Source organism: Lampris incognitus, chromosome 8 (genome assembly GCF_029633865.1).
Source record: "Lampris incognitus isolate fLamInc1 chromosome 8, fLamInc1.hap2, whole genome shotgun sequence".
Classification (NCBI taxonomy): Eukaryota; Metazoa; Chordata; class Actinopteri; order Lampriformes; family Lampridae; genus Lampris; species Lampris incognitus.
In genome coordinates this window covers 9,342,166-9,413,310 of record NC_079218.1, presented here as the reverse complement: position 1 = coordinate 9,413,310, position 71,145 = coordinate 9,342,166, and the positions used below count along the sequence as shown (strand labels likewise).

The following is a 71,145-nucleotide window of genomic DNA, read 5'->3' as shown; positions in this document are numbered from 1 at the left end:
GCGGAGAAGAGCGGCGCGGAGAAGAGCGGCGCTAGCGCGAAGAGGGGCGCACGAGGCGCGTGTCCCCCCCCTCCCCCCCGCGCGGGCGGCGCGTTACCTGAGGTTCTCCGCGGTGAAGGCTCTGTTCAGGTCCGTGTCCACGTATCTCGCGCACTTCTCCACGGCTCGCGGGTTGGCGATGAAGGGCTTGGTGTCCACGCCTCGGCGCTGGATCTCGGCGCGGTCCTTCATCCACAGGTTCACCAGAGTCACGCCGGACATCTCGTTGCCGTGCGTGCCGCCGAAAATAGCCACTCGCCTCGCCTCGGCGTGGCTGAGCGCACGGTGGGAGGACATGTCGGCGAGGACACACGCGGGTTTGGGGGGAAAGCGAAATACGCGAACGAATCACAAATACGTGGCGGCGGCCCAACGACAGGTGGGAGTCTGGTCGACCGGCGGAGGGGCGAGTTTTGCGGCCGGAGCTTCTGCAGCCGCTGTCGACGTTTCTTTAAACGCCCGCTTACATAATAATGCGAGCAGTCAGCGTGTGTAACTCCGTCCACCTTCCCCCTTGCATGGGTTTGGCCGGCTTACTCCGCGTTCCTCCTCCCACCGTCGTTCAAAACGAGCCTACCTCTCCTCTCTCGTCTTGCTTCTCCGCGCCCGGCTGTCTTGCTGCTCCCCGTTTCCGAGTCGCCCGACCGACCGAGCGGTTCGCGCTGACGGGCGGCGGGCCGGTTCATTTCCCCGTTGTCGGTCGGGAAGAGATTTGGGTGCCGCCGGGCTGATGCCGACCCTATCTTGATGGGATTCCTGGGCGGTGTGGGGAAACACCACCACCACCATCACCACCACCAACACCATCACCGCCGCCGACACGCGAAAAATAAATGCCATGTTTTAAAACGCAACCTCATTTGCACTGAAACGCTATATCAGGGGTCCCCAATAGGCGGCCCGCGGGCCACGGCCGGCCCGTGGCGGGGTTGATTTATGTTCCGCGAGAATTTTTGGAGAAATGCCAGAAGGAAGATTTTTTTTAAAATTTCCCTACCGAAATAATAATAATGTAAACTACTAATTAGCCCCTAGCTAGTGGGTCTGACCCTTTAGCCGAGCGGTTAGTGATGTCGCCTTGTGGTGCAGTACACCCCGTGTCGAATCCCGCACCGGGCAAGTAAATAACCGGTTACACTAGCCTTACTTTTACTAAGAAATTAATTATTGTTATTGTAACCGGTTGATTTCTTAGTAAAAGTAAGGCTAGTGTAACCAGCTATTTACTTGCCCGGTGCAGGATTCGATACAAGGTGTATTGCACCACAAAGTGACGTCGCTAACCGCTCGGCTAACGGAGCTAGGGGCTAACGTATCTTATTAGTAGTTTACATTACCTTTCAAACAACACGCCTTCAGATATCCCAGAACTCGTTTTGTGAGGACATTTTAGGGGTTGTTTTCTTATTAATTTGGGCGACAAAACTGTGTCGCAATACGACACTATCGACAGCTGCGCTCCGTGCCGGTGCAACGCAGGTGAACGACGGTCCACGGCGACACCGACCGACTCGCTGCCCGGCCCGGATGTCGCTTTGCCTGGCGACAGGGGGCGTACCTGCGGCACGCGACCCGGACGGGTCGCGTCCAGAGAGTGACCTTAGACCTGCGAAACTCTCGCGATAATTTCAGCCCGGCCTCACCCAAACCTACCAAACTTTAACCAAACGCTGACAGTAACCTAACCTTAACCCAACACTTACCTTAACCTAACCTTTAACCAACGCTTACCTTAACCCAGCGCTGACAGTAACCTAACCTTAACCCAACGTTTATCTTAACCTAAACTTAACCCAACGCTTACCTTAACCCAACGCTTACCTTAACCTTAACCCAACGTTTACCTTAACCTAACCTTAACCCAATGCTTACCTTAACCTAACCTTAACCCAACGCTGACTACCTAACCTTAACCCAACGCTTACCTTAACCCAGCGCTGACAGTAACCTAACCTTAACCCAACGTTTATCTTAACCTAACCTTAACCCAACGCTTACCTTAACCTTAACCCAACGTTTACCTTAACCTAACCTTAACCCAATGCTTACCTTAACCGAACCTTAACCCAACGCTGACTACCTAACCTTAACCCAACGCTTACCTTAACCCAATGCTGACAGTAACCTAACCTTAACCCAACACTTACCTTAACCCAACGCTTACCTTAACCTAACCTTTACCCAATGCTTACCTTAACCTTAACCCAACGCTTACCTTAGCCTTAACCCAACGTTTACCTTAACCTAACCTTAACCCAATGCTTACCTTAACCTTACCTTAACCCAACGCTGAGAGTACCTAACCTTAACCCAACGCTTACCTTAACCTTAACCCAACGCTGACAGTAACCTAACCTTAACCCAACGCTGACAGTAACCTAACCTTAACCCAACGCTTACCTTAACCCAACACTTACCTTAACCCAACGCTTACCCTTAACCCAACGCTGACAGTAACCTAACCTTAACCCAACGCTTCCTTAACCTAACCTTTAACCAACGCTTACCTTAACCTTAACCCAACGCTGACAGTAACCTAACCTTAACCCAACGCTTACCTTAACCTTAACCCAACGTTTACCTTAACCTAACCTTAACCCAATGCTTACCTTAACCTAACCTTAACCCAATGCTAACAGTAACCTAACCTTTACCCAACGCTTACCTTAACCTAACCTTTACCCAACGCTTACCTTAACCCAACGCTGACAGTAACCTGACCTTAACCCAACGCTTACCTTAACCCAATGCTGACAGCAACCTAACCTTAACCCAATGCTTACCTTAACCCAATGCTGACAGTAACCTAACCTTAACCCAACGCTTACCTTAACCTAACCTTTACCCAACGCTGACAGTACCTAACCTTAACCCAACGCTTACCGTAACCGTAACCCAACGCTGACAGTAACCTAACCTTAACCCAACGCTTACCTTAACCTTAACCCAACGTTTACCTTAACCTAACCTTAACCCAATGCTTACCTTAACCTAACCTTAACCCAACGCTTACCTTAACCCAACACTAACCTTAACCCAACGCTTACCTTAACCCAACGCTGACAGTAACCTAACCTTAACCCAACGCTTACCTTAATCTAAACTTAACCCAACACTTACCTTAACCTTAACCCAACGCTGACAGTAACCTAACCTTAACCCAACGCTTACCTTAACCTTGACCCAACGTTTACCTTAACCTAACCTTAACCCAACGTTTACCTTAACCTAACCTTAACCCAATGCTTACCTTAACCCAACGCTTACCTTAACCCAATGCTAACAGTAACCTAACCTTTACCCAACGCTTACCTTAACCTAACCTTTACCCAACGCTTACCTTAACCCAACGCTGACAGTAACCTGACCTTAACCCAATGCTTACCTTAACCCAATGCTGACAGCAACCTAACCTTAACCCAATGCTTACCTTAACCCAATCCTGACAGTAACCTAACCTTAACCCAACGCTTACCTTAACCTAACCTTTACCCAACGCTGACAGTACCTAACCTTAACCCAACGCTTACCGTAACCGTAACCCAACGCTGACAGTAACCTAACCTTAACCCAACGCTTACCTTAACCTTAACCCAACGTTTACCTTAACCTAACCTTAACCCAACGCTTACCTTAACCCAATGCTAACAGTAACCTAACCTTTACCCAATGCTTACCTTAACTCAACGCTTACCTTAACCTAGCCTTAACCCAACGCTTACCTTAACCTAACCTTAACCGAACGCTGACAGTAACCTGACCTTAACCCAATGCTAACAGTAACCTAACCTTAACCCAACGCTTACCTTAACCTAACCTTAACCAACGCTTACCTTAACCTAACCTTAACCCAATGCTGACAGTAACCTAACCTTTACCCAACGCTTACCTTAACCTAACCTTAACCAACGCTTACCTTAACCCAACGCTTACCTTAACCTAACCTTAACCCAAGGCTGACAGTAACCTGACCTTAACCCAATGCTAACAGTAACCTAACCTTAACCCAGCGCTTACCTTAACCTAACCTTAACCAACGCTTACCTTAACCTAACCTTTACCCAATGCTGACAGTAACCTAACCTTAACCGATAGCTAACCTTATCCTAACCGATAACTAACCCACGACCTAATCTTGGCGTCACCCTAACCCCTTACCCTAATTCATTCTACCCCATATATATATAAAACTTTGTTTAAAGAAACACTCAACGGTAGGGAAAGTGCTCAACAAATAAGAAGCAAAATAATCCAGTGAGTCAAGTAAATTCTTGACTCACTGGATTATATATATATATATATATAAAATCCAGTGAGTCAAGTAAATACTTTATGAGACAGTACAAGATGATTGCTTATGGCATGAAAGAGGCTTGTACTGTCTCATGAAGTATTTACATGACTCACTGGATTATTTCGTTCCTTATTTGTTGAGCACTTTCCCTACCGTTGAGTGTTTCTTTTAACAAAGTTTTATATATATATATGTCTGTGTGTGTATATATATATATATATATATATATATGTGTGTGTGTGTGTGTATACACACACACACACACAATTGTCAAGCAAAGTGCGCATGTGCGAGTTTTGCAAATCTAGGGTTACCGTCTAGACAAGACCCTCAAAAAATACCAGTCACCATACAAACTGCAATCAATCAATTGACCAAGTTGCATTTTATATAGCGCTTTTCTAGCTGCAACAGCCACTCAAAGCGCTTTACATTTCTGGTCAAATCTGAATTTCAGACACCTGTTATAATAGAACACCAAGCCGTTACGTAAAAGTTACTGTCCCTAGTAACTAATGACTTTTTATATGCGGTAATCAGTAAGGTAATTAATTGCTTTTGAGAGAAGTAACTAGTAACTGTAACTAATTACAAATTTTCAGTAACTTGCACAACACTGATGAAACTTGTAACAACAATATGGGACCAAATGCTTCTGGTTCTCTGAGAGGTTACATTTCACACAGGATTGGCCATCTAGTCAAAACACAGCAAACGTGCGATTTCTTTTTCCTTTTCTTTTTTTAGGAAATCAGGAAAACTTTGTCATTTCATTCACCATTCATTCATTTCAGAGACAATCTCTTCCCTTGATGAATAATTAAAAAATAAAATTTCACAAATTCTTAAAACCCTTTGAAAGAATCTTCAATTTCTTTGAAATTTCCTGGTAAAGTCTTAAAATAAAAAAAGGGGGAGTTCTGGCTATTGGCACACAGAATGGAAAAATCTCTGCCACGTAACCTTTACCAAGAAAGTTCCACACCTCTGTCTCCATTACTGCCAAGGAGAGTGCTTTACATATATCCATGTCACACATCCACCTCGGTCTTCAAAGATATCATTCACAAGTTAATCAAACACAGTATGCCATATTGGTCACTGCTATTGTGTGATGTGAGAACATATCATGCCCATGCTTCCCTTTCTGGGATGGACTACGACTCAGGACGGCAGACTCCCTGTCAAACACGGCTGCTGTTTGGCACTGTGGCAAAAAGGGACATTGGTGTGCTGCACTTTTTTTCCTGAATGCGAACAAGAGAACGGGCCAAAAACTGTGAATGGGCCAACTACAAAGATCCAGCAAACCATAGTGTTGACCTTTAACCTGTTACCATCTCGGGACAAGAAATCATCCCTCACCATTCATCCTGTACAACTAAACACATCCCCATTCAAGATTGATTATGTTGTTGTCAGTTACCAAACAATACGCATTATTTGCCTGGGCATCATCAATAAAGACAAGTTCATTGAACAAAACCTTTATATCAAATACTTTATAGTCTTACAGATTTAGAATAAATTCATATTCTTATAAAAGCACCGTGAGCTGAAAAAACACAGCCGCTCCTCGTTCGGTAACCCTTCTGAGCCTCTTAAGGAGCATTTACCAAGAACACGCCTCACCCAACGATCATAATAAAAATAAGAAAAGCGTAGAAATAACTAAAGAATACTCTTTGTAATACCATCAAGTAATGGAAAGTCATTGAGAAGTACCTCGTGTTGCCTTGAAAATGGCCATTAGGTAGCAGGACAGGCTAGTACAATGTCGATTCATACAAATGTCAGTTTCATTGACAAGGCACTTTAAAAGCAGAGGCCTCCTCATAACCGAGTCACCAGCTGAACCCAATCCCTCTCATCTAACCATTAATTCCATGGCACACAGTGGCAACTTCGAAAAACACTAGTCTCGGTCTTTCTACAGACTTTTTATTGAACCTTTTGTGCAACACAGGCATCGACTTTCTTTTCTGAGTGGACCATTACTTTGATTTGTCATGTTTTGTTCATTTAAGTTTGCCCCACCACCAAAAAGGACGTGACCCACGACAGGACAGGAGGGTGTGCTTCGTTACGAAGCGAAATGAATTATTACGTCACATTGTCGGATCCATACGATAACGTACATACTGACAGACCTACCGAAACATCCGCGGTCTGTGTCAAGGTAGTTCTGTTGTGAATTTAAGGTCTGCTTTTGTGTTTTCTAGATTTCTTCTTCTTCTTTAATTGTTCTGACGAACCCAGCAACTCAGAGTCTGTACCGTTGGGTAACATGGGGGCACCTAGCATCACTGACACCATCATCATCTCGTTCTGCCCTTCGCCAGCTTCGTTTAACACGGCAGATGGCATGTTCATGTCCTTCACTTTCTTTTTCTTCTTCTTCTTCTTCTTCTTCTTCTTCTCCTTGGTGTAGGGCTCCGTTACAACAGACTCAGATGGCTCTCCTCCGACATGACCACCGCATCTGTCTTTTATCTGCTCTTTCCCTACATCCGACACGTCCATCTCGCACACGGTTTGACCCGACGTACCGCCACCGTTAGGTAACTCGACACTGTGGCTGCTTGTACGCTCAGAGCGACGTGACGTGGACGACTTTTTGCCTTTTGCCCTGTACGAAACTGTGCTACTGTCCACCAGGGAAGAGCTCTCTGATTCGGCATGGTCTTTCTCTGCAGGGGGTTTACCTCCTTCAATGGCTTTACGTTTCTTTTTCAACGCCGGGGTTTCATCCGTTTGAGGACGTTCATTGTCGCCGCCGGCACATTCTTCTCCAGGCCCCGAGCTCAAATACTTTGTGTTTAGTGTCTCCGAACCAACCTCTGAGACTTTCCCCCCCTCTAAAGATGAGGACTTCCTCTTTTTCTTTCTTTTCTTGGAACTTAACAAATCATCAGAGCTCGCTGCAAACTCATCAGTATTTTCAACACTCTCCACCGGTTCAGGCCCTAATTCCAAAGCATCGACATGCTCGTTCGTTTTGCATTTGCCTCCACTACTGGCCAAAATGTCCAGAGGCATAGATAGAGGACTTGTTGCACATTGGGTTTCAGGAACTTTTTCCACTGTGCTGTCAGCATGGAAGGAAATGGCCACCCTCTTTTCCTTTTCCCGCACAGATGCTGAATAGTTGCTTAGTGTCACCATGTCCTCTGAAATGTCGCCGGCAGATACTTGTGTCAGTTTCTTTCGCTTCTTTTTCCTCTTTACCATTTCCACATGGTCGCCTACAGAGCACTCAGCGATTTTCTGACTTTCATCTATATGTTGAACCTTGTCGGTACCTTCAAAAGTGTTAGAGGTATCTGTCCCCTCATCTGGAATACAGAAAACAGAGGTCTTTCTCCTCCTCTTCTTCTTCTCTTTCTTCTTCGGTGACTGAACTGTATCATTGATGGTAGCTTCATTCTCTGTCCCCTCATCTGGAATACAGCAAACAGAGGTCTTTCTCCTCCTGTTCTTCTCCTCTTTCTTCTTCAGTGACTGAACTGTATCATTGATGGTAGCTTCATTCTCTGTCCCCTCATCTGGAATACAGCAAACAGAGGTCTTTCTCCTCCTCTTCTTCTCCTCTTTCTTCTTTGGTGACTGAACTGTATCATTGGTGGTCGCTTCATCCTTTGTCCCCTCATCTGGAATACAGGAAACGGAGGTCTTTCTCCTCCTCTTCTTCTCCTCTTTCTTCTTTGGTGACTGAACTGTATCATTGGTGGTCGCTTCATCCTTTGTCCCCTCATCTGGAATACAGGAAACGGAGGTCTTTCTCCTCCTCTTCTTCTCCTCTTTCTTGGTAAATGACTGAACTGTATCACTGGTGGTAGCGTCATCCTCTGTCCCCTCATCTGGAATACAGGAAACGGAGGTCTTTCTCCTCTTTTCCTTCTTCTCTTTCTTCGTAAATGACTGAACTGTATCACTGGTGGTAGCGTCATCCTCTGTCCCCTCACCTGGAATACAGGAAACGGAGGTCTTTCTCCTCCTCTTCTTCTCCTCTTTCTTCGTAAATGACTGAACTGTATCACTGGTGGTAGCGTCATCCTCTGTCCCCTCATCTGGAATACAGGAAACGGAGGTCTTTCTCCTCTTTTCCTTCTTCTCTTTCTTCGTAAATGACTGAACTGTATCGCTGGTGGTAGCGTCATCCTCTGTCCCCTCACCTGGAATACAGGAAACGGAGGTCTTTCTCCTCCTCTTCTTCTCCTCTTTCTTCGTAAATGACTGAACTGTATCACTGGTGGTAGCGTCATCCTCTGTCCCCTCATCTGGAATACAGGAAACGGAGGTCTTTCTCCTCTTTTCCTTCTTCTCTTTCTTCGTAAATGACTGAACTGTATCGCTGGTGGTAGCGTCATCCTCTGTCCCCTCATCTGGAATACAGGAAACGGAGGTCTTTCTCCTCCTCTTCTTCTCCTCTTTCTTTTTGCATGACTGAACTGTATCGCTTATGGTAGCTTCATCCTCTTCTTCTCGTCTGTCTTCACTGCCATTGTTAAAGGACGACCGTTGCTTCTTTATACGCTTTTTTCTTGGCTCCATAAAATCTTCAAGTTGCGGAACAGAACTCTGGACCTCGTGTTCAGAGGTTCTATTGACAGCAGAATCTGGTGTTCCCCAGCAAGCCTCGGCTTTTTCCGAAAACGAGCCGAGCATGTTCTGCAGTGTGGATGCATCTTTTCTCGATTCCTCTAATTCTACTGGTGTTGACTCGGGATTTAAACTCACCAATCCCTCTCCAACTACATCTTCTTTCTTGTATTTTTCCCATCCCATCTTTTTGCTCTGCATTTCAAACTCATCATCCAGAAGTCCTGCGGCTGCATCACAGGCTAAATCAACACCCCTGCCATTTTCCGCAACTTGTTCCCTCTCCGTCTGCCCCTCACCGACATTATTTTCCAAAGGACTTGCACAGCTCTCTGAGTACACGGAAAACTGTGCCACCCTCACGTTTGGTTCCTCTAAGTTGCTAACCTCTTCCAGACTAACACTTCCTGGTTTGGACACACAGTCTTTTCCGCAAAGTTTTTCTCTCTGTTTCATTTCTTCCTTAAATAGGGCCTCGGCACCCTCAGACATTGATGGGGTTTTGTCTTTGACTTCTGCGATATTGCTATTCAGAAAAGTGCTAGCGTGCTGACTGTCTGGTCCTTCCTGGTTTAAAGGCACCTGTGGTCCATCTTCTACACCTATACTAGCAACTATGTTCTTGGTATCGTCACTTATGGGGTCTGGAAAACTCAAAAGGGGATCACTGGTTTCTGTGATTCGATGCTCGTCTTCTGACACTCTCGTTTGACGATTGGCCGCATGGCAAATGCCAGGTTGATCTTCTGTCACAGTGTCGCAGGCTTGTCTGCCCTGTTGGGTATATGCCCCATGGCTTTTCTGCAGCCTATCTGGTTCATCTGGAGTATACCAGGGTGTCTTTGGCTTTGATAATGTTGCAAAAAGCTTCCTTTCCTGTGCAATGACATATTAATAAATAAGTTAGTGCTAATGTTAATGAAACCCATGTCAGGATTCAAATTTGAGCCTTTGTGTGCAAAATAAGGCTCAATTTGCCAAAAGATTCCTGTGAATACAAGCCTCCTTACCACCACTTTGATGTCCTCATCATCTGAGCTTTCATCCGCCCTGTAAAAACGCCTTCCATTATTATGGAAATCATCACATGAAAAGCAGATACAAGCAAACAAAGAAGCAAAACATTATTCATCAATATGAACTCACTCTGACAATGGAGATAGGGTTCCCTCCTCAACCAATAAAGATGTTGCCAAGGAATCACCTCCTGTATTATATGTCTTCACGGCTTCAACACACTTGAAGAAGCCTCCAAATGCATGATTCTGTTAAAAATAAAGACTAGATAATGTAAGGAAATATTTGAAGGTAAATGTTAGAAATAAACTGCAGTGCCTGCTAGATGTAGAACAACTACCAAAAAGTCTGTATTTGCTTGGTAAGTCAAACGTTGGCCTCTGCTCGTTTTGCCGCCTCCCGATGAGCGTTTGTCAGGGTTTCTCTTGGTCCCCTTAAGGGAAGGGAAAGAATACCTCCTCAGTTTGCGTTTCACTCTTCTCTTCTTTTTATTTATCTTTGAATTCTTCAAGGATTTCTCATCTTGACCTTCTTTTTCGTCGCTCGGAGATGGGGCGTTCGAATTGCTCCTAGCGTAACGCCTCTTGACCGATCTGACTGCCCCCGGCACAGGCTTTTGAGTTATGAACAGGCCATCAGCTGAATCACTGCCGAGGCAAAATTATACATGTATCAAAGTAATATGGAAGCATCTTCAGGCTTCTGACCCATGGTCAGTGCTATTTGAAAAGGTCCATACAAGTCAGTGGTAGTTAGATAAGTAAGGTCAAATAAGATAAGATGAACTAAGACAAGAGTGCCATTTATGAATCCTCATGGGGACATTTGGCAGTTGCTGCAGTAGGTAAGAATGGAACAGGTACCACATTTAAAAGAGTAAAAACTTAAAAATCAAGAGGTATGAATAAAACGAATAAAGCCGAACCTAGTAGATATGTATACAAGTGAACTGAAGAAGCATGAACTAAAGACACCACATTAATACATACACACATATGTGCAACGGACAGTCTGCAGTCGAACACACAACTTGAGTTTATGTTTAAATGGTAAGTACATATTGTACCATGCACGTTACAATATATTCGTTGGATCACGGCGACATCCTTACGTGTCTGATGCACCGGGGTCATTCTGGATCCCAGACGGACACGTTGTCTCACCCTGCCTTTGTAATTGAAGAGCAGCATCAACATGTGTCGGTCCTTTAAGCGCGGTATCTGGAGGGAGCGCCTCCGGATGCGTTGGGGAAAGACCCGGAGGAGGGGAGTTACGCGCGCCTGCCATCCTCCAGACAGACGAGGCCGGCATGAAATGAAGCGTTTCCTCGGTTCTCCTCAAGCCACCTCCGTGGCCTTTCTCCGGACGCGCGAAAACTCCTCGACGGGCAAAAATAACAACGCTAAACACACGCGTGGCGTCCGGCGCTTCTGGAGACGACCGGCCGCGCATGCGCGCCCAATACCGGAAGTTGCGTAAAGGACACATCCTGGCCAATCGACGCTGCTTTTACTCGGGAGGCGGGTACGTCGGCGCGAGGGGTTTCCTTCCTGCTTCGTCGTGCGCTTGTTGCGTTTGCGGAGAGTGTCGGCGGCGCAGCTGGAGGATGGCGGACGGCCGCGAAACGGAGAAGGTCCGGCTGCATTCTCCTCCGTTAGGGGAACTGTGCGACGGTAAGCGCTCGTTTTCAACACGCCGGGGTCTGTGTTGCGACGGCTGGTGTTGTGTCACGTTTGGCGTCCCCCGTAGAACGCGTACCCCCAGTGTTCAGTTTGAAGCGGACCTCGGGCGTTACGTTTCCAGTTCACGTAAGGAAATTGCAAAATAGCAACGTGTTAAATCGTTGCGCTACGTTTGTATTATCAGCACCGTTTGACTGTCAGCGTGATATACCGAAAGCATGGGTTGCTCATTATTCTGCACAACTAGCTAGCTAGCTAACCAACCAGCCAAACCAAAACGTGAGTTTATGCTGTCATGCATATCACATGGTTGTGGAGGGCTTAGCTAACTTCATGTGGTTCCTTCCACTGACATGAGGACGTTTACTCCCATGCAAAGACTTCTCATATTAAAAACCGAGGTGGTCGTGTCTGTTGCAAACACATTCTACAAAGGATGCAACATTTGACACAACAGGGGAAACTTGCAATGTGTAGATTTGCCTAGTAGTCGTGTCTGTTGCAAACACATTCTACAAAGGGTGCAACATTTGACACAACAGGGGAAACTTGCCATGTGTAGATTTGCCTAGTAGTCGTGTCTGTTGTAAACACATTCTACAAAGGATGCGACATTTGACACAACAGGGGAAACTGGCCATGTGTAGATTTGCCTAGTAGTCGTGTCTGTTGCAAACACATTCTACAAAGGATGCAACATTTGACACAACAGGGGAAACTGGCCATGTGTAGATTTGCCTACTAGTCGTGTCTGCTGTAAACACATTCTACAAAGGATGCAACATTTGACACAACAGGGGAAACTGGCCATGTGTAGATTTGCCTACTAGTCGTGTCTGCTGTAAAAACATTCTACAAAGGATGCAACATTTGACACAACAGGGGAAACTGGCCATGTGTAGATTTGCCTAGTAGTCGTGTCTGTTGCAAACACATTCTACAAAGGATGCGACATTTGACACAACAGGGGAAACTTGCCATGTGTAGATTTGCCTACTAGTCGTGTCTGCTGTAAACACATTCTACAAAGGATGCAACATTTGACACAACAGGGGAAACTGGCCATGTGTAGATTTGCCTAGTAGTCGTGTCTGTTGTAAACACATTCTACAAAGGATGCGACATTTGACACAACAGGGGAAACTTGCAATGTGTAGATTTGCCTAGTAGTCGTGTCTGTTGTAAACACATTCTACAAAGGATGCAACATTTGACACAACAGGGGAAACTTGCAATGTGTAGATTTGCCTAGTAGTCGTGTCTGTTGCAAACACATTCTACAAAGGGTGCGACATTTGACACAACAGGGGAAACTTGCCATGTGTAGATTTGCCTAGTAGTCGTGTCTGTTGTAAACACATTCTACAAAGGATGCGACATTTGACACAACAGGGGAAACTGGCCATGTGTAGATTTGCCTAGTAGTCGTGTCTGTTGCAAACACATTCTACAAAGGATGCAACATTTGACACAACAGGGGAAACTGGCCATGTGTAGATTTGCCTACTAGTCGTGTCTGTTGTAAACACATTCTACAAAGGATGCAACATTTGACACAACAGGGGAAACTGGCCATGTGTAGATTTGCCTAGTAGTCGTGTCTGTTGTAAACACATTCTACAAAAGATGCGACATTTGACACAACAGGGGAAACTGGCCATGTGTAGATTTGCCTAGTAGTCGTGTCTGTTGCAAACACATTCTACAAAGGATGCAACATTTGACACAACAGGGGAAACTGGCCATGTGTAGATTTGCCTACTAGTCGTGTCTGCTGTAAACACATTCTACAAAGGATGCAACATTTGACACAACAGGGGAAACTGGCCATGTGTAGATTTGCCTAGTAGTCGTTTCTGTTGTAAACACATTCTACAAAGGATGCAACATTTGACACAACAGGGGAAACTTGCAATGTGTAGATTTGCCCAACTTTTTAGCAAAAGTAATGGAAAGTACTTAATGCGATCGGATGTAGTTAATAGACACGGAAACGTGTGTGTTTTTTGTGGCAGTGTTGCAAACGGGACTGAAGAACAATTTCGCTGAGGTTCAAGTCAGTGTGGTGGAGTGTCCAGATCTCACTCAAGAGCCATTCCGGTTTCCTGTCACAGGTACCAGTCGTCATTCCCTCATACGTTATCACAGTTTAAAACACCATATCACTGTGCTATAGTGGGCTACAACGCAGTGTACTTTCTCTCATACATTTTAAATGTTTGTCCTTGTTGCAAAATGTAATTTATCTTCCACCTATATTTGGTAGGCCTGTGTGGGAAGCCTCGCATTACTGATGTTGGCGGGGTACCTTATTTGGTACCACTGGTACAAAGACACAAGGTAGAGGTTCCCCCATGCGGCGTAATGTACAGAGAAAAATATTTATGTAACATGGAGGCAGTGTGAACTGAATCACAGCATTTATTATAGTGTATTATTCCCTCCCCCTTCCAGGAGTACAATATGAACAGTGTGTCAAAGGAAGTGGAACTGCCGGGAGCGTTCCTTCTTGGTGCAGGAGCTGTAGCCTCCAGAATTGTTGGAATGAATGCTGAGGTACGTCACACAAAAACATCTAATCACATGCAATGAAAGGTGAAGACAACACCTTTGCTCTAAACTATGGGGACCCATTTAACACAATATTTAATCATCCACAGTTGATGCCTCTGGTTTTGACTGAAGCAGAGGGAAGGCCGGCGGTGAACGGCAGTTACTGGTCCTCCATCAACCCGGCTGACGGCCAGTGTCTGCAGGAGAAGTATAGTGACAAATTCTCTGACTGCAACTTCGGATTGTTGGCCAATCTTTACGCTTGTGAAGGGAAACCCGGACAAGTAAGGCGTCTTCTTATTTAATTGAAGGCAACGTTTTGTTTGCGTGTCTGAGAAAGCAGTATCATTCAAGTTTTTCTTATTTGTGACTTCCTCTAAAGCAGAAATTCTCATTTTGCTTGCCGTCCTGCACAAGGAGGTCAAAGTTCTCTGTACAGCAGTGCCGCTGGGGGTGAAAGAGTGTGTGAATTTACTCAAGCACACTCCGTCAGGACAGACACTTGCTGTCACAAGGGCTTGTATCCATGCCTTCAGCATGAAGGACAGTCTCCTTGCACTTACTGTGTCACTGTCCCCCGCTCGAGGGGAGATTGAGGGTTCATTCGTTATTGCGTTGTCATTGTTTGTTCTTTCTTTTTGGCAAATGAAAAACTTTCCAGGTTACATATTAATGTGAACAGCGTGATTTGCAGTTAACTGCAAGTTGATAATCATGATGCCGAAGTTGAACTTGGACCCCGTTTTGTGCTTGCCCCAATCGCATGAAAGAGTGAGCCGTAGCTAAAGGGAAGTGATGGGCGTGCTAGTTGAACAGTAAATACTGACACCATCTTCATCTCCTCTCTGATTGCTCACCAGGTCATAGAGGTGCGGGCCAAAAGGAGAACAGGAGCCGAGAGCCTTGTGGGGGCCTTGAGAAAGACCCTCGAAGCCCACTACCCGGATAAAAGCTTGGCCCTGGGGGGCACCTTTGTTATCCAGAAGGGCAAAGCTAAAATCCACATCATGGTAAATAAGAGGCGCTAACAGTGTTCTGCTGCATGTGTGGTCGATTGCTGTTTGTGAAGTTTAGTGCGCCGTACTTACCTTCTCGAGACCGCTTCTCCGTAGCCGAGAGAGTTCCCGGTCTGTCCTCTCCACACCAACGACGACGTCAACAGCTGGCTCAAGCACTTTGAGGTCAGCGCCCCGCTCATCTGCCAGTCGGTGCTGGTGTCCAGAGACCCTGTAAGTAAAGACTTCGCTGTGTGTGCGCCGTCACCTTGTCGTGTCTAATTAACTCCCATGAGCAGCGTTCAGCTTTCCGTCTTTACTATCCAGGGCTTGGACCTGCGCGTGGAGCACACCCACTGCTTCAGCCACCACGGAGAAGGCGGCCACTACTACATAGACACCACTCCTGACACCGTGGAGTACCTGGGCTACTTCATGCCCGCTGAATTTGTCTATCGCATCGACCGGCCCCAGGAGACCCACGTCATCGGACGGGAGTGAAAAAAGACGAGCGTACTCCCGCTGGCGACGATAACCGTTATTTTTGGGTTATCCGAATCGATCCCGAATACGTAGGTGATTCATATTAGCAATTATGAATGAACACGTGTGAACTGGAGGATGAGCGTTTGTATTCATCCTTCCACAGAAGTGATCTCATGATCATCCTTAAATTGCAAACATGAAATTATTACACTTTGCTGTATAAAAAAAAAAAAGCATCTGACTTCTTTGAGGCCCAGTCTCATCACATAGTGGGATATCTTGTGAGTCTGTGCTGTTGGGTTGGTCTAACCGGCTGTATCGCTGGCTGGAGCCCAGTAACCTGAGCAGTGGGATCCTACTACTGTAAAACATCCTTTTTTACGGGACAGTAAAATGATGAACAGATGACGACGATGATGATGTGTTGACTCGAGATGCCAACATACTTTCTGTGTGCCGCTAAACCAACACAGTGAGATTTGTGCAATTTTAGCGCGGTCGCGGGGAGAAACATCGCCGTGGGACATGTTTCAGTAGAAGTTTTACTATGCAGAAAGATGAGCCACACGGTTTCTATAATAAACTTTAACATGAGGGGGGAAAAAAGTGTTGGGAGTTTTTTACACAGGTTACTGGTGTCGAGGGTTTTAAGGACAACATGTTTTTCCTCGGGGTCTTCAAGGGGTATCTGTTAGGGTTAATTGTGCATCTTTAATTTTGCAGTTCTCCATTTTGATGTGGAGGGAGGACACCGGTGATTATTTCTGGCTAATTAATAGTTGGCTGCTTGGGGACAGATTTGTCTTTGGAGGGCACGTGAGCCAAAAAGTCAAAGTGTGATCCCTCACACAAGTACATGTTACTGCGTTTTCTCCCCCCCCTCCCCTCTTTTTCTGCGTTTTGTCCCCCCCCTCCCCTCTTTTTCTCCCCCAATTACCCTGTTTTCCGAGCCGTCCCGGTCGCTGCTGCACCCCCTTTGCCGATCCGGGGACCGCTGCAGACTACCACATGCCTCCTCCCATACATGTGGAGTCGCCAGCTGCTTCCTTTCACCTGACAGTGAGGAGTTTCACCAGGGGCCTCCCAGTCCCCCCCCCCCACGAACAGGCGCCCCGACCAACCAGAGGAGGCGCTAGTCCAGCAACCAGGACACATACCCACATCCGGCTTCCCGCCCGCAGACACAACCACTTGTGTCTGTAGGGACACCCTACCAAGCTAGGGGTAACATGGGGATTCGAACCAGCGATCCCCGTGTTGCTAGGCGACGGAATAGACTGCCACGCCACCCGGACGCCCCGTGTTACTGCGTTTTTGATTGCAAGTTATTGTTTAGATAACCGCGCTATGCATCAGTCTGCAATCAATCTCCATGTCACTACTTAATGGGTTGTAAATGATGGTGATCCTTAAATTATCCTGACCGAGCCACACGCCATCCTCCAAACTGTTGCACCCCGACACTAGGATGAAAGCCTTTAGAAACAAACACCATATTTGGCTGTTGGGTATTAGATTTGAACCTTAACGTTAGCCATTCTTAAGAAAAGGTCAAGCCAATAAACGGCTGCCCAAACTATTAAAATCTCTGCACCTTATAATTAATTATGTGTTGGGGGGTCTCTCAGAGAGCCAGGGAGACTCGGCGCCATCGTCTGTAGCACGGGTTCTTCTAGATGCTTCAGCGCTCCATCTCTGGGACTGCAGGGCTTCCGGGCGCTGGGACTTGGGTCTGAAGTTCAGTCCATAACGACGGCCACCCGCACTGCTGCTGTGCTGTGGTGAGCGGTCCTGCTCTTTACCAGCAAGGACCACCGTTTCCATCAGGCGACAGATTGGGAGCCCCCCTCCTCCTCTCAGGTTGCCTGGAATGTGAGGGTTTGATGTTTTTTGAGGATATTGAGGCGGTGTTCTTATCCAGAGTAACGCACGACATGCACAAGTTGACGACAGTGGTTTGTACCGTGGACACTCGGTCAAGGTCGTAGTCTCCCGAGAGGTTTTCTGGATAGGAGGTGACATCGGTCGCGGCTGAAAGTTGAGCTTATAGTTTATGCCAGAAGATAGTTTGTTTCATTTTGGTAATGAATATTTGGTGACCCTTTCTATGAAGCCTGCATCTATAACGCCCTATAAACATCTATAACGCCCTATAAGCATCTATAACGCCCTATAAGCATCTATAACGCCCTATAAGTGCAGCTAGAAGTCATTGTAAGATTCATTGTAACCATGTATACGCCCTCACGACGCCTCATAACCACCTTTATGATACTTTGTCAATTTTAAACGGATTTATGCATTATAAATATGTCGTCATAGCCTGTTTATCTGTCAAGTGTCATAATGCATCATAGCCAACTTGAGTTGCTGAAGTTTTGTAGAGCTGCATAACGACACTTGAGCGCTTTTTCAATCTTCAGCCATAGCCGTTAGTCATTGCAATACACATTATAGGAAAGTATGGGCGTTATAGATGCAATAGATGCTTATAGGGTGTTATAGATGCTTATAGGGCATTATAGATGCAAGCTTCATAGAAAGTGTTACCAAATATTTTTCTCCAGAATTTAAATTGAAAAGTGCCTGAACACACACAGAGCTCGGATCTAGTGTCAGAATGCTGTGTATGCAATGTGCAGCTGTACGTATAGGATCATATCTGAAGTGTTTCTTGCAAGTGAATAGGAGGCCCGCCCCTGTGCCAGTATGGTCTCATGTTACTGTAGTAGTTCCTTTATGTGTTCTTCTAGCAGTGCCAGCAGGAGAAATCCTCATTCATTCATTCATTGTACTTACGCTGCATGCACGGCTCTTCCCGGTCATGGTTATCCACCGCGGAACGTTTACACGTTACACTTAAGAGTATTGGGTATCTGACATGAGGCCACTGGATGTGCAGCGGCACTGTGTAACCGCAGGGGAAATAATAGGCACACAACAAATACAACCCCCTATAACGCAGCCACAGATAGAAAGGGCCTGGCTGTAGTGAATGACAGCAGCCTCCCCCCTCCACAATGAGTGTGAACTGCTTCCCCTGCAGAGCGCTGACGGCCACAAAAGTACCTCTGTAAGAGATCCTTTGTCCCGGATGAGAGGAGTGTACCGAACAAAACCCCACCGATTATCCTGTATGTGCTTTATGCATGTGTTTTAGATAGTGCCGTGCATGGTTCTGACAAGGTTTTTAACTGCGTCTAAGGTTTTTATACTGTTTTGGTTTTTGTTTTTTGGTGGCGTTTGCCTGAGATGAGACCAAAGGCAAATTTCCAGCCTTGGTTTGGGCAATAAAGTTCTATTCTATTCTAGTCTAAGTTCTATTCTATTCTAAATTCTATTCTACTTGCAGGTGGTATTTCCCTGAGGAAAGGGCTGGCCTCTAATAGTCTGCCATCTAGTGGTAACCTACAGGAGCTGCATTGTAATATGCCCTAAACAAGTTAAGTATAGGATAGGGGACCACATGGGACACCCATAAGCCTGCAACAGACAAATTCACAAATTCTGAACCTTCTTTTACTTCCTTCAAAAATGAACTTGAACATTGCCTGGAAATTATTAGGTCCTCCGCTAATGTGAAAGCAATGAAAACTATTCTATTTGTGCTCGTCTGTGGTCTCATGTTGACTTGGTATGTGTGGCATCTTTATAGTAGTCATTCCCTATAAGTGTTTTACTTGTATTTGTCTATTTCTGCATCTTTGTGCAAATGTATTTTGTAATGTTTTGTAATTGCAAAAAGAAAAAAAAATATGTGTGGAAAATTCCCCAAGTGGAAAAATACCACAAAGCTGTAGGCTAAATACATCACATCGCTGTTCATTCAACATCAAATGTAAGTATTTCATATCCCACAAGTTGGTGTTCAACTCTCAAGTGTTTTAGCTTGGATATTCTATCAATCGTATGAAATATAGTCTATTTCAACGTCTATGAAATATTATGAGCTTTTGGAAAATTGCCCAACAAGAAGTAACAGAAAAAGTATAAAACAAAAACAGAACATACTCTGCATTGTAAGCATGCAAGTTCAACTGCAAATTGGATCATTGCCTTGCCAAAAATAAGACAGGCATAATTTGAAAATAATATTGCAATAGCAGAATTGCATATTCATTTGACCCCTGTCCATTATGAGCTTTCATGCACTTGAAAACCTCTTTGGGATTTGTATGAGATTATTTTGATGTAGTTTATTTAATTGAGTCAGAGCTTGAATGTCAGTATATCATAAATTTCTACATTTACTGGCTAAATCTTTGTGCACAAGTTTATTGACATGCTCCAAGTGGATGTCCAGCATCATGGAATATGTTGAATAAAAAAATACAAGCACAAATCTAAGTTTATGATTAAATCTCCTGTCCCATGTAGATTTCAATAAAATTGACTTGACTATTAACAGTCCACAGTACTTTTCCCCCAAAAGGGTGCGCTCTTTTATTGCACGATACTTGCTACTAGGCCCACTACTATTCAACTTTGAAGCAATTTATCAGTTGCCTTAGCAACCTATTCATAGCACGCAGCTCACAGATGTTTCGTAATAGCCTACATTTTAGTGGCTAATGTTGAGGTTTTGCTCAATCGTTACTGTTCATTATAGTCAAATAGTCAAACTGACTGAGGTCATTGTTGTAAATAATTGTGATGGAGGCTTTATTTAGCTTTGGTCGGTTTTAATGAATCACTACCAGGCAACACACCAACACTCATGTAACTTCCTCCGGGACTTCCCCGAGGTCACCGAGCCCCTACATTTTCCTGTCCCATGTAGATTTCCAGCATCACTGGAAATCATTATTTCAATTCAAAATATGTCTGCTTCATGTCTTCACTTAATAACAAAGGATGAATCTAATTTAACTTATCTGACTAATATATATGTATATAAATTATATTATTAATACATATTAATATTGGTAGCAGCAAAGGCTGACCTGACTCAAGTCGGTGAGCCTTAGCGGCTACCATTATGTGAGTAGATGGTACTATCTATCTGTTTCTACTGCCTTGTAGATTTGCCTCTTTAGGCAAAGGCTAGGAGAAGGTGACTCCGAATTCAAATCCAAGAAGGTGCTGGCAGCAGGGCACTCGGTGGTGTTTGCGGCAGAAGAGCCCAATAGGATCATCAGCCCTTTGGACCAATGGCACAAACATCAGATGGCATGCGGAGGAACCACTCTGTTGGTCAATGGATGGCATTGCTTGGCAAGTAAGCTGTCACTGCGGGGCAACCTCTTTCTACTGAGCCTGCTGCACTATGGTGTACCACTTAAGAATGGGTTCTGAGGTCCAGAGAGATTGTTCAGTGGGGGCATGACACTGACTGTCTTAACTACTGTGCAAGGGGTGATGTGAGGAGAGCTCGATGGGAAAAGCACTTGCGAGGAGAGCGTTTACAAAGTCCTATGGTGACAGAATGAACGTGATAGTAGCAGGCTTAAGGAGCTGGAAGCTACTAACGGGACCTCTGCACATAGGTGACTCACATGTGCTGGTCGCAACTCTGTTGAATCCTGGGCAACAACAGGGTCGAGGCAGCTGTGCGAGTGTCCGGGCAGCCCTTTTTAGGGAAAGCACTGCTCGCCCCGTAAGGGGAAGCCCCTAGAAAAGGTGGGGTAAAAAAAGCTTGCTCAGAAACTACCTGGCTGGTTCACCGCGGCCAGCAGGTCTTCACTTCAGCAGTTGAAAATGCAAGAAAGTGAACCGATTGTTGCTACATGGAACGTTTGGACCATGTTGGACAACCACGCCAGACCTGAGAGAAGAACTGCACTGATTGCTAAGGAGCTAGAGCGATACCGCATTGACATTGCTGCTCTCCAAGAAACAAGGATTGAAGGCCAAGAACAAATACAAGAGAGCTACTACACCTTCTTCTGGATTGGAAAGGCTGATGGAAGGAGAGATGCTGGAGCGTCCTTTGCCATTACCAACATAATTGCGTCCAGATTGCCCACTTTACCATCAGGAATCTCTGAGAGGATTATGAGTCTCCGAGTCTCTGTGGGGGGAGAACGCTTCTCATCACTCATCAATGTGTATGCTCCAACCATGGCGTATCCAGATGAAGACAAGGAATCTTTCTACCAGAAACTGGCTGAAGTAGCGGACAGTGTACCAAGCGCAGTCAAGCTTCTCATTTTAGGAGACTTCAATGCAAGGATAGACAAGGACCACTTAACCTATGAGGGTGTCATCGGAAAGTTTGGCAAGGGCAATACGAATACCAATGGCGACCTTATGTTGGATCGCTGTGCTGAGCGTGACCTGTGTATCACAAACACCTTCTTCTTGCAGCCCAAAAAGAACTACTTCACCTGGATGCATCCAAGATCAAAGCATTTCCATTTGTTAGACTACGTTGTGACTCGCAGGGCAATCTTGACAGAAGAACCCTCAACAAAAGGTGATGCGTGGAGTGGAACGCTCAACTGATCACTACCTGCTCCGAACACAGCTGCGAATGAAACTGAAGATGACGTCACGAAAAACACCATGTGAATCACCGAAGAAACTGGATACCAACAAGCTAGCAAGCACAGAACATCAAATGAGACTAGCTGCAGCAATCACATTTGCTCTTCAAGATGAAGAAAGGGCGGCAACAGGCGCAAGTAACTTTGAAGAATGTTGGATACAAATGAAAGAGACCATCTATAATTCAGCAAAAGAGGTGCTTGGTCATTCAAAAAGAAAATTGCCTGACTGGTTCCAGGATCAAGATGAAGCAATCCAAGAACTGCTACAGGAAAAGTAAATGCTTCACAATGCCCACCTGAAAGAGAACTCAGAGGAGTCAATCAGCCTTCAAGGCAATTAAAGCCAAAGTTCAGAAGGAGATTAGGGTGATGAAGGACAACTGGTGGAGCAAGAAAGCAGGAGCACTCCAGGCCTTAGCAGATCAAAATGATATGCATGGACTCTTCTCTGCGCTGAGAGCCATCTACGGCCCAAGAAGCAATACGATAGCACCAGTAAAAACGGCGATGGAAGTAAGCTGTGTACTGGCCTGAAAGAGATCACAGAAAGATGGAAAGAGCACTTCTGCACCCTCTTCAATCAAGAAGGATCAGCAGATCCAAATGCATGCCAGTGGCTTACAAGAAGGCCGATAAGAGAAGATGTCTGTGAGCCGATCACAATGGCTGTAGTAGAGAAAGCACTTAAAGACACCAGGGGAAGGCACCAGGACAAGATGGCATCCATCAGACATCCTGAAGCATGGCGGCTCACTACTTAACTCAGAGCTACTAAAGCTCTATAATGCCTGTTGGCAGAACCTATACCTTCCAAAAAACTTCAGTGACGCTTTGATTGTGACCATCTACAAGAAGAAGGGTGAACGAAGCGATTATGGAAACCACTGTGGTATTTCACTTCTGTCGACGGCTGGAGAGGTCCTGGCTAAGATCATACTGAACTAGATAAAGATCCTTTCAGAAGAAGTGTTGCCTGAAAGCCAAATTTGGTTTCAGATCTGGCAGATCCACCACAGACATGATCTTCACCCTGAGACAACTCCAAGAGAAAGCAACCGAACAGCACATTCAAAAGCGTTTGACACTGTTGATAGAGAGACACTGTGGAAAGTGCTAGAGACTTATGGCTGCCCCCAGAAACTGATCAGCGTCATCAGACTTCTCCATGATGATATGACGGGGAAAGTATCAATTGGAGGAGACGTCAGCGATGCTTTCAACATCAAGCTTGCAGTGAAGCAGGGATGTGTGCTTGCACCAACCCTATTCCCGTTAGTATATCTTGCTGCAGTCCTAGAAACAATGTCAGCCAACTTGAGAGGTGGCTTGTATCAGGACCCGAACAGATGGAAACCTCTAAAATCTTGCGACACTCAAGGCATCTACCAAAACAAGAGAACTCTGTGTTCGAGAGCTTCTCTATGCAGAGGACTCCGCTCTGGTTGCCAATGATCCTGGAGAAATGCAAGAAATAGTAGACCGCTTCTCTTCAGCAGTTACCCTCTTTGGACTGAAGTTCAACGTCTCCAAAACAGAGCTTCTGTACCAGCCTCCCCCTCAGAAAAGCCCCGATGAAGGTCAGCCCAGTATTTTGGTTAATGGAGCAACTCTGAGGACCACTGAGTGCTTTACCTATCTGGGCAGTGCTGTGACAGATACAAACTCCTCTGACTTAGAAGTGGATAGAAGAATCCAAGTAGCCACAAAAGCCTTATGTGCCCTCTACAAACGACTTTGGTCCCACCATGACATCAGGCTGACAATAGAGATCAAGGTCTACAACACAGCTGTTCTCCCGTCTCTACTATACTCCACTGAATGCGTGACCCTGTATCGCAAGCTCACCAGCATACAGCTTCGTCATCCGCGAAAGCTTCCGTGAATCAGATCACCCCCTGACTGCCATATTTGGATTGGTGTCAGATGACGCGTTCCTCCCCGAGTCTTATAAAATACTGCGGGGCAACCTCAGCCTTGCGGCCATTTTTCTAGTGGCCACTCGCGGTATTGCAGCGGGAAAAAAATCCCCTGCGGCCCAAAAAGCATTTTCCCCATGGACCACCATTGTAAAAGAGACGCCTGTAAAACTGTTGACAGGACACCTGCGGCAATAATCATGGTCAATTATTACTCTTTGTATTGTATATTTTTAAGCCATTGGGTTTTAATCTTTTTTTTTTAACTACCAAAGCCCAGAAAAATATATTTTTTTCTGCATGACGTCACGGCTGTGTACGCGCACTCTACGGGCGGTCATGTTGTGTCTCGGGAGCGAGGATCTTTAACTATCATAGTGTTTAATACGATCTTGCTGTTTTGGAACATTATCTTTATTGTTGGTTGGTGTTGTCGTTTGTATTAATACATCCATGGTGTCAAGTCCCAAGTAAGTCCCGTAGTAGTCTTATTATGCATCCATGAAGTCCACTAGCATAGCATTAATGAATGCGCAGCGCCGGATGCTGAACGCGGTTCGCTCGTTCTCATAGCCTAGAGGCATGACGGGAGTAACACTACTGCGCATATTCAGTGGGCCGCGTGTACCCGGAAGTAACCCAGAAGCCAGAAACTTTTTCGGCGTGCAGTTCGCGTTATTATGGATTCCACCGCTTTTCTGGGCAAGACTAGGAAGACCCGCCCCTACTCGATCCCTGATTGGCTAACCCCACCCTAACCTTAGCCAACCTAACCAACGGAGGCGACGAGTACTGGCCAATCAGAGGCAGAGTTCGCGGAAAACCGGTACGAGTACTGGCCAATCAGAGACAGAGTGCCCAGAAAAGCAGTGGGTTTCATAATAACGCGTGCAGTTCGCTTGTTTTTCCCCCACCCGCATTCCGGGAACGCTACCTCTGATTGGGTAACGCGAGAGGGTCACGTGGTTCATGTAGCCGCCGAATAGTTCCAAACGAAGCTTGGCGGGTCATTTAAATGAGCTGGTTAGCCGCCATTTCTGGTAACTACTCACCAATATTTTCAGATTTTCACATTTATGTATAGATACAGATATGGATATATCCCAACGTGACACATATTCTATGCGCACTGTTTGGAACTATCCGGGGCTCCCATGATCCGCCATTGCTGTGGCCCATCGCCGTCTACGGAGTTGACGTAACTCTCTCTTTCTAGGGCTCTGGCCTCCGTTGGTTAGGGTCAGGGTTAGGGCGGGGTTAGGGATAGGGTTAGCCAATCAGAGATAGAGTAGGGGCGGGTCTTCCCGGAAACCGGGTGGGGAAACGAATAACGCGTACTGCGCAGGTCTAATGCGACTCACGTGTCTGCTGTGGTCTCCCTGCAGGGTAATTTGCAGGCCTTCCGGTTTGCTTCTTGGGTTGTCAGGCTGCTTTGACCGACGACTCTCATCCGGCATCTCCTCTATATCTCTTGACTCCAGGACGGTTGCTTGGACTGACAGGCTGCCGTGACTGACGCCTCATCGTCTTGGCTCTCAGATTTCTCACACCGCCGCACACGTTTTTATACGCCCTTCGATGACGTCACGGCGTTGCGACGCGTTTCTTTGCTGCGGAAAAACATGTGCTCCGGCTACGTGGCAGGTGTGTATATATATATTATGGAAAAATATACACATACAGCTGGCACACCTTTCGGTCCCAGAAAAGTTGAGAGGGTTCATCCGGACAGCAAGTGCCGGTTTGCCGCACGACCGCCGCAGAAACGCAGTTCTGACAAAACCTTGTCAGAACTTTTACCGAAGCAGCACCTAAACATTTTCAGTCAAGTGTTGCACAAGTATTGCATAGGTTGTATAAGTGTTGCATGAGTAGGATAAGCGGTTTTGATAATGAATGAAGTGTTGCATATATATATATATACACACAGTAAAGCAGTGTTTCTCAACCCAGTCCTCAAGGACCCCCTATCCTGCAGATTTCCTTTGCAACCCTGTTTATAGTTATTCAACCAATCAGCAGTGAATGTCAGAGTTTGCACACCTTGCATAATTAAGTGCTTTGAGATGATTGGTCGAGTCAGTACAAGCAGCGCTACCTATGCAGGGTTACAATGAAAATCTGCAGGATAGGGGGTCCTTGAGGACTGGGTTGAGAAACACTGCAGTGAAGCACTCATTTTTATTACCAAACTATCCCGAGAAAAATGATTTCCCCGCTGTTTTAATCACAACCACTAGGGGGCAGCATGACACCTTTCATCCCCCATAGAACGAAGGTGGACATAGAGTGATAATAATATTACATTTCTATAGCGCTTTTCAAGACACCCAAAGCGCTTCACATTGAAGGGGTAACTCGCGTGCATAATATGTATTACATATGAATATATATTCATAACTACCCAGCACATCTCTGATTTCAATAATTAGTCCTCTTCCCTGTTATTATTGGTTTAAAACAAAAGACTGTAACCTAACAATAACCTCTGTGGAGCACACCAGCATCAGATCACTTGTCCCAAGTTAACTTGAGTATTCGAGTTAACGCGCCATCCCCACTTGATTTATGCTGTTAATGTAAAATGTAGCCACTCTTCTGACTCGTTTAAATCCCTTCGATCTCAATTAACCCTTCAAGAGAAAGACAGAGAGCAGATGCGTGTATGTTAGGGTACAACGTTTATTAGAATTGGCGATTAGCGACGTAACATTCACCTTTGTGGCTTTGAGGAGGTCATAAATATGCTCAGTATGTACCTTATGTGCCTTTTTTATTTTTCAGACGAGCTCATGAACTTCAGGGAATGACATTCAAGGAAAACTCGGTGACATTTCACATGGCTGCAACGGCTGGAATGCACATCTTTCAGAATATACTGTAAATAAAAGTATAAAAACAGCAGACTGTGTATCAAATATTGAATACAAGTTCAAAGAAAATACAAAAATGGTCAGACGACCACTGGTTATTCAGATATTGGCTAAAAAAAAAAAAAACAGAACAAAAAACACCCCTCTGTGACATGATGCACCCGTAATAGTCTTCTAGAGCTACAGTACTAAATTGGCAGGAGAAGGTGCATGGCTTTTGTATTCAGATGGATGAGAACTTACATCGTTTCCATCTTCAGCGATACACGGAGATGTTAGCTTGCCGATGCAACTCGGCATCTCTGTTATCTGTACAAAGGACTCCTTATGGGTCGATGGACAGAATAAGTAAACAAAATCCACCGGAGAGGAGATCAGTTAAAATCATAAGTGCCAAACACTGACAACGTCAAATCTTCAGTCGAACAAAACCGAAAAAAGGAAGTAGAAAGAGAAAAAAGAGACAAAGAAAAGACAGAAAAAGCAGTTCATCCCTGTACCAATATGGTGGTGTCGTCACTAATAAGTGTGTCATGCTCTGGAGAGAGATCCATTAGCCAAGTCCTGTAAAAGTGGGACCAGCCGCCCCACTCCGTAGTACTCAGTAGACAGAGTGGCCAGTTTGAGTCTGGCCTGAGCTTAGTGTGCAGGAGAGACAGGTGAGCTCAGCGAAAGGCAGTAGTCGTAGTTAGGTGGGTAAGGTACAATAAATGGTCGATGGTGAGGATCCATGGCTGATTAATGGCACGGGGGGGGGGGGGGGAGCTCATGCAGCTTGGACCAGAGGTATCAAGGGTCGCTAAGTTTGAAAATTTCTTGGGGGGAATTTCTCCGCCACACGATGGCCCACGGCCCGGAGGTGCTCTAGGTGGGACACAAGACTGGAGGAAAGACAGCAGAACACAGCGTTATGTTTCAGTGACGGCTTCCTAAAGCACTAAAACCCGTGGTCTGAAGTGACACGGTTGCTCGTAGCTGTAGTGAGTGGAGGTAAATTGATTTTTAATGTTTTATATAAGTTTAGCACCGTCAAACACAATTAGCAGCTTCAAAATGGCCGTCACTGTTCAACAATCAAGGGACTACCATTTTCCACACCCACTCACGATCCATGCAAATAAACTGACAAGAGGATATTACCGATACGACGCCAAAACAAAATAGAAAACATCTAACGGCCACAGTTATTATACTTACAGATGAGTTTACATGAGCTGCATGAGCTCTAAACTGGTTGTATTCGACTTTGCTGCACCTCCCGTATCCCAATCATGCATGAAATTGGTTTATTTAAGGGAGACAGTCATACGAACTGGGATTAAAGTTTAAAAAAAAAAAAACTCAGGGCATAGTTTGTTAAATCAACTGGCTGCCTAGCAAGTTTAAGCCCACACAGACATGTCTCTAACTCGGGATGAGAACGTAAGGGAAAGCTGTCGGTTATGCTTTTTTCTTTTTAACCTTTTCACAGTCGACGAGAAGACGTAAAAAGACAAACCAAGTCTTTCCCTTAGATTAAAACCAGACTACTTACTCTCCATCCATCATCTGTCTCCATCGATAGCTAGTACACTGACAGACGAGGGGGTCTAGTCATGTGTGGTAAGTCTGCCCTACAGAGCAGGCTGAGCCATACTGAATGGACCATTAACCCTCTCCGGCGGAGGATGAAGTCTGCCACAGCGCCCAGTGGAATGAAGAAAAAAAATTGTCTCTGTTTTAGCCGCGAGTACGGGTCTAAATGCTGCTGGTAGGGATACCCCCCCCCCCCAATTGTATCTGGCCAATTACCCCACTCCTCTGAGCTGTCCCGGTCGCTGCTCCACCCCCTCTGCTGATCCGGGGAGGGCTGCAGACTACCACATGCCTCCTCCCATACACGTGGAGTCGCCAGCCACTTCTTTTCACCTGACAGTGAGGAGTTTCCCCAGGGGGGGGATGTAGTGCGTGGGAGGATCACGCTATTCCCCCCAAACAGGCGCCCCAACTGACCAGAGGAGGCAGGCGGTAATGCAGTGACCAGGACACATACCCACATCCGGCTTCCCACCCGCAGACACAGCCAATTGTGTCTGTAGGGATGCCTCACCAAGCCGGAGGCAACACGGGGATTCGAACCGGCGATCCCGGTGTTGGTAGGCAACAGAATGGAAGAATGGAAACCGCTATGCTACCCGGACGCCTGGTAGGGATAGTTCAGCTTTCCTGAAACCTACCATCCCTTCCTACGCTTACTTATTTACTCGTTTGTGTTCTGCCCTGTGACCCTGAGAGCAGGATAAGTGGTTCGGATAATGGATGGGTGGATGGATAATAGACGGATGGATGGATGTGCTCTGTTTTTATTTGGTAAGTGCATGGTGATGGAGAATAAATTAGCACATAAAAGCATCAAGTTCTAACCGAGGATACGTTCAGTCAAAACTGTTACGAGGATATTGTGCTACCTTTTAATATGTAGTCAGTTAGCAGTGTAGGCACCTTCTCGCTGTCCTCCTTCATGGCATAAAGAACTGTGGGGAAAAGCAAAGTGTACCGACGGGGCTGAGTGAAAGCTTGGGTTTGACATCATCGTCTGACATCAAAACTACTCAGATCTGAGCTACTGAGTCGAGGTGCATGCACACAACGACTGGCCAGTGTACCATTTAACATGGATGCTCTGCACCAGTTGGTCCCCGCTAGAATCTGAACCAAAAGAATTTCTCTTATGCACGCAACACACACACACACACACACACAGAGGAATACAAATGCTCTTACTGTTTGTGAGCATCTGCAGGTCTTCAATAGATGGAGGGGTCCCCTTCTTTTCATAAGGAATTACTGTGTTTAGATACTGAAACCGGACAGCAGGGTGTTAGGTCGGCACAACGTTGTGAAGTATTAAATTAAAAACCGTCTCGCAGTATCTTAACGGGCTTCCCGTGTGTTCTAACGATAAACAGTGTTTAAGATGTTTCCATTATCTGTGTCGGCATCACACACTGGCTTGTTAACACTCATATGAGTGGATTGTCTTGGTAATAAGGTACATCATTGTTAGTGCAACACCGCCACACCACAGGCACAGCGCTTACTCTACTAAAACTAAAGGTCAGAACACACATCCATCAGTGTTTCTGCTAAAAACAGTGGCTCACAGTGGAGTGAAAAGTTAGCCAAAATTTAATGCTGGACATACGCCCTGAGAAAATGTGATATGTTTAAATATAGACGTAGCAAATTCAGGGGGCAGTCGGGAACCGCCACAGGCGGGACGCGAACCCGTGTCTCCCGCACCACAGGCGACCAAGTTAATCAGTCAACTAAAGGGTCCGATTCGTTAGTCATCCGCGGTTGTTACGCTACCCCCCTCCTTTGGGAAGCGCTTCCCCGTGCTTCAGCATACCAGCGCCCTTACACCTCTGGGTCAACACGCTTCCGATGGCCTCACGGTCTCACCATCCCACTTCTGACACCAATGGCGCGAATTCAGGGGGCAGCTGGGACGCGAACCTGGGTCTCCCGTAACGTGTAATGACCACGAATGAATAGACTCACTAGCCAGTTGGCTAACGGGTCGGACCCTTTAGTTGACTGGTTAGCACAGTCACCCGTGGTGCGGGAGATCCAGGTTTGCGTTCCGGCTACAGCGGTTCCCGTCTGCCCCCTGAATTTGATACATTGGTGTCAGAAGTGGGATGGTGAGACCGTGAGGCCATCGGAAGCACGTGCTCCCAGAGGTTTGAGGGAGCTGGAGCAGGGACACGCTTCCCGTAGGAGAGGGGTAGTGCAACGACCATGAATGAATAGACTCGCTAGCCGGTTGGTTAACGGGTCGGACCCTTTAGTTGACTGGTTAGCACAGTCGCCCGTGGTACAGGCGACCCGGGCTCGTGTCCTGGCTATGGCAGTTCCCAGCTGCCCCCTGAATTCGCTACATAGTTTAAATGCTTGACCCCCCCCCCCCACCCACCCACCTTTTGTTGGCTAAAATTTTGTACCTCAGTCACCTGGACTACTGAACCATAGCCAGATCTGCACCGGCAAACTGCTCATTTCCATTTCTAGCCAATTTCATATTTGGTGTGCAAAACTGAAAAGGCGGCTTAATCAGTAAGTGACCTCACCTGTTTCTCATTGCCTGTGCCCCCAAACGTCTGTCTGATGCCCGTCTGCAGGATGTTGGACAGTCCTTCCATGCTGAAGCGCTGCAGGTCACACAACCAAGAATTACGCACCTACTGCACAGAAACCCTGTGTGCATGAAACTAACACTTTTATCTATTTATTTATTTTTTACCCCGCCCCCCCCCCTTTCTCCCCAATTGTATCCGGCCAATTACCCCACTCTTCTGAGCCGTCCTGGTTGCTGCTCCACCCCCTCTGCCGATCCGGGGAGGGCTGCAGACTACCACATGCCTCCTCCGATACATGTGGAGTCACCAGCCGCTTCTTTTCACCTGACAGTGAGGAGTTTCACCAGGGGGACGTAGCGCGTGGGAGGGTCACGTTATTCCCCCAGTTCTCCCTCCCCCCTGAACAGGCGCCCCAACCAACCAGAGGAGGCGCTAGTGCAGCGACCAGGACACATACCCACATCCGGCTTCCCACCCGCAGACACGGCCAATTGTGTCTGTAGGGACGCCGGACCAAGCCAGAGGTAACATGGGCATTCAAACTGGCGATTCCTGTGTTGGTAGGCAACGGAATAGACCGCCACGCCACTGTGACGCCCATACTTTTAAATTTTAATGAGTAAGCACTTACACGAAAGTATGAGAAAACAAGTTGCAATTTCGCCACATGATCAAAAAGTGGACACAGTACTTCATTTACCACAAAAGTAGGTGTATTTAAGAACGTCACACAAGCAGTGATAAGACACCGCGGCATGGCAAGCACCAAATACAAAGGAATAGAATAAGTAGCAGGTTATTCTGTCTGACCTGAAACAGCCATCAGCAGAGAAAACGCTGCGCTCGCTATAAACTGATATCTGTCTGTACTGCACCAAAGACAGGCAGTTGTTATTTATCTGCTGGTGGACCTGAGTGGAGGGAACTAGGATGTACGGAGAGGTGGGGTCAGTTCCACTTAAGGATCATTCCTGGATCTTGAAACTAATGGCCTCGAGATCCATTAATGCTTCCAGTGAATGGACGGGAGAGAAGGCTGCACGGCAACACGGTTTCATCTTTCTCTCCCTTGAACTACAAGGAGCAAACGTGCTGCTGAACGCCTACAGTAACCGCTAAAGAAAATGTGCAGTATTACTTGATAACGGCAAGCAGAATCACTGCGATGAAAGCACACGGTGCAGATATTTCCCGAACACAACCTTGACAAACAGGAGTCAGCAACTTATTGCAGTTTGACACCCACATCAGCGTCTCTCTTTCTGTCTTTCTCTTTTGCACTCCACCACCGCCCACCCCTCTCTCCATCCCTTCGTACCTTGACCGGCATGCCCGCTGTCTTCTCGGAGCGCCCCGTGGTGCCTGTGTTCCCGCTGGTCATGGCAGCGGTCCCGCTGCCCTGCAGGCTCAGGGCCTTGTCTCGACGCCGGCGTTTGCCGCTGTCCCGCTGCTCCTTCTGCCGGTTCTGCACCTCCATCAGGGCCGTGATGAACGTGTTCTTCATCTCCTTCTCAAACTCCAGCTCGTCACGCCGCGCCAGCTGGCTCACCAGCTCCTCTGAGTACTCGCGGATGGCGGCCTCCACCCGGTGCAGCAGCTCAATTAGAGCCGAACTGGGCATCAGAATCAGGCCTGAAAAACCACCAGGACGACATGAGGGTTGAGTGGGAGTCAATCTTGTAACAATAAAGTCCTAGTCTATTAAATCTGTTTACAAGAAAAAAACGACGACTCGGTACCCAGAACAGGAGAAAATATGAAAAAAAGGTTGAATAGAGTAGAGTCCTAGCCTTCAGTCATTCTGTCCCCCGCCTATGGACCTCTCTCCCACAAGACATTCACAACACTGACTCTCTTTCAACCTTCAAATCCCATCTCAAACGGCACCTTTTCAAACCGGCATATTCAGTCTGACCCACGCTTCACTGACTTTTGTGCAGATGGTGATGTTATACTTATCTGTTGTGTTAACTTTTTATTGTCTACCCTGCTTTGTTTTGATTTGATACTGTCTGATACAGGGCTGCTTATTTTTTACTGTGTTCTGTAAGGTGTCTTTGAGTGCTCTGAAAGGCACCCACAAATAAAATGTATTATTATTATCATTATTAATTCTGTTGTGAGAAGGGGCCTGCGGGACTGGATAGGAGTAGATAGAGGGGGGCAGGATGTGGGTAAATGGGATTTGGGGATGTTAAATGTTAAAAAATATCATAAAGTCTTTCAACTGTAATTGCTCACAGTTCGATTTGTTTTCCTTGAAAAAACAAAACAAAACAAAAAAACAAAATTGGACTATACTGAAGTGGTCTGAGTCCTGATCTGAATCCTATGGAAGGAACATGTTGGGGAAGAGCAGAAGTTTGCAGTCTGGAGGAAGCACCCATCAAACCTGAGATGGCTGCAGCAGTTTGCTCAGGAGGAGTGGGCCAACATAACCGTCACCAGGCGCACAAGTCTCACTGAGAGCTACGCAAAACGTTTGACTACAGTGATGCCTCTAAAGGTTGTGCGACATAATATTAGGCTAAGGCTCCCATCATTTTTGCCCATGCAATTTTATTATTTACAATATTATGTTGAATAAAAAAATCAAAAGCAATGTGTGATTTCTGGGAAATATGGCGGTAGATGCCAACTGCATGTGTCAGTTTCAAGCTATTTCAGAGAAAATTGTGCATTCTTCGATTTTTGTGAGGGGGGGGGCAACAAATCCAAGCATGTCTATAAACACCATACGACAACAGGCATTACAGATGTGTGTGCCAGAAGCATCTTGCCCTCACATTTTTCAGTTGTGTACTAATCTCTGCACGCCCACAGTGGGGTTGTGACTCAAACAGGGGAACCACATGGACCTGCAATATGTCTGTTGACACAGCGCCTTATGGCACGCAGCAAAACCTGCTCCGAAATGTTCTCACAGACCCTCGAGTGCCACATGAAATTAATGTATAGGGCCCTACTAGCCTGAAGCTACATTTGTTTTATTTTTACTGACATTTCTAATGCATAAAGACTACACATTGCAACATAACAAAGAACAGAAAGATATACTGAGAAACACTGTTGTTGGGGGGGGGGGGGTTTCACCCTTTTTCTCCCCAATTGTAGCCGTCCAATTACCCCACTCTTCCGAGCCGTCCCGGTCGCAGTTCCACCGCCTCCGCTGAGCTGGGAAGGGCTGCAGACTACCACATGCCTCCCCCGATACATGTGGAGTCGCCAGCCGCTTCTTATCACCTGACAGTGAGGAGTTTCACCAGGAGGACGTAGCGCGTGGGAGGATCACGCTGTTCCCCCCAGTCCCCCCCGAACAGGCGCCCCGACCAACCAGAGGCAGTGCTAGTGCAGCGACCAGGACACACAACCACATCTGGCTTCCCACCCGCAGACACAGCCAATTGCGTCTGTAGGGATACCTGACCAAGCTGGAGGTAACACGGGGATTCGAACAGGTGATCCCAGTGTTGGTAGGCAACAGAATAGACCGCTACGCCACCAGGACACCCTGGCTGCAAATGTTTCATGCTTTAGATGTGCCATGATATTTCTCACCCATCTCGGATGTGATGGTTGGTTTGATAGATTTCCATTATAACAGCATTAGCCATCATGTCAGTAGTGATGGAAAGCCTGTTACACCAGACTGGGCCACTGGCGAAGATATTTCCTCTGGGTTTCTGCCAAATATTGCGATTGCTGCACCTGGACACATATCTATCTTCATTACAGACATGGGAAAACGTCTCAAAGCATGTGAACTGAAATGGTACCGAGGCTGTGCAGGTCCAGAGCATGTGATAAAAGACTGGACTTATCCTGACGGCGATTGGAGCACATTCTGTCTGTTCCTGAGAACATCTTAGCAAGTTTTAACAAAAAGTGTAATCTATGAACTATCTCCAATTGTAATAATCCATGTCTTATATTGATAGATGGATAACCGCAGTTGTAAGCTGCCACATCTGAAATCTCCCGTTTTTCACAAAGGTGGTTCAAAGAGGGAAGGGCCACCTTTTTAAACTGAATAGTTATCAGACCTCAGTTGACTAGAAAATTAAGATAAAGATGGTAAAATACTACGAATTTAAATATAATAGGGGAGTTTAAGTGTATGCAATCTGTTTACACCCGTTTTCATGAAAAATGGATCAATGCACCACAGTAGAGGTTACAGTAGAGGTTGCGAATCACAAAGAATTTCACTAGTAGCCCAAAATAAAGTTTTCCTTTGTCAGGAAAGATCCTCTTTGGAGGACACGTGAACGGGAGCTTCATTCCCAGGCAGACAGTTGGTGTTTCACCAGGTAGACTCTGCTGTCAGCTTTCTTCTATGTGAGGCAGTAAGGTATTGTAGAGTTGTGACAGCAGCCTTCAAGGAATAAGCTTTCACATGAATGTCCCCCATTTAAAGTCTGAGACAACTGGGGGGCGTCCGGGTAGCGTGGCAGTCTATTCCGTTGCCTACCAATACGGGGATCGTCTGTTTAAATCCCCGTGTTACCTCCGGCTTGGTCGAGCATCCCTACGGACGCAGTTGGCCGTGTCTGCGGGAGGGAAGCCGGATATGGGTACGTGTCCTGGTCGCTGCACTAGCGCACCTCCTCTGGTCAGTCAGGGCGTCTGTTCGGGGGGGAAGGGGAACTGGGGGGAATAGCGTGATCCTCCCACGCGCTACATCTCCCTGGTGGAACTCCTCACTGTCAGGTGAAAAGAAGCAGCTGGCGACTCCACATGTATCGGAGGAGGCAAGTGGTAGTCTGCAGGCCTCCCCGGGTCGACAGAGGGGGTGGAGCAGCAACCGGGATGGCTCGGAATATAGGATAATTGGCCAAGTACAATTAGGGAGAAAAAGAGGGGAAAATCCCCCCCCCCAAAAAAAAGTCTAAGCCAATTGCATAATGTAGGGTTCCTCCCCCTCTTCAATAGACAACAGCCACTGTCATAGTGCTGTCGAGCGAGGTAGTTTTCAGGGCAAAACAGGGGCTCTGCTGGAAAAAAAAAGTGCAACATATTCCCTGGCTAAATCAACTAGCAGCAGCTGAAGGACAGCTGCAGCCCCACCTTCGTAGGAGCAGTTGTTGTTGGAGGCCTCTGACAGCTGCTTGATCTCCTCCAGGAGGGAGGGTCTCGTCCTGGGGGAGCAGAGGCTGCTCTCCTCCTCCTCCTCCTCCTCCTCTGTTTCTCCTGGATCCGGAGAGTTCTCCATCATCTCAACTATCTCCTCGATGACCTTGGAGAGAGGAGAGAGTATATAAATATATAAACAAGATCTACTACTGATAACTCAGAGTGCAGAGCACTGCAGAGGCAGTTAGGTGTTAGGAATTATAGTGATGGCCAAGCAACCTTGTTTTTACACCATCGAATGGTACTGGCTAACATTCAAGAAATAAGGATAAAATATAACTTTAAATTCTTTACTAACAGATTCATGGTACACACACACACACACACACACACACCTGATCAGCTGTGATGAGAGGCTCTTCATTCAGGCAGTTGGCATTGTCGTTTTTCTCATTCATCTCCTCTTCCTCTTTTTCATGAATCTGCCAAGAAAATCATCATAATGTCAAGGTGAAGCATGAATCACCAAGTGCTACTTGTGAATTCGTAAGCACAGGAGCTTAAAAGCATTTGACTTGAAGCGTTACCAGGGGGCATTTCCTCCAAATATGCTGGATCACCGTCTCAGCTGGGCAGACTGATATAATAAACTAAGTGGACAGTCATACTGCATAAATGTTTCAAGAGTTTCCTTCGACTTTGTGATGAACCATCCCCCCCTTTCTCCCCAGTTGTACTTGGCCAATTACCCTATTTTCCGAGCTGTCCCGGTCTCTGCTCCACCCCCTCTGCCGATCCGGGGAGGGCTGCAAACTACCACATGCCTCCTCTGATACATGTGGAGTCGCCAGCCACTTCTTTTCACCTGACAGTGTGGAGTTTCACCAGGGGGACATAGCGTGTGGGAGGATCACGCTATTCCCCCCCAGTCCCCGACCAACCAGAGGAGGCGCTAGTGCAGTGACCAGAACACATACCCACATCCGGCCTCCCATCCGCAGACACGGCCAATCGTGTCTGTAGGGACGCCCGACCAAGCTGGAGGTAACACGGGGATTCGAACCGGCGATCCCCGTGTTGGTAGGCAACAGAATAGACCGCTACGCTACCCGGACGCCCCCCAGTGCAATTCATCTTGTCAGAGAAATCCAAGTTGTCCTGTTCTACAATACCTCCATGCACCAGTATACACTGCAATAGCTTCTCAATGGCGGCGATCAGAAATGAAACATCTCAGCCAATCGGTCACATAGTTTTTCTGCCATCCGTTGATATCAATGGATGGTGGAAGGAAGTAAGGCAGTTTGCTATAGTGGGCTATGGCGGTACAGGCAACATTGGCAAGTATGAGGTGTACATTCTAGATTAACGCATGGAAGTAATGTTAAACGTAGTAACAATGTTCCCATTAACGTTCCTTATGCGATACTGAAAAAAAGTCATACTGTTTACAACGTAAACAAAATTCAAGGGCTGAAGAAAACTAATCAAATTGATATTTTCCATGCAAGCAATCCTTCGGTTAGAATAGATAGATAATAGATATTTTCAAAGTTAACTCACTGAAAATAAAAATGAAATTAAACTTCTCAACTTATTATTTATTTTTATTTTGTACATATTTTCATCACTCGGTTGGAAGAGAGAATCCAGCCCACAACGTGTCTGGTGGACAGGGGGCAGTATGGTTTCTTTTCTCAGTGCATGAACAGTATGGACAACCGACCCTATGGGGTTAAATGACGAGTGTACCGGCCTTGACCGACCCAAGCACGGCCTCGACTGCTAAGTGGCTGCTGCAGCCCCGTATGACACTCAGCTAAAGCAGGATGAGACGAGCCGAAAAGAGAACTCGTGCTGAATGGCAGGCCAGTCAAGGTTGGCCAGTTCTGTCTTGTAGTGTCAGCATTACAACTAAGCTCTGGAATAACGAAATTAGCTGAGCAGCTACAGCTAGCATTTTTGGATGCTATTGTTTCTAAAACTAACTATAATGTTGTGATACACTGTCATTTGCAGTTCTCTGAAAAACATCAGACATATTGCGGCAGCCATGTGAAAAATCCCAGAAGATCAACAGAATCAAAAGTGAGATTGCAGATAGATCGATGGACATACTGACTGATCCATCTGCAAAGACCTATCTGATGTATCTGAAAACATGATAAATTGAAAGATATGACCGTGGATGCATTTATCTAAAAGTAGGGTCACACTGTTTTGGTTTAGTACTGATATAATAGCATCTCCTATCTTCTACGATAAAGCTAGAATACAAAATTTGGGAACAAAAGTACATATTGTACGGCAGGGATAGGCAACATGGTCCAAAAAGGTCCGGTGTGGGTGCAGGTCTTTGTTCCAACCAAGGAATTACACACCTGAGTCTACAAATCAAGGTCCTTAGCAAAGACTATTGTTTGACTAATAGAATCAGTTGTGTAACTGCTTGGTTGGAACAAAGACCTGCCTGCATCCACACCGGACCTTTCTGGACCATGTTGCCGATCCCTGTTGTATGGAGTTCACGAAGTCTGTCACCCATCATTATCAAGCCTTTGACACGTACTCTCTCATATCAGCTGTCTGGTGTCAGAAGGTGATTTGTAGTCCAGTCTGATGGCTGTGATGTATAATGCATCAGTCTGCAGGACCATTAAATGTTTCATAGTATCAAGATTGGAATAAAAATAGAACCAAAAAAAAACTGCATATTAATATATAAAAGAAATAGGGGAGAAACAGAACAAGAGAGACGACTTTACAGCACATTCCCTCTTTAGCTGTTATGTCAGCAATTCTGTGGGAGAAAGTGAAAATGTCCCCCTGTTCACAAGTCAGCTTTTCCTATGATTCATGTTGTAAACATCTAGGAAAAGACAAAGAGACCCCCATAAGCCCTTCACAACCCACATGAGCAGAAAAACAAAAACAAAACAAGAAGCGGAGGGCAATGTACCTCCTGATCAGAAAGGTTGCCGTTGGTTCCTTCTGTGGCAGGGTTGTCCCAGGTAGAGATGTAGTTGTCAGTCAGAGCATCCCACACACTATCAAACAGCACACACAAAAACACACACAGACAGACACACAGTAAACAAAGTCAATTCTACGCCTGCCGAACAAAGATAAAGCACACTGAACCATTGTTTTGATAGAAACAGGAATAAATGAATAATTTTTTTTACGGATTTCTCTACAAGCTCGTATTTCTAGCTGTATATGTAAGGATCAGATCTGGTTACTATTATACAGCAGCACCGGAGAACAAGCATTGTGTTGTTTTATTAGCCTTTTCCAGGCCAGTCTGCTCAACCTTTTCCTCGACAGCCTGCAGCTCTGTCGATATCTCAATGGGGCAAGTCAATAATAGAGATCAATACGCAGAGAAGAGCGCTGTAGCCTGGAATGCAACAGCGCGCAATAGAAAAATGCAGAGCTTACTACTCTTTTAAAGGTATCCCGAGAAGAGATATAGATCAAGCCTCTCACATCATTGTGCCAGATGTCACTGCAACCACAGGAGCCAGAGAAACACTTTGTCTGAGGACAAATGACTCAAAGCTAGAGGAGAACCCCTCCTTTGTTTCCAACCCTTTGTGCCCCCCGTCCCACCCCTCGGAGGTTGGCTCGGGCACCATGCCCTTCTCCCAGTGGCACTGCCCATACCCAGCCGCACAGTAAACAAGTAGCTATTCATCGCAGGGCTTACTTCATAGGACCTGCTTGGGGCGTGCACGCACAGCCACATGAGCAAGACACACGGGGTCAAAACGTACAGCTCGCGCACGCCAACAAAAAAACCACGCAGGCTCATTAGCGCGGGAAGGGTGGGGGGCAAAAGTATGCCAAATTTTTCCTAACGCACAAATGCAAAAAAATAAAACACCTTTATTTTAAACAGCGGGCTACGGCTGCATGGCATGTACATTTTTAATAATAAAGTGAGTTAACACTCCACGCCAAATCTGCTACACACGCATCTTACAAACAAAACAAATGACGTCACACTGTAGGGCCGGGGGAGCGGTTGCTGACTGCCGGGGGTTCTGCGCTGGGGGAGCGTAATGGCTGTTGGGACTGTTAATGTTAGATTTAAAATTGTGTTTTAATGATGTGGTGAGTTTTGGGTAGTGACCGAAAGGGGGAGATCGCGGATACAAGCGGCTGAAATGAGTTTCCTCCGTAGGGTGTCTGGGCTCAGCCTTAGAGATAGGGTGAGGAGCTCAGACATCCGGAGGGAGCTCGGAGTAGAGCCGCTGCTCCTTCGCATTGAAAGGAGCCAGCTGAGGTGGTTCGGGCCTCTGATGAGGATGCCTCCTGGGCGCCTTCCTTTGGAGGTTTACTGGGCACGTCCAACTGGGAGGAGACCCCGGGGTAGACCCAGAACTTGCTGGGGGGACTACATGTCCAATCTGGCCTGGGAACGCCTTAGGATCCCCCAGGAGGAGCTGGAGGGTGTTGCTGGGGAGAGGGACGTCTGGAATGCCCTCTTTAGCTTAATGCCACTGCGACCCGACCCCGGAGAAGTGGCTGATGATGAGAATGAGAGATGATGTGGTGTTCATATTGTGGTTATTCTCGTGTTGTTGTTCTGGGGGTTCAACTCAGACTAAGTAGGAGACCGTTTACTGACTAACTGAATGCAGGACCGTGACTGGGACTGATGTCGCCACTTGGGACATGGGGGGGGGGGGGACTCGTTACGTTGTTGTCAGTTCTGATCCGTTCTGACCGGTGTGAATAACAGGGCACTCCCGGGGTCGTACGGCGTATGGGGCACGGGAGTTGCAATTAAAAAGAGATCTCTGCCTCTCGACTCATTCTTCCACGCCGGCTTGCCACAATACTTTTCGTTTCAGTTGGCAGCCCCCCTACATAAAACATCTCCCCGCGCGCCTGCGCAGACTTGTCTGTGCGGGCCGACACTGACACCGTCGAATAATCCGGCCAACGGGGGCTCGATGTTACAAAGCTGACCTGCTGTGTTTTCTGGACTGCTGCCACTGAGGAGGGAACAACCTACTTAATATTCTAGTCCCCAAATCAGCTTGCCGTACATGCTTGCAACTGGGATTCAAGTCAGGCAGGGAAAGAAGGCAACTTCAGGGATTAGGTTGAAATATGGCAACAGATCGATTCAAAACACGAAGCTGATCTGGAACATCAGCAGTTTGCAACAGTAATAAATGTGTGATTGACTGTATCTTTAAGAGAATGTCAAGCCAAATGTATTTGTGTTGCCCTAAATCACAGTTTAGTCCCAGAGGGATTTACAATCACATCACATTCTATGCAGCGCCCCAAATCCTTAGACCCTCCAACCAAATGAGAGTGTCAATAAGAACAGCAGAGGAAAGATCCCTCGTCTATGACAGATACACTGCATATGCAATAGGTGTCGAGTGGACAGTTTCCTCCCACGGTCCAAAGACATGTAGGTCAAGTGAATCGGCCATATTAAATTGTCCCTAGGTGTGAATGTGTCGTCCCTGTGATGGCCTGGCGGCCTGTCCAGGGTCCCCCACCTGCCGCCCAATGACTGCTGGGATAGGCTCCAGCATCCCGTGACCCCGACTGGAATAAGTGGCTTGGATAATGGATGGATGGACGGACAGAGTAAACAACTAGTAATAAATTCACAACAATGAGACATATAATGACTATGCACATTATCACAAAACAATGCAGAATATATTCAATAATTACATAATTTATAGTAAAAAAAGTGAAATTTGATGATAAACATTCAGCATGGTCTGTCAGGTAGGTGTAAATTATGTGGTATTAGAGCTGATTTTCAATTATGTTAAAAGGCGTATGATCCTTTCCATCGTCACAATTTATCTTCATCATTAATCACAATGTGCCGTGGGAGGCATCAGTGAGGCACCTTCTGCAGAACAGGGACGTTGTTTCAGCACCACAACCACGGCTCGGCAATTACTGAATATTATTATCATCGTTCAATAGTATTGCATAGGGATGAAATTTTAATATTTTCATATTGTGGTACATATTGTGGTACAGTTTTGCTGTCTAAATCAATAATAATGAAAATCTATGAGCAAAAATTTGTTCACAAAATGACGTCTGAAATATAGTAAGTGTGCATTATGTGAAAACTAAATTTGGTTTGATATTATACATTACCGAACACTTCAATGTGATGACCTTCAGTTGGCTTTCTAAAACATGTTATTTTTGGATATTTAAGAAAGTATAGCATCGCGACATATGTCCATATCATGTACAATTCCATACGATTAACGTGATATTTTCCATATTTCTCACGACTAACCCCAACACATCAGGGGCCCTGCAGCGCTCTGATAACGTAGACGATTTTTTTTCAAAGTGCAAAAAACAATTTAACTGAGACGGCATCTAACTTAAATAAATCTGCTTAAGTTCCTTCGTCCAAAATGTTAGACCAGAACACCAAGGTAATACTACTAGTCTGGCCAACCGAACTAGTTGTGTGTGTGTATATAAAACAAACAAATAAATAAATAAGGAGGCACAGATAGCAACAGTTTTACAACCATACCACAGCAGTAAAATGTGAGGCTGTGGTAGTAGAGACGCTGTGCCTATCAAAAGTCATCTTTATTTCTCTACTGGCATCCTTATCCGTGCCAAGACAAGCTGGACGTTGTGTACTGAGCTCATGTCTTGGTTAATAACATGCAGATTAGGATAAAAGAACTCTGTCAGTTGCCCTCAGCACCGTCTCGTGTACTCAATAACCCCTCGAACCACCCAAAAAACCGTCATCACACATACGAACTCATTTTAACAAGCCGTCCCCCAAATTTTTCCTTTTTTTTGTTTGTTGAAAATTTCCCCTTTTTTTTCCCTCCCCAATTGTCCCCAGCCAATGACCCCACTCTTCCGAGCCGTCCCAGTCGCTGCTCCACCCCCTCTGCCGATCCGGGGAGGGCTGCAGACTACCACATGCTTCCTGCAACACAAGTGGAGTCGCCAGCCGCTTCTTTTCACCTGACAGTGAGGAGTTTCACCAGGGGGGGGCGTAGCGCATGGGAGGATCATGCCATTCCCCCCCCAGTTCCCCCTCCCCCCTGAACAGGCGCCCCCGACCGACCAGAGCAGGCGCTAGTGCAGTGACCAGGACACATACCCACAGCCGTCTTCCCACCCGCAAACACGGCCAATTGTGTCTGTAGGCCCGACCAAGCCGGAGGTAACAAGGGGATTTGAACCGGCGATCCCCATGTTGGTAGTTGGTAGGCAACGGAATAGACCACCGCAGCACCCGGACGCCTTATTTGTTTGTTTTTTTTAAATATGTGTTCACCAAACACAAGTGTGTGGGTTTACAAGCAACGGTGGATAATTGCAGGGAAGGTTTTCAACTGTCTTAGTGTGCCGATTTCTATAATTGTAGTCCAAAAATTTCTCTGTGCACCTCCAGCCAGGCTATTTTTAGCAGGTGGTGGTGGTGGTGGGGGGTTCATTATCGCATAGTGTGAGAATGTCTGTTTCCGCTTCAAAGCCAGTTAGCAAATGGAGGAGGTCCTGTGTGTCAGCTGGTGGAGAGGCAGAGACGGAGGCAGACAGACCAACGGCAAAGTAACTGAGGCGAACAGAGTAGATGTTTAATAATACAGCACGCAGCCTGACTGAGTGCTGGGTTGGGTGGGGTCACGGCGCTGAATGACTGGTTGTTTTTGCTGGCGTGGTCATGCTGGTGGTTTATAGTCACCATGAATGAAGCGCTACTTACTTATGTTTCTTGTTTTTTTATTGTCATCTTTGAGATACTGGTGAACCTCTGATCAGGTCTTGACTTGTTTTTTTAGCAATAACGCTCAGCCATAATCACAGATAATATTCTGTCATTGCTTGAATAAGATGAATAACAGGATGAATCCACCCCAGACTCGAGCTGAATTGCAAACCTCAAATGTAAAAGAAACTGAAAGGCACTCAAAGCACCAACTGTTATGCGTTCTGCTTTAAGTTGGTGAGGTTGAAAGCTGTTGCTTACATTGAACTATTTCAATCCTTTGAAGTTGTGAGAGATGGAAGGACCGGCATTTGATTTTTTTTTCAAGGCTACAAGTACAGTAATTCCTCGTCCAACTGACTTACACTGGCATTCCTGACAAATGTTGAGAAACTTCTCACATTTGGCATCGAAAAAACAAAAAGCAGCAAATAACGCAATTGGTTTAAATATTTTTTTCATGACCTGTAAGAGCTGAGAACATCTGTTTATGAAAAATGAGACAGGCCTCTGGGAAATATAACTTGTCTCTTATACGTAGGTATTGATTAAACACTGGACTCCATCATAAAAAATGCATTCCGTAAAGCCAAGTAAGTAGCGCTCACTCACTCTTCATCCTGCAGCCTCTCTTCATCCTCTTGGCTGTGCGCCTGGTTGCGAATCGGCGCCAAGCACTCCGTCTTGGTGTTGTAGTTGTGGAAACAGACGTTGAGTTTCTCATCAAACTCGTTGACCAGGTCCTCCATCGACTTGAAGCTCATCATTTCTGAGAAGTTCTCCAGCTCCGAGAAGTCCTCTCTGGTGATGGGGTTCAGGGGAACGGTGGTGGTATTGGCGGAGTAAGAGGAATGGCTGAGGGCCGGGTGGTCCAGATCTTCCATCTGGCAGGGCCGGAGGTCCTCGAACTCCTCATCCAAGCAGACAAGAGGGGCCTCCATGATTTTCCCGGTCAGTTCGAGCACTGAAATGGGAACCCTGAAAGGATAAGAGAAAGGTGGTGATGAAATGCTTTAATGCATAGACTTGCTTAGTACAGGCACAAATATATTCCATCACACCCATCTTGGCTGATGTCTCTATCTGGTAGATTCACACATATTGCTAAATGAGTGGCGTGCCTACTAAATCACACCTTTGTTACCTCAGGGAGAGCATGTGGAGTGGCACCATTGTGTCTAGACATGGAGGAGAAGGGGCTAGAGCCACCAGATGGGGACCAGGTCCCACAGGGAGCCCGGCCCAGTTGGTCCAACTGGTAAATCTCAGTTAATTAAACACCACTACTGGGATTCCACTGACGAGGCTTTAAAGATTACGGCACATAAAGGCAAAAGAAGCTATAGACCGTAAGAAATACATACTTTAACCTTGAATTTTCTAATATTACAAGTGTTTTTTTTCATTGGTAGCAAGGTGACCATCAGGAAAAACTGGGGCACTGAGATTATGACAAATTTGACTGTGGAGGCCAAAATGGGAACATATTGGATTTTCTCATTTCTCAGTTTTAGAGATGAAAAAAAAATCAATTACGTCTGTCATCCGAACAAAGGGCTGCCTCGCTCATCTTCTGTGCATCCTCATTTAAAAATCTTCATTTAACAATGATCTTCAAAAAAAAAAAAACCTTTCCAGATGACTAGGTTACTTGTCATAAACAGTAAAGCAGGTGGAATTTCAGAATCAGAAACACGTTGTCAATTCATTTCATGCACTTGCGCACATGAAATGAAATGAAACATCGTTTCCCACAGCAGTGCAACACAAAGACAAAAACACATATCCAAAAACTACAATAACTACAAGAACACGTGTCCAAACTAACGCATCTAAACTAAAAAAAAAAAAAAAAATCACTGTCCAGGAAAACGAACGCCAGCCAGGATGACTGTCGGAACTGCCGGTCTGCATGAGCTAGCAGTTAGCTTAGCCTGCCCCGCTTCCGCATCCTGTCAGACCAAACTCGGTGTTTCCTCTTCGATTACAGCTCCGGTCAGGGCCGTGGTCCTTGGGCCCACAGGACACAGCAGACCAGGCTCCCCCAGCTGATCCAACGCCAGCTCTCCCAGCCAGCCACCTTCAACACACCTCCCCGCACTCCACACGACGACACCAAAAACACAGCCAAGGCTAGGTGAGGCTGCCGCCAGACTTCCCTCGGTGTTATCGGAACTGCTGGTCTGCATGGGCTAGCAGTTAGCTTAGCCAGAATTTGCCAGCCAGAAGAACATTACTCACAGGGGATACAAAAATTAGGCTGATTGTCATTGCTACAATTCAGTTGACATTGTTATCTTCTTCTTTCGGCTTGTTCCCTGTTTCTCAGGGGTCACCACAGCGGATTTTATAGTTTCCATTGGTACCCTGTGAGGGCACAGCACCGATGGTGGTCATTGTTAACCCTGGCCCCTAACGATCCGGTATGAACCTGTCATGCCGCATCATGATTTGGCAAAATTTTACGTCGGATGCCCTTCCTGACACAACCACTAACCCTATGGATGGGGGCACAGGTAAAGTGCTGGACGCCATCCCAGTATTCACGGACTTATGCCCATGCCTGTCGCCGATCAGTTGACATTTGTTATACCTTGACAAAAACTTTTCATTGCAAAATAACTTTTCAAAAATATCTTTAAGGGTTTATTACCACAGCAAACTTCATGCTATGGTCATTCTTAACTACTTCTTCTTTTGGCTTGTTCCCTGTTTTTCAGAGGTCACCAAATTGGATTTTAAAGTTTCCATCAGTACTATGTGAGGGCACAACACCAATGGCGGCTATTGTTAATCCAGGCCTCGACTGATCTGGTTTGGTCTTGTCAATCTGCATACTGATTTGGCAAAATTTTAGGTCGGATGCCCTTCCTAACACAACCGCTAACCCTATGGACAGGGGCACAGCTAAAGCGCTGGATGCCATCCCAGTATTCATGGACTTGTGCCCATGCCTGTCGCATTCTATAGTCATTCTTAACTGAAGCCGTACAAATCAAAACTGCAGAAAGCAGCAGGCGAAGAAGTAAATATGGGCGAGCGTCCCTCTTCTCTCTCAAAAACACAACACTGCAGTCAGAGATTGGACTAAAATATGTTCAGCCAGACTTCTGACGCAGACTAATTACTGGAGAGAGGCGTACATTTGATCACTAATGCTTTGCTGGATGGCTGCCTGGCATAGTGGGTGAGCACAGAGGAGACAATTTCAAACAAGCTTGTGTAAGCCTCTTCCTCCCATAACACTACTTAGCAAAGTGCTGCTCAATCATTTTCCAGAAACCTGCTCTCTCTGCATTGTCCACCTCTCCCCGCTGTCCAAGCTTGTCCTAGCCTTGCTTTGATGTTTGCCATGTCTTAGCATCTTTCATCAATTCCCCACAGATTTCTTATTCACTTGACAGCCATAGTCAAGAAAACGACTCCATGTCCCATAATGCCTTGCAGCATGGGCTATGAATCATCCCCTGTCTCCATTATGTGACACTGACTGACAAATTGCATCTGAAAATAGACCTCAAGGCCATCTTTCTCCATTCAAAATGAAGAATAATGACACAGAAATTAGTTGTTGAATCTAACTTTGCCACGGGGTTTAAAGCAGACAGCAGTGATGTATAGTGATGTATAGGAGTACAGTCTATAAACAGAGCTTTTCCAATCACAGCTATATTCACTGGTTGGCATACAGACCAAATGGTTGGAGAAAATGGCAGAATTTTTTTCCCTTTTTTTTTTTTAAAGCAAAAATGTGAAATCACAGCAGCAGGCTCAGAGGAGGCAGCGCTATGGATGGTGTGTGGGTGGGTGTGTGAAAGGTGTGAAGGTAGATGTATTGAATGTCTGTCTGCATGGTGCATTGTATGTGTGAGAATGTGTCTCAGATATGCATGTCAGCCTTTTTTGTGTGACCTTCGCCAAGGCTAGGGGCCTCATTAAAACTCTCCTTGCTGGAATCCAAATATATCCATAGGGATGCAGGGACAAAAAAAAAACAATCACAAAAGCTTATCAGAGGGCATTCAATGCAAGTGAATCAAACCAGTGACTCCGATTCACCCTGGAATGACTGCAGCTACAGCTAAATTAAACAAATCCGTCGCGTGATATAGTATATTTTCACCTATCCACTCTATCACTGCACATTCTTACAGCACGATGTACCAAATATCCAGTTTTGAACTTGGCATTCTTCAAAATGTGAGGACAAATCAAGTCAATGCTGTTTAGTATCGAAATATTCAAACATACAGTACGTATACTGCTAATAATGCTCATAAATGTGTGTTGTGTGCCTGTAATAGCCTCTCATTTAAAATGTGTCTGCTTTACATCTAACTGTGCGACTGCCTACACAAAAATCAGATTTTTCAACTCCTGTGGCCATAATGGATCAAAAGTCATTTGGCTCACAAGTGAAATTTAACAGCATTTGTATTTCTACTAACTGTCAAACCATCCACATTTTAGCTACACTGATGTAATTTAAATGGATTCCACTTCACATCAAAATGCATGCGACTGTGGCAGAAATGGAAATCAGGCAAGTGCATGTCATCGGCTCATCAGAGGGAGGGGAAAAAAGAGAAGAGAGAGAGAATGGGGGAGGGAGAGAAGAGAAACAAGAGGCTAGAGGAAGGAGAGATGGAGGAAACCATGGTTACAAGGCAAGGATGAGGAGGTGTGTGTGTGTGGGGCGGGGGGGGGGTGATGCAAAACAAGGATCTGGCAGAGCACAGCAGTGAACATGGGCACAGAAAATGACCAAGACGAAAGATATGCAGAAAAATACATTACCTCCGGAAGATGTGCGATGTGCCTGCGTGATGTGTCACGCACGGGCTTGGTAACTAGGCTGAAGCCTCCAGACACGGCAGATCTGTGTTAAGCTGCCCTCCACTGCAAAACCAGGCAATGAGCTGTGGCTACATTCATTCCAGAGTGAAAGAGAAATCAGACAACCAGGGGGATAGAGAGAGAAAGTGAGAGAGAGTGAGAGAGAGAGAGGAGAACAGGGGAGCTAGCGCTGCTTACGCTGGATCCCTTCCCTCACCCGCTAGCCCACAGCCACCTTTATCGGTCCTCTCACAGCCCGTTGTTTTCCAATCAATAGGCAGCCAGCCCAGCTCACAGAGAGCCTGCGCACCTCTGACGCCATCGCCTCTCCCTCCTCCTCCTTCCCTCCCACTCTCTCCCTTTGTCCACCCCCCCACCATCACCACCACACACACAAACACACAAATGCCCCCCCTCCCCACCTTAATCCCTCAGTATTCATAGGGAAGAAGGGAGGGAGGTGTGTATGGGGGGGTGTAGAGAGAGCGTGGGTTCTGGGGGAGAGAAGTTTCTGCACCAGGGCACCACATTGTCTCTGTGTTTACCCACCTTGCATAACAACCCAGCTACTACGTTCTCAACTCTGCCCCCTTTCCGATGAAAATAACCCTGGTGTGGGCCCGACACTGGAATACAGCGTCACGGAAAACACTGGATGCAAAAATGCTGTGTAAAATTGTGTAAAATTGAAACAACAGCATATTCAAGTTAAGAAAAAAGCAAAAAATAAAATTAAAAAATTAAAAATAAACAAACAAACAACCCCCCCTCCCCAAAAAACAAACAAAAAAACAAGCAAACTAATCTGCCAGTGCAGTAAAACATCTCAGCTGGGTAAAGTGGGTAGCCCAATGAGGCAAATTTGTAATTTGTGATAATGGGCGACACAAATAAAATTGACTTGACTTATTCTTGATTTCTTGAAAAAAGGCATCATTTCTTGTTCACCCGAGAGACCAGAAATCTTGACACAAGTTAAACTGTATTGATTTTAAGATACACTATCTAGTCTGAAGCACAACTTAAGTTTAATCACGCAATTTATGTGACAAACCCACTTAAACTGGTTCTCCAGGAAAAGCTTTCTTTTACCTCTAAAACGGCTCTTTTCCAGATGAACTAAGTCAAGATAAAATATTCTTAAATCATGTTAAATAATCTTAACATGGTCCTTAGTGAGTAAGTTTTTTCTGTGAGAATTTAACACACACACACACACACAATGAAATAAAGCAGACAAATAAGTCTTAGCAAGCTGTCTGCTTGTCAAGTTCACTTCAGTAAGGTCAGAGAACTGAGTGAATTCCTGCAGTCTCCTTGGGCTTCGTCGGTCCCACACTAAGCTTGCGGTAGCAGGGAAATCCTCTGTACTGAGGCGTTGGGGCAGTTTTCACTACATTCTCTGTTACGTTTACCGACACTCCTCCGACCCAAAACTGATGCATTTAAAGCGAACAAAAAAACAGAACCACACATTCAATAAAGGTAATACAACCAGGAACCTCTCCTAGAGCCGTCAGTTTCGATTAAAATTCAAAACCAAAGATTTGGGTTGAATATGAAAAATGCTAATGTAAAATTTAGAGCGTGACCAACTAACTGGACGTCGGTGTCCCTTCCCTGTGGCCTGTGTGCCAACAGCTCCCTAATCCTAAACCTTAATCTCTGCTCGGCGGTCAAATCCCCCATCTGAAAGTCTGCGCTATGGAAACAGAAACACATGCACTCACGTAACGCTTCACATGTTATTATGACGCCCAGGGTACACTCACGCCAGATCATATTATGGTCTTTTAACCCGCAAACCGTTCATGTGTGGGCCGATTTTGCCTCCTGAACCATCTGCTCGAATATTGATTTAAGGGACAGTCAAAATCTGCTTGTGGCAGTGTGATGTGGACGAGCCTCACGGCCACATGTGTAGATGGTAATCATATGCTGTAAGAATTTATTACATTACGTTTTAAGCCATGCAAGGTTAGCTGTCAAGTTAAGGAATGTGGCCCATTATGAAAAGGGGACAGTTGAGGTTTTTAAGCGTATAATGGAAAGAGATGTAAATATACATGCTGTATAGCTATGTCAGCGAAGAAGAGTTTAATGGGGGGTTTTTTTGGGAGGGGGGCACTTTTATTCTTATTATTAGGAAAGAAGGGTGGGTGATGTTAAGATTTTGGTTAAATGGTGTAGTGTGTGGGGTAAGATGTATTGGGGATGGTATATGTCAAGGGCGTAGGAGAGAGTTTTATATTGGGGGGGGCAAAACCCTGTAGGGGGGGTCCGGGGGCATGCTCCCCCCTGAACATTTTTTTTTTAAACGGTTTTAAACTGCCGTTTCATGGCCATATGATAAGGCCTCCCCCGGAATATTATTATTATTATTATTGTCTGACTTTCTGTCTATATGGAGGGCTCCAACAACGACTTTATAGTTCAGTGTCTTTATTTCAACGGTGACGGTGTGGAGTTAGAAAACAACGAGACAGGAGACGTGAGAGTAGACGTAGTCGAGGTAGTTTACTAGCTCCAACTTTACATGTCATATATTCGACAACGACACTGAACTCTCTGGACCGGAAGCGGAAGTGCATTCTCTCTTAGGTGAATGTCTCTAGTTATATAGATGTGGGTCACCACACAGGCCCCCCCAGAATTCACCTACACAAAACAATGCAAAACAGCAAAAGCGCAACTCATGAACATAAAATTAGACTCTACAACAGAACAGTCAATGACATAGTGCAAAGTCACGGGGAAAACAAGTGACGAGTCGGGGGGTGGACCCTGCGGCCATAACGGCTGCGCTTCACAGGAGGGGAAACAGATGGGGCCGAAACCCGGGCCATAGGCGGGGCCGAAGCAGGAACAGAGGCAGGTGCCGGGGCCGACCTAGGAGGGCGTCCCCGCCGCGGGGGTAGGGCCAATTGCATTGGCTCCCCAATGTCCAAGTGAGCAGGCTTGAGACGGTCTATAGCGACCCGCTCCGGCCTGCCCCCCATGTCCACCACAAAGTTCTTATCCCCCGCCTCCAGGACGCGGAAGGGCCCGTCGTATGGGGGCTGCAGCGGGGACCGATGGCTGTCGTGCCTAATGAAGACGTACCTCGCCGATGGCAGATCCTTGGGGACGTAGGACCGGGGGAGGCAGTGTTGAGACATCGGAACGGGAGCGAAGGCACCGGCAGCGCTCCGGGACGCACTGAGGTGAGAGGCGGCCGACCAGGGAGTCGTAGCATCCGGAAGAAACTCCCCCGGAACTCACAGGGGCTGGCCATACACCAGCTCAGCGGAGGAGGTCTGGAGGTCTTCCTTCGGGGCCGAACGCAGGCCGAGCATGACCCATGGGAGCCGGTCCATCCAGTCGCAGCCAGTGAGGCTTGCCCGCAGAGCGGCTTTCATGTCCCGATGGAACCGCTCACAAAGTCCGTTGCTCTGCGGGTTGTACGCCGTAGTGCGGTGGATCTTCATCCCCAGGTGCTCAGCGACCGCCGTCCAGAGCTCCGAGGTAAACTGGGAGCCCCGGTCGCTCGTGATGTCACCCGGTGTGCCGAAACGGGCCACCCAGCAGCCGATGAACGCCCGTGCTACCTCTGCTGCCGTCGTGGAGGACAAGGGAATAGCCTCTGGCCACCTGGTGGCCCTGTCCACAATAGTGAGGAGGAACGTATAACCACGGGAGGGGGGCAGGGGACCCACCAGGTCAACATTGACGTGGTCAAACCGCCTCTCTGGAACCACAAACGGCGCCAAAGGGGCCTTGGTATGGCGGTGCACCTTGGCGCGTTGGCACGCCACACAAGAGCCGGCCCAGGCTCTAACATCCTTACGGAGCCCAGGCCAAACAAACTTGACGCTCACCAATTTGGTCGAGGCCTTCACTCCCGGGTGGGAAAGGCCGTGGACGGTGTCGAAAACTCGGCGCCGCCAGGAAGTAGGCACCAGGGGGCGCGGTTGACCGGTGGAGATGTCACAGAGGAGGGTGGTGTTGGCCGCGTCGAACGTCACGTCCTCCAGCCGTAGCGCCGTAGGGGTCGACCGGTAGTCTTGAACGGTCGCGTCCTTGGCTTGGTCCGCTGCCATAGCGGCGTAGTCGAGTCCCAAGTGAACGGCGTTAACAACCGCCCGTGAAAGGCAGTCGGCGACGGAGTTATCCTTGCCCGACACGTGTTGTATGTCCGTGGTAAACTCGGAAACCGCCGCGAGATGACGCTGCTGACGCCCAGACCACGGTTCTGAGGTTTTGGCCATACAGAACGTCAGCGGTTTGTGGTCCACGAAAGCGGTGAACTGTCGGCCCTCCAATAGGAACCTAAAGTGTCTGGTTGCGAGGAAGAGACCCAGTAGTTCCCTATCAAAGGTGCTGTATTTGCGCTCGCTCTCACGGAGTTGTTTACTGAAGAACGCCAACGGCTGCCAGCCCCCCCCCACCCACTGCTCACACACGGCCCCCACGGCGTAGTCGGAGGCATCCGTTGTAAGGGCTATGGGGGCGGCAGGCGACGGGTGAGCTAGCAGCGCAGCGTTGGCCAGCGCGGTCTTGGCGGCCACAAAAGCCTCGTCCATCCCCGAAGACCAGTGCAGCTCGTCCTTAGACTTCTTACCCCGCAGGGCCTCATACAGGGGACGCATGATGTGGGCGGCACGGGGCAGGAAACGGTTATAAAAGTTCACCATGCCCAGGAATTCCTGCAGCGACTGTACAGTGCGGGGGCGGGGGAACATGGTGACAGCCTCAACCCTGGCAGGGAGGGGAACGGCCCCCTGTGGAGTGATGTGGTGCCCGAGGAAGGTGATGGACGACTCCCCGAACTGACACTTAGCTGGGTTGATGATGAGGCCGTGTTCGCTGAGCCTGTCAAACAGCTGTCTGAGGTGCGTCATGTGTTCCTCCGCCGACGCGCTGGCCACGAGGATGTCGTCTAAGTACACAAACAAAAATGGCATGTCGCGGAGCACAGAATCCATAAGGCGCTGAAACGTCTGCGCCGCCCCTTTAAGGCCGAAAGGCATACGTAAAAACTCAAAGAGCCCAAAGGGTGTGATGACAGCCGTTTTTGGGACATCCAGTGGGTGGACCGGCACTTGGTGATACCCCCGCACTAAGTCGATTTTGGAATAGATGGCAGCGCCCGCCAGGTGGTTAGAGAAATCTTGTATGTGCGGTATGGGGTACCGGTCGGGGGTCGTGGCATTGTTTAGGCGACGGTAGTCCCCGCACGGGCGCCAACCCCCGTTGGCCTTAGTAACCATGTGAAGAGGGGAAGCCCACGGGCTGTCAGAACGGCGGACAATGCCGAGGCGCTCCATAGTCGAAAACTCCTCCCTGGCTATTGCGAGCTTGGCCGAGTCGAGGCGTCGGGCCCGGGCATAAACTGGGGGGCCCACTGTGGTGATATGATGTTCCACGCCGTGCTTGGCCACCGCCGAGGAGAAGGTGGGTGTGGTCAGCTCGGGGAAATTTGCGAGCAGGCGTTGGTATGGATCCCCGGTGGAGAGTGTGTTAGCGAGGCACAGCGCTCCAGCGCCCCCAAGCGTGCAGGGGTATGACGCAAAAGAGACGGCATCAATCACGCGACAGTTTTTAACATCCACCAGTAGGTTGAAAGCACAGAGGAAATCCGCACCTAGGAGCGGGGTGGATACAGCAGCCATCACAAAGTCCCAGCCGAAACGTCGGCCGCCAAAACACACGTCCACATGTCTGATACCGTACGTCCGAATGGACGTGCCGTTGGCGGCGTCCATCTGGGGGCCGTGACTGTCGGTCATCGTGTCCACAGCTTGTGCTGGTAGTATGCTGCGTTGAGCGCCAGAGTCAACCAGCAGCCGCCGGCCCGACAAGGAGTCTCTGATGAACAACAGCTTGCAGTCACGGCCGGCGCCCATAGCCGTTAACAAGCGCCGGCCTTGGCGTTTCCCTGAACCCTGTAACTGCAGGGTTTGCGACACCGTTTTGCTTTTGCCCCAAACCTGGCATGGTAATAACAGAGCCCGTCGTCAGGTTGGCGGCGGGCTGTCACCGCAGCCGCGGTGTCCATATAGTCGTACACAGGTGGTGGTGGGGCGGTCTGGTGGGGTAGCAGGGCATGCACAAACTGTTGCCGGTTGGCCAGGAAAACCCTGTCTGCTTCAGCAGCCAGAGAACGGTAGTCCTTGGAGGCGGCGAGAGGAGAACTGGCCAGTGCTGTGCGTACAGGTGCGGGGAGCTGCCTCAGAAAAATGTGTGTGAAAAGAAAGGCCGGATCAGCCGATCCCAGCACAGACAGCATTTTTTCCATTAACTCAGACGGTTTGCCGTCGCCGAGGCCATTCGGGGACAGTAAACGGTCTGCCTTCTCCAGCTCCGACAGTTCAAATAGTTTCAGGAGGAATGTCTTTATAGCATCGTACTTGCCAGCAGCTGGCGGAGCTTCCAGCAGTGTCATTGCTCGCGCCGTTGTCGATGCGTCTAACGCCGCCACTACGTGGAAGTACTGCGTTGCATCCTGCGTTATCCCTCTCAGCTGGAACTGGGCTTCCACATGTTGAAACCACGGCCGTGGATTATGCTGCCAAAAGTCGGGTAGCTTCACAGTAGCGGTGTAAATGCTAGCGTTAGCAATAGCCATGTTGTTAGCACCGGCGTCGTCGTTGTCAAACATACTCGTATTAGTTGTTTGATCACGTCGGGGTCACCAATGTGGAGTTAGAAAACAACGAGACAGGAGACGTGAGAGTAGACGTAGTCGAGGTAGTTTACTAGCTCCAACTTTACATGTCATATATTCGACAACGACACTGAACTCTCTGGACCGGAAGCGGAAGTGCATTCTCTCTTAGGTGAATGTCTCTAGTTATATAGATGTGGGTCACCACAACGGTTACAATCTTACAGGAGCTCCGCAGTAGCGGCTCGTCTGAGTGCTCAACACAGACTGACCATTATGCGGTTCCCCTGCGCACGCATGCGTCATATGGACCAATCAGCTTGCAGCTAACTTAACAGCCAATAGGAGGGCTTCTATCGCATCAACCTTATAGCCAAACGGGCTATTATATTCTGGAGAATATCACAATTATCTATTATCTTTAATTTCGGCAGCTATATTAACCATTTTTAAGCTATCTGAGACAAAAAAGTAAAGCCTATATAGATCTGCACTTCATTGTCACTGAGGCAAATACGGTAGTTGGTTACCAACGTTATGAAGTTACCAAACTACCAGAACACAGCACCCTGAAATGAATGTAAATGCGTTATAAAACGTCGTATTCACAATACGGTTGCTATAGCCCGTCCCGCATTAACGTTATAACCTTTACAGTTTATTGACGTGACTGTCACAACGTCTCTGCTAGCTAACGTTAGCCTTCCCGCTCACTGACTAGCATTGACCGGAGTTAGCAAAAACACTACTACGATACCATACATAGGTCTCAACCTCAGGCGTTACCATAACGACGCGTTATCTTTTAAAAATGGGTAAGTACACTTTGTTAGTGAGGGAGTTTACACACCTGTGAGTGGTGAGGAACACAGGAGGATTCACCGCCGCTGCCTTGAAGCGTTATGACGCATCAGCCGCGTCAACGCAGTGACGTATCAGCGCGCCGCCGCGTCACCGCAGTGACGTATCAGCGCGCCGCCACGTCACCGCAGTGACGTAACAGCGCGCCGCCGCCGGTACCAACGACGTGGGGAGGAGGGGGGGATTTTATTTTTATTTATTTTTTTGTTAATACTGTTACATATTGTGGGATGGGGATGACATGAATGCTGACACATACAGTGAGTGTATGTCCACTATTATATATATTTGTGCATATATCTTAGTAGTGGATGTGCTTGTTTATGGGGGGGGGGCTTTTCGACCCCCCCACATTGATGGGGACTTGTCCCCTCCGTCCCCCCTGGTTCCGACGCCCTTGGTATATGCGTATTTTTGGTTTGATTTCATTGATTTGCTGGTGGTGGTGGTGGTAGTGGTGGTGGGAGGGAGGGGGAGGGTCCTGGTCCTGTAGGCTGGAGGCCATGCCAAAGCCTACAGGTTCCCTCATTATTGTCTGTCTTGTCTATCTATGTGTTAATATTTCATTACTTTGTTTTGGTGGTGGTGGGGGTGGGATGGGGTGGGGGGGGCTGTGGGATGGAAGCCGTGCAAAAGCCTGTAGGTTACTGCACCATTGTTCTGTCTTGTCGATCTGTGGTTTTTGAATTGGATTTCTTTGATTTGGTGGGGGGCCTGAGGTGCTGCATCCACCTGCAGGAATATGGTGCACAGTACAAGGTGCTAAATCACTTTTCACAAAACGTGCTCCTCGCACTTCCACATGTCTGGGTCCTCGTTAATCATATAATAACCCCACGCAAGGGGTCCCCCCCCCCACTCAGTTTTGCAGACCTGACAAGAATGAGGTCATGCTTTAGACCACCTGGAGACACCAAGACGGTGGTGCACCCCTGATAAAGAATAAAAACAAGAATTTTACAGTGTTATGATTTCATATACAATAAACTTCTGTTCGGTTTCATCAATCAAGAGGCATAAAGAGAGAAGGGAGAGAACATTAAATAGTGATAGCACAAATTAAAACTATAAGGATAAAAAGCAATCAAGTATCAAAGCAATGAAATACTCCAGTATCTATCTATTTATTGGAACCCCCCCCCCTTTTCTACCCAGTTGTATCCGGCCAATTACCCCACTCTTCCGAGTCATCCCGGTCGCTGCTCCACCCCCTCTGCCGATCCGGGGAGGGCTGCAGACTACCACATGCCTCCTCCCATACATGTGGAGTCGCCAGCCGCTTCTTTTCACCTGACAGTGAGGAGTTTCACCAGGGGGACGTAGCGCGTGGGAGGATCACGCTATTCCCCCCAGTTCCCCCTCCCCCACCAAACAGGCGCCCCGACCGACCGACCAGAGGAGGTGCTAGTGCAGCGACCAGGACACATACCCACACCCGGCTTCCCACCCACAGACACGGCCAATTGTGTCTGTAGGGACGCCCAACCAAGCCGGAGGCAACACGGGGATTCGAACCAGCGATCCCTGTGTTGGTGGGCAATGGAATAGACCGCTACGCTACACTCAAGTATAAATCAGTTGCAGCTGAAGAAAACACATTTATATATGCTAAAGATCCTTCTAGCATGGCAGTCTGATAGCACCGAGTTGTGTGCTTGGGTAAAACAGGAGCATGGACACGTTTTCACACATACAAGTAGACAAAGATGCATGCTGATGCATATTGTGTTGACATGTCACGCACACACATGCACACACGCTGCTCCTTCTTGTGGTGTAAAACCGAGATAGAAGAGAAGGTCATGTTTATGAATGAGGGCCAGCTCGCCAAACTGAGGCCTGCCGGCAGAGGCATCACGGCCAACCGGACAACAGCGGTCTTGTTCTCTGTTTAAACAGCTGCTCGTCCCCCTCACCTCCTCCTGCGGTACAGGACCGGAGAGGAGGGAAAGAAAACGGAGAGAAGACAACGTCGCCACACTAAAGGCCAGCGCAGCGAAGCCCCGATAGCGGTCACCATGAGACTATAAGCGCCAAGCGATTTATGGCTTTGACCCGGGTGAAAGGTCAGAAGGTCATTTTTGAGGTCGTTTTTGAGTTCATCACAAGTTTACCGAGAATACAACCGAGACTAAAATAGAGAGCACGAAAGAGGGGAAGGGTTCAGTCTCTGCTTGAGGCAGAACCGCCGCGTGCCTCCGTATTTGTTTTCTAGCTGTTCATTTGTGTTTTATAATTTCACTAAAAACACCAGGCAGGACTAAAAGCAAGTGACTGTGTGAGATATGGGTGTGTTTCAAGCAGTGCACAAGTGGTTGAGATCTATGCGGTATCTTCGTGTACCTTCGATTTTCTGTCAGCTGTGTATAAACGTTGATAGTTTGTTAATAAAGCTTATCCACACGCTAGTAACTGTTCTTATGCTGTATTTTGGTTTGATTTGGCTTGTTTTGTTATCATTTCAGCAACTGCAAATAATTCGTAACAATGCAACTTGGGTGGGGGGTGGGGCGGCGGGGAATAGGGCTAACTGGCTTGGCGGAAGAGACCTGATATGTGGGATGAATGCGGAGGGTACGAGGGGAATGTTCCACACAGACAGGGAAACAAGTTGACGTGGGACACAATGAGGAGCAGGGGTTCGGTGATGGTCGGCCTGGCGCCGATAGCGCCCTGTGGTATGCAGGAGGTTGGCACGCGGCCCTTTCCAAATGCGCCGACAAAACCTGAGCCGAAGGGACTGAAAAGGGGAAAGAGCTGTGGCGGAGCTGGGGAGGGGATCGTGGGCAGATTCCTCACATAGTCTCTAAATTTCTTTTTTCGGATCCCCCCCCCCTTTTGCTCCCAATTGGATCCGACCAATTACCCCACTCTTCCGAGCCATCCCGGTTGCTGCTCCACCGCCTCTGCAGACTACCACATGCCTCCTCTGATATATGTGGAGTCACCGGCCGCTTCTTTTCACCTGACAGTGAGGAGTTTGGCCAGGGGGGGGCGTAGCGCATGGCAGGATCACACTGTTCCTGCCAGTTCCCCCTCCCCCCGAACAGGCACCTTGACCGACCAGAGGAGGCGCTAGTGCAGCGACCAGGACACATACCCACATCTGGCTTCCCACCCGCAGACACGGCCAATTGTGTCTGTAGGGGCGCCTGACCAAGCTGGAGGCAACACGGGGATTCGAACTGGCGAGACCCATGTTGGTAGGCAACGGATTAGACCGCCACGCCACCCAGATGCCCAACATAGTCTCTAATACTTGACTGGCCCTTTCTGACTGGCTGTTGGACTGGGGAGGAAAACCGGAGGAAAGGCTGACAGAGGTACCCAGGAGGGTGCAGAAAGCCTTCCAACACTGCGATGTGAATTGTGGACCATAATCTGAAACAATGTCTGCAGGTATACCATGAATCCTGAACACACGATTTGGGCTGTGGCTTTGGCAGAGAGGAGTTTAGGTAGGGGAATGAAATGGGCCAACTTGGAGAAATGGTCAATGACTGTGAGGATGACAGTATTAGCATTCGAAGGAGGCAGACCAGTGATGAAGTCCAAGGTGATATGAGACCAGGATCTGTGAGGGATAGAGGCAAGGGTTGAAGGAGACCTGAAGGAGCTTGGTGAGGAGTCTTATTCTGGGCACAGATGGTGCAAGCTGCCACGAACGACTAGACGTCCTCCCGCATAGTAGGCCACCAGAAGTACTGCTGCAGGAAGCGAGAGTGCAGGAGACCCCTGGACGGTGGTTAAGTTTTGAAAAATGCCCCCACCGCAGGACCTGGGAACAAACAAGAGTCTAGAACAAACAATCTGTGAGGAGGGCAACTGACTGTCCATTCAATCTCCCATGTGACCACTGCCACTAGTTGTGAGGCGGGGCCAGGATGGTCTCTGGAGCAGGAGAGAACTGGCGAGAGAGTGCATCTGGTTTACCATTCTTAGCTGCAGGGCAGAGAGACAATGTGAAATTGAATCTATTAAAAATAGAGCCCACCTGGCTTGGCAAGAGTTCAGACGTTTAGCTGTTCTAATGCACTCCAGGTTCTTGTGGTCTCTGGTCCCATGACCAGAGTCTCTGATGTGACAAAGAAATAGCATCCATTGCATAAATATCTGTCTCCACATTTGCATACACATATACATATATAACATGCATGCATATAAACGTACACACACATATGATAGTATACATAACTCTGCATACATAAAGTACAATTTTAATAGTGTGAGGTAACAACCAAAAGTTATCCCAGAAACAACAGTTCATCTATGTACAAAATAAATAAATAAAGCTACTATGTACAAATTTTGTTTGAAGAAAGACACTCAATAGGGTGTCCCTAACTACCATCAGGCTTGTAGGTTATTATCAGGCTTGTAGGTTATCAAGTATGATAAAACACTAAGGAGGTGCCTCTATTTGTCCTATAAAAAGTGAAATATTTCCAGCCAGAGACCAAAAAGAAAAGGAGAACACAGATGGCCTGTAAAATAGATGAAAGTAGTATACATACAGAGGATATACCTAGTAAGTAGGAGATATAATAGTCACAAAAAGGAGCAAATGTCTATTTCGTCCCTTAGGTGACAGTATCTAAAGTGTAAATCCAAAATAGTTCATGTTTTGAGTGCAGAGTGTTTATATCTCTCCCCTCCATGGAAGATGAACATGTTTGATTTCAATATAACAAAGGGAGCAGTGTGGTTCATTAGACTGAAGTGGTTGGCCAAAGGGCTCTTAACAGTCATGATTTCTGGTTGTACTTTTGTGTTCTGAGATTCTGTTTTTGAGGGGTCTGGAAGTTTTGCCTATGTATGCAAGTCCACAGCGGCATTTCATTTGAGCATGTAGTATATCACACTGTTGGTTTTACATGAGATGATACCTATATAATCGTGAACATTTTACCATCGTGTGGGTGATCAAATGTCTTGGCAGTGAGTATAGCAGAGGGGGCTCTAACCTACCACTGTGTTGGTAGGCCACCACCTCACCGCCAGTTGATAACCTTGACCTTGATGGAGACCCATCCATTATCCGAACTACCTCTCTTCCTGAAACTGGATGGTCAGACACCTTCATCTCGGCATTGAACAACTGATAACTAGAACAGATGGACGACTGCCTCTCTCATTCAGCTGAAGCCCAGGCGATCGCTCAACCAGCCAGCAGAGTGGTAATACAGGCGATCCAGGAGTGGTCGGTGTAGAATGATGATGGCTAGAGTTCGAAAACCAATGAACATTGAGAAAGGAAGGAGAGACTGGTCCCAGGCTCGCCAACATAACGTTCAAGTGGAGGAAGATGAGTTTCCCTGACAGGGCTGTGGTTAGCCTGGAGCGACAGGTAGGGACAGACCAGTGGCGGGTTGTCAGACCAGAGGACATGGTTAGCTGGTTGCCCGGCTCTGGAACTGTTCCATCATAGCCTGAAAATGCTCATCTTGTTGAGAGGCTTAATCGAGGAAGGACTTGGATCGAGGACTTGGATCGAGGAAGGCTTGATCAAGGAAGGATATTGCCTGGAGCTGTTGTTTATGGCAGCCAATGATAGCTCTCTGAAGGGCCACAGCGTTCCGGACATGGTCGGCATCTGCTGAGTCCATTCTGGCCAGTTTGTACTGACAAGGGTTCAAGGTGGAACTAAGGCGCAGACACAAAAGTAGACTTTAGGCAGGATAACATTCCGAATCAACAGACTTGGCAAGTTTTAACAAAACAGAAAATGGGCAACAAGCCCAAAAACCAGAAACAAATCAAACTCAGGCGGTCTGTCAAAAGCAGTAGAACTTGGGAAGCTTACAATCAGCTAAAACTCTGGAAAAGATGAAAAGGCAGAACAGGTAAAAGGCAAGGCAACTGTGAGAACCAAACAGGCATAAAACTAGACAATGGAGCTTGGCTAAGAGCAAGGGAATGCATGGCAAGGTTACTTGACAAATTGGCAATGAGAGTGAGAAGTGGCATGCCTAAAGTAGTAAGCTGTGACTGGCATGATATGAAAGAAGCGTGACATAACGAGGGATAACAGATGCAAACCAGAAGATGGGGGGGAGGCACAGAAGGGTACGAATGTGACACTTTGCGTGTTATTCTGAGACAGTCCCTTAGTTGGGCTCAGTTTTGACAGCAACCAAAAGATTTGTGACATCTTTCATGGAAATTGAAAAGATTGAAACTATTCTTTTTCGTCAGTGGATCAAGACTATACAGCTTATTTGGACTGATTTGATCGCATTTAGGAGGATTTATTGTTCAAAGTGTGATTATCCTGCCTATAATGCTTGCTAACTTTAGCTAATTCCCAGATAGCATCCAGATGTGGGCCACTTCAGGCAATGATGTGGCACTGATGGCCTTCTTCTGGCCCTGACAAAACAGATGTGAGCCTGAAGTGGCCCACATGTATAATATAAAATATGGCCCAAATATGCCAAATCAAATGTGGGCCTTTTTTGGCAAAGATGCGGTGCTCTCGGCAACATGTGATCTGGATGTGACCCTGAAGTGGCCCGTGTGGTAAATGGTGAATATGGCCCAAATATCACAAAACAAATATGGGCCACTTTTGGCAAATATGTGGCACATGCAGCATTGCTATGGCTTGGTTCTGGCCCAGATTTGGCAAAAAGGAGCGGACCGCCCAAGTGCCATCATTCCTCGCGGTATGTAGGCCGGATGAAAGTGTCAGGTGCGGGACGGGTCTGGGCCACAGCAATTTTGCTATCTGGGTTACCCCAGTTCTGACATTTGTTTGCTGCCACTTGTGTTAATTTGTTTCTTTTGGCACTATTTAACTTAATCAAGAACTCAAAGCAAGACAAAATGTTTCCAAAGTAAAATCCTTTGATTAAATTGGGGGAAAAACTGTTAAGACAAAATTGCTTATTGACTTTCCATTGCATACTGACACCTCTCTCAATGAACACTCCTCACCTTATTCTGCCCTGTTCACTTTCTGCCGTACAACTCCTGCAGTATGTACAGATACTTCTATGTCTCAGAATAGTGAGTAGTGTCTAAAACACAAGTACGTGTTTAAATGTTAGCGACTGGTGCATTACAGTGTGTGAAACAGTTTGCCATAGGCTTGGGGTCTGGTAGTCTTTCGAGTAAAGCAGCTGACCCTGCAAGAGAGCACCTCAACAGCGGAGAAGACTGAGGTGAGGAGAGGGAGAGACAGAAGTCCAGGAGAACGCCACCCAATGCTGTGTTTGGGGGGGGGGGGCAAATGTCTCCTGACAAACACATTCACCCAGATCAGGACAGCAATCATGAGGAAGAAGGGCCCACCCTGACAGAGAACACCTCAGCAGTGCTCGGAGAGAGATCTGTGAGGGCGAGGAAGGGAGAGACAAGAGGAAGAAAACACCACAGAGAGTTTCTAAACCCTGGATCGTGCTATTGAGTTGGCCAACATCTACAGTTTAAAAACGAACTAAAGGTTAAAAGCATGGCAGGCTGGTCGTGGTATTCTGTGATGTTAGCGTAGCAGGACAAACACAGCTGCAGCTAATAACATTAATAATGGCTCTGTTTGATTTAGGTGTACCAGCACACCTATCGGCATCCACAGACGGACCGAGCCAGCACTAACAATACGCTGGAGCCCTTATTTATGTCAGCTGCAGCTGTGTTTATCCTACTACCCCTAAATGTACACTGGGGTAATAAACTGAGATTGACAAACCTCCAATAACAATACTGTTCCTGACAAATTTCCACAGTGTACGGCTATTTCAACATAATTCAAAATAATATGTCAGCATTACTTTAGTGATATTTTGGAATACAATCAAATAATTGCATTGAAAACATGACAGTAATGTTTTCTTTTTTTATGATAAAAAAAAATCACAAAAATATTTTTTTTCTGTCTCTACATAAAACGTGTTTATTGTGGACCCACCTAGCTTCCACAGTTTGAAAACCCCTCGTCAAGACCGAAGATGCGGTCTACTGAATGCCAAATTAAACAAACACATTCAGGTTATAGCATTTCACAAGACAGACTACAATTAAAAAAAAGAAGCTTCAGTTGATTTTGCACAATCTGTTACTTTTAGAATAGGAACCAGCCAACGTCAGTATTTTCAACATTTATGGATTCACGGCTTGAATTGAAGATGATAAGATGGTCATTGGGAGTGACGGAGGAGGACAGGATTGCAGCTCAGGTTGGACGGTTTGGAGACAGAGCAAGAGAGACAAGATTGAGATGGCTTGGACATGTGTGGAGGAGAGATGCTGGGTATACTGGGAGAAGGATGCTGAACATGGAGCTGCCAGGGAAGAGGAAAGGAGGAAGGCCAAAGAGGAGGTTTATGGATGAAGTGTGGGAGGACATGCGGGTGGCTGGTGTGACAGAGGAAGATGCAGAGGACAGGAAGAGATGGAAACAGATGATCCGCTGTGGCGACCCCTAACGGGGAGCAGCCGAAAGTAGTAGTAGATGGATTCACAGCTTGAGGTTGATGGTTTATGTCCACAGACAGAAAGTTGATCCAAACCTGACCTCTACTGGCATCAGTTGCTCCACACAGGAGGAAGTGTGTTCCCAAAATTGCTTTCACTATAAATCAGAAATGTATAATGCAAATTGAAAGAACTTAGCAGTTCCACCATTGATGGAATTATTTACCTTATTTGTATTTTATTTATTTTATTAGGGTTAGTGGTTATCTCAGGAAGGGCATCTGGTGTAAAATTTTGCCAAATCATGCGGACTGACAAGACCATACTGGATCAGTCAAGGCCCAGGTTAACAGCGACCGCCATCGGTGCTGTGCCCTCACAGGGTACCGATGGAAACTATCAAATCCGCTGTGGCGACCCCCGGGGAACAGGGAACACGCCGAAAGAAAAAGAAGTCGTCTCTTATTTGCATGACTCATGACTAAGCCCAAGATGTGGTTTAATGAATTCCAACTGTAAGCTTTAATTTGCTAATTGTGCCAAGGGCTGAAACCAATACGTCCAGTTAAATCTTGGCTTATATATTAGACAGGGATCAGGATCCTGTGCAACAGGAAAAGACCATATGTATAGTGACTACAGAGAAATGTCACCTCCTCTGTCATACATTTACAATTTCCTTCAGCTGAAACTGCTTCTTCACATCTTTTTATTTGTCTTGGTCTTTCATGTTCAGCCCCGTTGTGCGTTATATTTCTACTTAAAACAACGTGGGTCTGATTTTCATAGCTCTTGTCTTCATGCGTATCAGTTATTGATGATATAGTTTTACTCACCCGCTTCATTTTGGAGATTTATGACGTGGGACCGACCCCAGACACAGCTTTACAATGGTGTACAATACTCAATAACTCCCATGTATTTATGATAACACTGAAATGTGAGAAACCGTTGTATAAATCCACACCGGCTATATAGAAGGCAGTGAAGCACACTGACGCAGGTCAAAGCAGTCTCAGGACACAGACTGCTGCACATTTACCACCTGGAATACAAAGACGACGTTTATTCCCCCCCCCACCGACCCTCATTTCAGTCTAATACTGGCATAAAACATTATTAAAATCCGGATATAGATACGCATTAGATAAACGACAGTGTGAGTGGGTAGCATTAACTTGACGAGTATGCATTCTGCATTTCAACATGTTTCTGAATGCATTCCTCTTTTAAATCCCTATCACAATTTACATGACTAAGCCTGTCTGTACCACTACATGGCAACCAAAAATAAAATAAGTTGTACACACTGAAAAGCTCTTTGAGACTGCTTGGAGGTTGGATGATATATGAATATTTTACTGCTTTTCTCAATGGTGCACTATTATAACAAAGGAGATAACAGTCAAAATAGACAACGGCTGGGATCACAATACAATAATATACAATAATATACACCCATCAGCCAAAACATTAAAACCACTGACAGGTAAGTGAAGAACATTATCTCATTACAGTGGCACCTGTCATGGGGTGGGATATATTAGGCAGCAAGTGAACAGTCAGTTCTTGAAGTTGATGTGTTGGAAACAGGAAAAATGGGCAAGAGTAAGGATCTGAGGGACTTTGAGCGGGGCCAAATTGTGATGGCTGCATGACTGGGTCAGAGCATCTCCAAAACGGCAGCTCTTGTGGGGTGTTCCCGGTACGCAGTGGTCAGTACCAACTGAAAGTGGTCCAAGGAAGGGCAACCGGTGAACCGGTGACAGGGTCATGGGCGCCTGAGGCTCACTGATGCACATGGGGAACGAAGGCTAGCCCGTCTGGTCTGCTACCACACAAGAGCTACTGTAGCTCAAATTGCTGGAAGGGTGAATACTGACAGACAGGTGTCAGAACACAGTGCATCACAGCTTGCCGTGTATGGGGCTGCGTAGCTGCAGACCGGTCAGATTACCCATGATGACCCTTGTCCACCACTGAAAGTGCCTACAATGGGCATGTGAGCATCAGAACTCGACCATGGAGCAATGGAAGGAGGGGGCCTGGTCTTGACGAATCATGTTTTCTTTTACACCATGTGGCCAGCAGGGTGTGTGTGTTGTTTAACTGGGGAAGAGATGGCACCAGGATGCACTATGGGAAGAAGGCAAGTCAGCAGAGACGGTGTGATGCTCTGGGCAATGTTCTGCTGGGAAACCTTGGACGCAGGCATCCATGTGGATGTTACTTCGACATGTACCACCTATCTAAACATTGCTGCAGACCAGGTACACCCCTTCATGGCGACGGCATTCCCTGATGGCAGCGGCCTCTTTCAGCAGGATAACGTGCCCGGTCACACTGCAAAAATTGTTCAGGAATGGTTTGAGGAACATGGCAGAGGTCCAAGGATTCGCCTTGGCCTCCAAATTCCCCGGCTCTCAACCTTGATCGAATATGTGTGGTATGTGCTGGAAAAACAAGTCCGATTCATGGAGGCCCCACCTCACAACTTACAGGACTTAAAGGATCTGCTGCTAACGGCTTGGTGCCAGATACCAGAGGAAACCTTGAGAGGTCTCGCAGAGTCCTCGTCTCGACGGGTCAGAGCTGTTTTGGCAGCACGAGGGGGACCGACACAATACTAGGCAGGTGGTTTTAATGTTTTGGCTGGTCGGTGTATGTATTGAGAGCAGGTGCAGTGTGTTTCCTTCCCCACAGAGGGCCAACAGTTAAGAAACAACTCCTTGCTCTCCACCAAAGGGCAACGCTGGTCCAGGAACAGTCTGAACAGGAAAGGATGTAAATCATTTGCCAAGGCCATCTCAGTGACAGACAAAAAAAAAAAAATACTGATGCAGATGAGCTCGTTGACTGTTAACCCTCTTCAAAATGAGGCATCTCTTACTACAGCAATGGACAGGAGTACATCTTTAAAGTAGAACAAAATGTCAACTTGAAGTGAATGCAACCATTTCTTTGTTGTTGTTGTTTTTGGACCCCCCCCCTCCTTTTCTCCCCGTTCGTATCTGGCCAGTTACTTCGCTCTTCCCGAGCCGTCCCGGTCGCTGCTCCACCCCCTTGTGCTGATCCGGGGAGGGCTGCAGACTACCACATGCCTCCTCCCATACATGTGGAGTCGCCAGCCGCTTCTTTTCACCTGACAGTGAGGAGTTTCACCAGGGGGACGCAGCACATGGGAGGATCACACTATTCCCCCCCAGTTCCCCCTCCCCCCCGAACAGGCGCCCCGACTGACCAGAGGCCTCGTGTATCAATCATTACTATGGGGAAATTTGTGCGTACACACCCATGGAATTATTTAGCCCTCACCACTGTCTTACAGTCAGCAGCAAAGCATGATGGTCATTTGTAATTCCTTCCCCCTAACATCTACTGTCTACCTCTTGCAACAAGCAATCACCCCCTGGGCCTACAAAGACATCAGTGTTAGCCAATCGGCATCTAAATTCAGGGGCTACCCAGGTTCTACACTGGTCTCTGAGACAAACTTCAGGGCTAAAAAATCCCATGGGTGTGTAGCACAAATCTGCCCCAGGACACATACCCACATCTGGCTTCCCACATGCAGACACGGCCAATTGTGTCTGTAGGGGCGCCCGACCAAGCCGGAGGTAACACGGGGATTCGAACCGCCGATCCCCGTGCTGGTAGGCAACGGAATGGACCGCTACTCTACCCGGACGCCCCGAATTCAACCGTTTTCGACAAAGTTGTGTCTGAGGAATGATTCTGACCCTTTTTTTTTTTGTTTTTGTGTGTGTGTCCTTGATCATGACTTTGACCCATTTACCTCCAAACCGTCATCAGGTTATCCTGCCCACCTTTTCCCGAAATCTTCATCATGTCATCTGCTGCAGCTGTTTTCCCACAAATAAATAAACGGCACCCAAACCACTAAACGCCCGGGGAGGGGCAAAATGGGCTGCAATATGGGCGACTATAGTCTGGTGACACAAGTCTTGTTTCTACACAAAGATATTGAAGGCCTTCGTAAAAAAAAATTTTGTGTCTTATTTCCAAGCAAAAATGGCACATTTAAACCTCTTATAAGATACACAGTGAGCTTGTGAGTAAAGGCTATGGAGTTCGTTTTCAACGCACTTAACTTTTTCCTTCGCGGATGATAACTTGTCATTTCCTTTCCTTACACGAGAGTCGTGGACGCAGCACCATTGTACGTCGATTTTCTCATCTGTAAAACGTCTTACTGGAAGAAACAAACCAAACAATTATGTTCTTTAAAAATATATTGTGTGACATCTGCAGTTTATTTATCAGGTAGCCAGTGTGATTCAGTCGCTCTCGATGCACAATTCATATTTCACACACCGAGAGCCCGAGCCACTTTACATACATTCATAAATCCACAATAAGAAGGATCTCAAATCAAAGCTAGACAAATTTATACAATAAATCATATTTCATTAAAACAGATTGGAGCAGAAATATTAAAGGAGCAAACTCTACGCTTCATGTTAAGAATGGAAATTCTGGTAAAATGCGATATAATTTCTCTCAAGAAAAGCAATTGTACTGAAACAAATTTGGCAATAAATTCTTTTGACACAAAGCTAACAAACCATCGCTGCAAGTGCTGTAAGGTCTTCAGGTGAGCCCGCCGATTACTGAAGCCGAACTCATACAAAAACCTGAACGGGCTGGTTTTACAAGCATCCGCCCGCGTTAGCTCTGTCACCGAGCAGGTGTAATACTGACTGCGACAACAGGATTAATGAAATAAGAGTCGGAGATTCCCGACAACCGCTGCGCCCCCCCCCCCCCCTCAACATCGGTGATGACAGAGAGAGGAAAATGAGATCTTAGTGCAAATAGGTACACCAGGCTACAAAACATGAGAAACCATTTAATTGACATGGAGCCGAGTAAAAACGTAGTAACCCCACATCATCCAGAGCTGCCACACTAGTTATAGCAGCAGTGGCAGCACATCGCCACCGTGTGTCCGGGGCTGTTATTTCATTGACTGACAGGCTGGGTTTAAGGTGCACAGCAATACACATGAATGGATTCTGTGGAAAATTAACTGTTTTGTTATCACACCTACTGTTGATGAAAGCCTGGAATGTGTGAAATACATTAAACATGTTCTTATGCAAATATGCCCTCATTGTCTGTGCTAAGATAAACATCTCTTCCCAGGTGGATTCTTTTTTTTTGGACCCCCCCCCCTTTTTTTTCCTCCCCAATTGGGCCAATTACCCCACTCTTCCGAGCCGTCCCGGTCGCTGAGCCGCCCCCTCTGCCGATCCGGAGAGGGCTGCAGACTACCACATGCCTCCTCCCATACATGTGGAGTCGCCCGCCGCTTCTTTTCACCTAACAGTGGGGAGTTTCGCCAGGGGGACGTAGCGCGTGGGAGGATCACGCTATTTCCCCCAGTCCCCCCCCCCTCCAAACAGGCACCCAGTCCGACCAGAGGAGGCGCTAGTGCAGCGACCAGGACACAAACCTACATCCGGCTTCCCACCCTGCAGACACGGCCAGTTGTGTCTGTAGGGACGCCCGGCCAAGCCGGAGGTAACACGGGGATTCGAACCGACAACCCCTGTGTTGGTAGGCAATGGAACAGACCGCCACTCCACCTGGATGCCCTGGATTATTTTTTTTTGTTTTTTTTTGTTAAATTTGAATATGGTCTTGCACACCTTGCCGCAAAAAGTGAAAAGAAAAAAAAAATTATAATCAAAATCAAGAGTTTTTAAGCAAATAGCGAAGAAAAAAAAAAGTAAATAAAATGTCACATTCCTTGGAAATTCGACTTACATATCCAAGATCTTTTTATCTCAACTGCTATGTACAGTGCTCTCTTCCAGCTGTGTGGAAGAAAAGGCCAAGACGAAAAAAAAAACACTTTACTTTAAATTAGGCTTACGTGTATGCAATATGGCCGCCATGTGTGGCCGAGGGTCATTCGGCGGGACGTTCGCGTACGTCGTCAAAAATTAAACCTATCAGCGAGGTGTGACACCCATATAAACCACCAGGTTCCTGCCCACTGACAAAATACATCCCGTATGGCGGAACCGCTGGACGAGAAGCTGACTGAGCTTATCCGTCCTGAGCGGCGCCCTGGTAGTCACACCTTTAAAACCGCCAGTCAGACAAAAGTGCACACGGACGAGGACGTGCACATTTTGCTCACGCGGTAACCACGTTGCATACGCGCACCGTAACCAAGATAAAGTAAGTTCGAAACACACTTAAGGTGGCTTTTCGGTCCAACAAATTTGCGCGCACACAGCTGCTTGCGGAACTACAAATGGGAAAGCAGAGTCGGCTCCAACAAGGAGTTGGAAAAACCACTCTCAGCTTGTGCTTTAAGCCTCCTTGGAGTATCAGACGCACGGGATTTGCCACACAACACGGTTCACCGAATACCAAACAAATTTAGCCGAGCCCCGGAAGGCATCTGACAGTCAGTAAGGTCTAGTTTGCTGTGATTGACAGCTTGACTGATACCATGCGAATTGCGCT

The 71,145-nt window shown here is 46.9% G+C and overlaps 4 protein-coding genes across 5 annotated transcripts in view; 1 reads left to right on the top strand and 3 right to left on the bottom strand.

Moving 5' to 3' along the window:
* The window catches only part of aspa (aspartoacylase), a 24,884-nt gene extending 24,108 nt beyond the window's left edge, over nt 1-776 (bottom strand). The window contains exon 1 of the mRNA XM_056284775.1: nt 98-776. Coding sequence (XP_056140750.1) covers nt 98-336 — 239 coding nt within the window. The 5' untranslated portion in view covers nt 337-776. The remainder of the gene's footprint in view (nt 1-97) is intronic.
* Nucleotides 777-11,519: 10,743 nt separating this feature from the next.
* Nucleotides 11,520-17,709, top strand: c8h11orf54 (chromosome 8 C11orf54 homolog). Of its 2 annotated transcripts, XM_056284772.1 has the most exons (8): nt 11,520-11,625; nt 13,650-13,748; nt 13,901-13,974; nt 14,089-14,190; nt 14,295-14,471; nt 15,048-15,197; nt 15,300-15,416; nt 15,510-17,709. In XM_056284772.1, the coding sequence occupies exons 1-8, from the start codon at nt 11,559-11,561 to the stop codon at nt 15,681-15,683; spliced, it is 960 nt and encodes a 319-aa protein (XP_056140747.1). In that variant the 5' UTR covers nt 11,520-11,558; the 3' UTR covers nt 15,684-17,709. The 2 variants fall into 2 exon arrangements, with proteins under 2 accessions (XP_056140747.1, XP_056140748.1); XM_056284773.1 differs by lacking the exon at nt 13,901-13,974 and having other exon boundaries at nt 11,591-11,625.
* A 10,001-nt stretch (nt 17,710-27,710) lies between these two features.
* fez1 (fasciculation and elongation protein zeta 1 (zygin I)) lies at nt 27,711-49,015 on the bottom strand. The gene is made up of 11 exons (XM_056284769.1): nt 48,940-49,015; nt 48,684-48,811; nt 44,499-44,864; nt 39,099-39,186; nt 36,535-36,621; nt 36,134-36,302; nt 32,385-32,698; nt 31,058-31,138; nt 29,709-29,784; nt 29,393-29,458; nt 27,711-27,826 (listed from the first exon to the last, which is right to left on the bottom strand). Exons 3-11 carry the CDS (start codon nt 44,825-44,827, stop codon nt 27,810-27,812), a joined length of 1,227 nt encoding a protein of 408 aa, XP_056140744.1. The 5' UTR covers nt 44,828-44,864; nt 48,684-48,811; nt 48,940-49,015; the 3' UTR covers nt 27,711-27,809.
* Nucleotides 49,016-70,058: 21,043 nt separating this feature from the next.
* Nucleotides 70,059-71,145, bottom strand: part of LOC130116740 (vacuolar protein sorting-associated protein 26B-like) — an 11,065-nt gene continuing 9,978 nt past the window's right edge. The window contains exon 6 of the mRNA XM_056284771.1: nt 70,059-71,145. This exon is cut by the window's right edge and continues 512 nt beyond it. The gene's annotated coding sequence lies outside the window, so the exon portion shown is untranslated.

Bases quoted from the DNA above. Each gene is read 5' to 3' on its own strand.
- c8h11orf54 (XM_056284772.1), top strand. From the start codon at position 11,559: ATGGCGGACGGCCGCGAAACGGAGAAGGTCCGGCTGCATTCTCCTCCG. The intron at 14,191-14,294 runs GTACGTCACACA...AATCATCCACAG, and splicing joins TTGTTGGAATGAATGCTGAG to TTGATGCCTCTGGTTTTGAC. The intron at 15,417-15,509 runs GTAAGTAAAGAC...TTTACTATCCAG, and splicing joins TGCTGGTGTCCAGAGACCCT to GGCTTGGACCTGCGCGTGGA.
- fez1 (XM_056284769.1), bottom strand. From the start codon at position 44,827: ATGGAGGCCCCTCTTGTCTGCTTGGATGAGGAGTTCGAGGACCTCCGG. The intron at 31,139-32,384 runs GTACGAAGGGAT...TGTGACCTGCAG, and splicing joins CAGCGGGCATGCCGGTCAAG to CGCTTCAGCATGGAAGGACT. The intron at 29,459-29,708 runs GTAAGAGCATTT...TTTTCCCCACAG, and splicing joins CCTGCAGATGCTCACAAACA to TTCTTTATGCCATGAAGGAG.